The sequence below is a fragment of the Mirounga leonina genome, unplaced genomic scaffold (assembly GCF_011800145.1).
Source record: "Mirounga leonina isolate KUSES-001 unplaced genomic scaffold, KU_Mleo_1.0 Mir_173, whole genome shotgun sequence".
Lineage (NCBI taxonomy): Eukaryota > Metazoa > Chordata > Mammalia > Carnivora > Phocidae > Mirounga > Mirounga leonina.
The window spans coordinates 80630847-80690795 of record NW_023270447.1 but is presented as its reverse complement, the minus strand read 5'-3'; the positions used below and the strand labels follow the sequence as shown (position 1 = coordinate 80690795).

Below are 59949 nucleotides of genomic sequence, written 5' to 3'. Positions count from 1 at the left end.
CCCCATGTGGAAGTAGAGAAAGCATGTCCTGCTAACTTGGACACTCCCTAGCCTTCTGCCACTTGATTGAGAACAGGTTCCATGCCCCTAATCCTTCCAACATTTGGGAGTCCAGGACACAGATACTCACCCAGGAGACAGAGTAGGCTGGCAAATGGATCCCAAGCTTTAGAGCCTGATCAAGTGGAGCCTGGCATATAGTAATTCATATACGGCATCTGATAGAAGGAGTGCCAGAAGTAGCAGCCGTTGTCAATAAGAACCAGGCATCATGCTACGTGCTTGCCATTCACCATCTCGTTTAATGCTCACGATGACCAGGACTATTACCAGCCCCATTTCACAGATGAAGAAACTGAGGCACAGAGAAGTTAAGAAACCCGCCCCTGGTTGCACAGCCAGCAAAGCTGGGATTCAAATCCCACAGTCAGATTTTAAGGCCTGGCTCTTAATCTCCATGATATATTACATCATGAAGTGATTTCCTTTGAGAAAAAAAAAAAAACAGGAAAGTAGCCACAAAGAGAATGGGGGTCAGGGGATGGGGAGGCAGCAGCCATCTGTCAGCCCAACAATCCATCAATCAGCTCTGCTGAGTGAGCCCCCTCAGGGCACCCCCTTTGCACCCAGCACCAAGGGGCAGGGGTCCTGTCAAAAAGGAAAGCTGAAAATTTCCAAAGTCAAAGGCGACTACCCCCAAGGAGTGGGATGGAGAGGGGATGGTTCCCACAAACCAGGCACCCATCTGAATCAGAGACCCAGTCCACGTAATGTCGTGTTGGTCCTTGCCAGCCCTAATGATGCATGCCTAGTGAGAGCCTCGGGGCCCCTGCTGTGGAAAACCCAAAGCAGACAGCTCCTATCAGGGCCCCTGGGGTCCAGGGCTATGGCGAGAGGAGGCTTCAGGGCACAAAAAATTGACCCAAGACCCCACGGTCTCACCCTGTCCCGCTCCAGCCAAGCCCGGCTCCTCCTTCAAGGGCTCGTCGGAGCCTTGCCTCCTCCAGGAGACCGTCCCTGGCCCCTGTGAAGTCATCCCACAGACATTTAGAATGACACAAAAAGCCTCCTGGTGTTGTGGAAACACGCAGGATTTGCTGTGTGATCTTGGGCCTGTCGCTGCCCCTCTCTGTACCGATGTCAACCAGCGCTTGGGAGAGGAGACCCAACCCATAACACAAAAGGAAGAGCTGTGCCTAGCTGTCTGGAGAGATGGGTTCTGGGCTTGGCTCTCAATTCTACGGGCCTCAGTTTCCTCATCTGTACAAGGGGAGGCCCTCTTCGGATTGCCCTTATCCTCCCCCTTCAGCAACGTGAGTTCACCCTCTGCCCCCGGGGTTCTCTCCAGACCCCTCCCCCTCTTGCTACACCCAAGTTCAGACCCTCCTCCTTTCCAGACCTCTCTGTCAGTTCAGAGCACAGCTCTATCCCTCCTTGCTCTGCCACCTCCTAGGACTCCCCATTGCCTGCAGGGTCACGGCTGGGCTCCTGGCCTTGGGGTCTGAGGCCTCCCAGCCTGGCCCCAGCTCATCTGTCCTCCCTGACCCTGCCTTTGCAGCCTGCTGTCTCCGGCATCACGTGCCCCAAACCACAGCCACACTGGCCTCCCTGGAATGGGGTCCCTGGAGGCTGTCCCCAGGATGGCCTGCTGGAGCCTCGGAGACCAGTCACCTGCCATGCCGGACACTTGGGCAGTTGGGAGGGTAACAAAAGAGCACATTTCTAGGGTGGTATAGGCCAGGCATTGTGTCAAGCACTTTGTATGCGTTATATTATTTAATTCTCTCACTCTGCAAAGCAGCCATTTTTACTCCCATTTTAAAAACAAGGAAACTGAGGGGCATCTGGGTGGCTCAGTCGGTTAAGCATCTGCCTTCAGCTCAGGTCATGATCCCAGGGTTCTGGGATCGAGCCCCACATCGGGCTCCCTGCTCAGCAGGGTGTCTGCTTCTCCCTCTGCCCCTCCCCCTGCTCATGCTCTCTTTCTCTCTCAAATAAATAAAGTCTTAAAAAAAAAAAAAAAACAAGGAAACTGAGTCTGAAAGGTTAAGCAACTTGCCAAGAGTCACACAGCTAATAGGATTTAGACCCAGGCTGTCCTAGCTCTTAACCCCCGAGCTGTCTGACGTTGGCATGGTCTTCCCACAGCAGCTGTCACCATGATGCCCACCATGGGGGAGGAGGGTGCACTGCCCTCCCCTCTGCAGGTGCCACCTGGAGGCCAACGTGCTAGAGAAGGACCAATCATTCCAGGGCATGATGACCACACACTGCAGTTCTGAAGAGAGAGAACCAAGATGCCGGTTGCGGAGAGGCTCTGGGACATCCTGGAGATTCCTAGCAAAATCAGCCAAGCCGGGGGGTAAGCAGATGGTAGAGAAAGAAAGCATCGAAATTAACTGGAGCCCCTGGGTGCGGACCCGACCCCAGGGTGCGGGGTGGGGGTGGAAGACAGGGATGGCCGGGAAAGCCATTCACCCAGTGGGCACTGGTGAGCCCCCCATGTGGCAGGGCCAGGTGGGGTCCAAGGGCCACAGCCAGGACACAGGGATATGGCCTCCGTGGAGGAGGTGGGTCTGTGCCACGTGGCCTGGGAGGACGATGGTGGCCATGCACACGGTCACTTCCATTGCTAACGTGTTCTGCGGGCTCACGATATGCCAGGCACAGAGTAGAGTCCTCTCCATCTCCGTCATTCTTCCAATATGCTACTGTTACGTCTCCATTTGGTAGATAAGGAGGATGAGGTTCAGAGAGGGACAGTAACTTATCCAAAGCCACACAGCGAATATGTGGATTAGAGAAATCCGGGACCCTAATAGGGGCTGCAGGGAATGGTGGTGCCTGAGGGGCTCCAATGAGAAAGGAATAAGGGGCCCCCTTGACAGGGATGATCCCTCTGAAGACCAAAATCTCTTGAAGAAGGAGCACTGGACAGAGAGTCAGGGGTCCTGGCTTCCGGGCCCGCTCTGCCCCAACTACCCTTGGGCAAGTCACTGCCATTCTCTGGGCTACAGTCTCCTTACCTGTAAAACCGATTCAGTGCTTCTTAACATTTCAGGGCCGAGGGTCCCTTTGAGAGTCTGACGAAAGCCCCGGACATGGATGCACACAGAGGGGCAAGTGAGTGAGGCTGGGGCGCTGGCCGCGCTGAGGACAGGCACCTGGGAACCCGCGGCGCTGTGACTCTCGTTCAGGGCTGCACGCACAGCACGTGCTCCAAGGTGGCCAGGACCCGGCACAACTGTCACCCTCACGGCCCAGTCCAGGCCCGAGTCCCCATGTTCACACCTGTGTGACCATCGGCGGCCAAGGTGGCAGAGAGCCATGACAGGCTTATGCAAAGTACACGGGGGAGAGGGGACAAGGACACGGGGATCAGGAAAAGCTGCCCATTTGCCTTGCATCTGCTTCCCCCCCTGTGCTCATGGAAAGAAACTGGCCACATTTGCTTTGGGCTGGAGGAGCTGCCCTGAACCTTCCTCCTCCCCCTGCCATGGTGGTTGGAGGGGGGATGGAACCCAGGGGGCGCCCCGAAGAGAGGCCTGACCCAGGGACTGGGGGCTGCGTCAGCTCCTCTCCCCCACCCGACCCTCCAGTCTCTCTACCGACTTGCACATCGTTCCCTTTCCTGCTCTGCACCCCCCAAACCCCCCTCCCACCCACCCCAGCATTTTCCTTCTCTTTCTTCCCTGCCTGTGCCGCCTCCTCCAGAACGAAATTGGGCACCTGGAAACCTAGCTCCAATCTGGTCCCAGGGCGGCGGGGGGGGGGGCAGGGGCAGCAGGACCTCCGCCCCCGGGAAGATCTGACAGACAAACAGCGCCCTGGTTCAGAGACACCCCGGAGGAGAGGGTCCCTGGGGAGGCCTCAGAGCCAGTTCTCAGGGACCCCAGCCTCATCAGTCACTCCTCTGAGAGAAGTTTCAAAGTCAAAAGTGAAGCGGATGGTGTGGGCCCTGGGGGAGGCCACAGGGTGGAGCAAGAAGCAGAAACCGTGTCCTACAGGGAGCAGATGAAGGAATGAGGGACGTTCAGCCCAGGGAGGAAGACTCAGCGAGCTCTTGCCAGGAGCGGAAAGGGCCGAGACAGGGAAGGGGGTGGTCCTGTTCCCTGCGGCTCTAAGGGTCCAGCCCAGCCCGGGGGCCGGGGGCCAGGCAGCAGGCCCTGACTCCTCTCCGCTTCCTCGCCTCTAAAATGGCCACAGGCACCCTTGATGAGGGTGAGTCAATGAGATGAATGCGTCAGGAATCTGCTCGGTGAATGATCGCAAACGTCATACGCCACAGTGTCGAGGGCTTTGTTCCTGGCCTGGCGCTCTCGATTTTAACCCTGATAAAACGCTGGGCTCTAGGACTCTGTACGGCCCTTCTGAGGCTCCGATCTGCCCAGCCTGGTTTCCGATCCTGGCTCTGCCACTTACAGGCTGTGTGAGCTCCCCCAGGCCTGTCCCTCTCTGAGCCCCGCTCTGATCCTGAGGCCTGCTGGATGCACGTCAAGGAGCAGGTGCCCGACGGCACCTCGGCTCCCTCACTCTGCCCCGGCCCCCCGTGCCAAGCGCTCCAGGGGCTGAGGGCGACTGCCGGGCCACAGGGGGCCTGGAGGGAGGATACGGCAGAGCCCTTGGGCAGAATTCCAATGTACGTCGGGCACCTGGGGGTGTATGGCACCCATTCCACCATCCAGGGAGGCTGCCAACAACCTGAGTGAGAGTGAAGACGGGCTGTTTGTGTCTGGAGCCATGGTGACAGCCACGCCTCATGCCGCCCACTCGCTGGGTGGCTCCCACCCAGAAGCTGCTGGGTTCCTGCAAGGGACCAGGGCGAAGGGACCAGGGGCTGCTGGTATGGTCCCCAGGAAAAGTTCTGTCCCTGCCCCTTACTGAGCGGGTCTTCCTTCCCTGGGCCTGTTTCCTCATCTGGGAAATGGGGCAAAAAGAATACCGCCTCCTGTATGGCCCCAGATAACTGGCGGGAGCCACTGGCCCAGTGACAGGTGCTTGGTGACGCCCGGGGCATCCAGGATGAAGGTGTGGGGGAGGGTGGAACATAACAGGTTCTTATTCACCGAGCACCTCGGTCTGCAGGGACCGTGTCATGTGATCCTCAGCTCACCAAGAAATGCCAAGTCTGAGGGTGGGAGTGGGGGCCAAGGCTCAGGGAAGGGGGTGGTGGTTAAGACGGGACTGGAGCCCAGGCCTGCCTGACACCAGGCCTGGCAGGCGGAGATGGGGACCATCGGCTGCTGTACGGGTTACTTCAGCCACCCATGCCTCAGTCTCCCCATCTGTAAGAAGGGAGTAGCAGAGGGGCCTCCAGGGGCTGCGGTGAGGCTCTGAAGACGTGGCACAAGGCCTGGCCCACGGCTGCAGCCACGGAATGTGGCTCCTGACAGACCACACGCAGGAACTGCGCCCACCGTGGTTTCAGGAAAACGAAGTCACAAGCTTGTGAAGAGGGTGGGTCTCCACCCTGCCTCTTCCTTGAGTCCCCCCCAAACCACTCCCCACGGAGGCTCTGGGTCAGCCTGGAGGCCAGGAGCCGGCCCAGGCGGCCCCTCATTTCCCTGGAGCACTCGCCCGACTGGTGGCCTGCGGGACACTGGTGGCAGGGACATCCGGCCCCAGTCAAATGGTTCACGCTCCCAGCCCGACTGGTGGCCGGGCCGCCGACCACTGCAGGGAAACGAGGAGGCTCCTAGGCCCCTGCGGACACGTGCACTGACAGGGGCGGCCATGCAAAGGGGGCGGGCACCGGGCCCTCAGGAGCCACCAGCCGCAAGTCAGGGCGCCAGAGCAGAGGAAGGGAAGGAAGGGCTTGGGGCCGCCTCCCCGCCTCCCCCTCCTCCCCCGGCCTTATAGTTGAAAGGAGGCAAAGGCACCAGGTGGGGGCGGTGCAGTGGAAAAGAAACAGCTAGAAATCATGGACCTGACAGAGCGGCTGGCAAGGAGCACGGGCTGTGGGCACCCAGCCCCGGGTTCAAACCCCGGCCCCCCTACGAACCAGCCGCGTGACGTCTACTAGTCCTTCCACAGAAGGCAGGTAACAGCCAGTAAGGTCAGTGTCGGCTAGATGAGACCAGATAGATAAAGCTAACTCTGCTGTGTCAATGTGCGCCTGAGCAAGCCACTCCATTTGCTCAAAGACACTAACCGGCCCCACGCACCCCCTACAAATGCAGCCACCACCTTTCCCGCCCGGGAGCTCCAGCCGGGGCCCTCTGGGGGCAGCCCTTTGTCCCCGAGTGAAGAAGCCCCCTCTGGCACAAATCCCTGGTAGCCCCTGGGGAAGCCAGTTGGGGGCACTCCAAAGGGCAGAGTCTCCATCCCCTCCCCACAGCTCTGGGATCCTGCCCACCAACAGCCCCGATCAATGAACCCCGGGACAGGGAGGTGTCACGCGGCTAGGATCCCTTTTTACGTCCTTTGGAGGCAGGCCAGGCCAGTTTCCCCTCCACGTTGGCCGGCCCACGTGGACTTCGACCCACAGACTGTGGGCTCAGGCTAACTGGCCGGGGTTGCTCGCCAGCCCCCACCCCCGTCATTTGGCCAGTTGAGGTCTTTCCAAGGCAGGTCAGTGCTGTGTATGGACATCTGGGTGGGAGGACAGCAAATGGGTTTGGGAACCAGAGGCGTGGCTTTATGTCCCAGTGATAGACCATACCCTTGGCAAGCCCCTTCATCCCCTGCACCCGTTTCCTCTTCTGTGAAATGGGAGCACGGCAGCGTGTGACTGTGTGAGAAAACACAGTCCTCCAGAGAAACAGAACCAACAGCATACACAGATTTATTGTAAGGACACTACTTGCACCATCTTCTAGGCTTGGTTAAGTGCAGAATCAGCGGAGTAGGCCAGCGGGCTGTCAAGACCCAGGGAAGAGTCACAGCTGAGTCCAAAGGCTGTCCATCGGCAGAATCCCTTTTTGCTTGAAGGAGGTCAGTCTTTGTTCGATTGAGGCCTTCAACTGATTGGATGAGGCCCACCCACAGTATGGAGGACAGTGGGTTTTACTCGGAGTCCACTGATTTAAATGTCAATCTCATCCAAAAACCACCTTCATAGAAACATCCAGGGGCGCCTGGGTGGCTCAGTTGGTTAAGCGACTGCCTTCGGCTCAGGTCATGATCCTGGAGTCCTGGGATCGAGTCCCGCATCGGGCTCCCTGCTCGGCAGGGAGTCTGCTTCTCCCTCTGACCCTCCTCCCTCTCATGCTCTCTGTCTCTCATTCTCTCTCTCTCAAATAAATAAAATCTTAAAAAAAAAAAAAGAAACATCCAGAATGTTTAACTAAATACCTGGGCACCAGCTAAGTTAGCTTAGCCAAGTTTTCACATCAACTTAACCATCACAACACAGTAACAGTGGCTGTTGCAATGTGTACGTGGTTAACAAGGTTGAATCATTAATTCTGTACCTGGCATTGTTCTGAACAATTGTATGAACTCATTCAGTCATCACAACAATCAGCGTGCCTGTGCATGTGTTTGTGTATTAGTCCCCATCTCACAGATAAAGAGAGAGAAGATCAGGGAGGCTGCACAACTTTCTGAAGGCAGAGAGCCAGGATCTGAACCCATCTGACTCCCGAATTCCCATACCTCCAGCCCATATTCCCCAACATCAGCGTCCACCCTTCCTTCCAACACACCGCGGGCTGTGCACTCTTGACGTGAAGGACATATGAGCAACATATCAGCCTTTGTTTGAAGAAGCTGGCCAGCCCCCACCACCCCCACCAGAAAGACCAGCGATTTGATTAAGTCACAAGTATTTATTAGGACGGCAGCAGAGCGAATCACACCACCACCTCACAGTGTCACACCAGTAGAACAAGGCCCACCTCCAGCGCCTCTCCTCAGCCGACCGCCCTGGCCTCTCCAGGCAGAACTAACGCTCTGCCCCGGCAGCCTTACCCCGGGTCGCGGGCCACAGTGTGCAACCATGGTGCTCGGGGCCAGCCCCACGGGGACCCCTGCTAGTTGTCCTTGACGAAGGGCCAGGACTCTTGGGGCCCCGTAAAAACTGTCCTCCAACGTCACCCCTTATTGATCCTCAGCCCCCTGCAGTCCAATTCGCAGGGGTTCTGAGTGTCCACGAGCTGGCTACGTCGAAGAACAGGCCGCCTAGGGGCAGTCCCCACAGAGCCACCTCTGTGCAAAGGAGGGAAGGTTCTGTGGGCCATCCTCAGCCCAGGCCAGACGGGAACCCAAGGCCAGCTCTCGGGGCTGGGAGAAGGTGGGAGCAGTCTCCCTGGGCCTGTTCTACCACAGCCTGTGAGGGCCGAGCCCCTGCAGGAAAGCCTGGGCCAACACAGGCGGGGAGGTGCGAGCTGATGGCAAGCTGAGATAGATGGCACAAAGGCCCACCCAGGGTTTTCCAAAACCATAGCCCAAATGGGAAGGCCCACCAAATCCTGCACCTCGGCAGGTAGCTTCTGCCGGCCCCCCAAGCCCACCACACGAAGACTGCCAGGAATCACGTGGGCCTCAGGAGAACCCAGGTGCCCTGGGGAAAGGCGCACGAGTGTCTAAGGCATATGGTCAGGCCCAGGTACCTGCTGGCCCAGGTGGGCGTGGGCCAACCGCTGGTGAGGAAGGTGGGCAGCCCAGACCAAAGAAGGCCAGGCCAGCTGGTGCCCCCATGCCCCTCAGCCACCCCAGGTCACACCTCATCCTGGAGCCCTGGAGGAGCCAAGGCCAAGGCCAGGAGACTCTGTGGATGCTCAAGTTCGCCAAGGGGCCCAGAGCTGCTTCCCTGTCCTGTAAGGGATCCTGGGAGGCACTCTATTGCCATTCCCCAGGTCCCTAAGCCACTGGGCCACAGCGCAGAAGAAGACAGGCGGAGAACCTGCCAGATAGAAATCTCTAGAACAGCCACGATAAAGGGGTGGCAGCCCTGTTCCTCCCCAGCATGGTCTCAAATCAGAGCCCGTACCTGCCCCCGAGGGGTGGGACAGGCCAGGATGTAGCCCAGTCAGGGAAAGCGGGCAGTCTCGGCCCTGGAGAGGCGGCCGTCCCACAGGGAGCAGGTCAAAGGGGCTGGAGCGGGACCAGGGCACTGAGGTCAGCCATCCGGACAGACAGCAGAGGCGCCAGCGGGGCTCACTGCATATAGGCATAGCGCCAATCCCCCAGAGGCTCGTGGGTCTCCTTGATGACCTGGGGCGACGTCCACCGCAGGATGTAGTGGGGCCCCCCTGGCTTGTCATTGGTTCCTGTGGAAAAGACAGCTCTGCTTTTCTCTGAAAAGATAGGGCAGTCCAGGCAGAAGGGAAGGGGTGGGAAGAGCTGACAGACTAACCAGGACACCAGCACAGGCAATAAGCAGCTCAACAAAAACCGAGTGTGTCCACGAGGCCAGGGTTTCCTGAGCGCGCTCAGGCGGAGGTCAGGTGAGGCAGGACCCACGCTCCCCGGGTCCATGCGCCCCACCTGCCAAGGGGTGTCTGGGAGCACTGTGGAGAGAGCACTGCACTGGGAGCCAGGAGCCCTGGGTTCTGGCCCTGGCTTTGCACCAAGGCAGCTGGGATCTAGGGTGAGTCACTGCCCCACTCTGAGCCTGTTTCCCCATTTGTAAATAGGAGGAGTTGCACTGAGGTGACCCAGAGCACGGTGGTAAAAGGCATGAGTGCTGGAACCAAAATGCCAGCTCTACTACTTCCTAGCCATGTGCCCTTGAGCAGTCACTCCGGCTCCCTGTGCCTCTGTTTACCCCTCTGTAAAATGGGAAGAAGAACTCTACCTTCCTTAACTCCGGCCCACAGTGTTTGCTATTACTCTTAACACCCTTGACGTGAGGGGTTGAGAGTCTCCTGACAGAACCTGCCTCCCCTCTGGAAAGGAGGACCCACTCACCAGAGGCTCGGGCCCCCCCAAAGGGCTGCTGGCCCACCACGGAGCCAGTGGACTTGTCGTTGACGTAGAAGTTGCCGGCCGTGTTCCTCAGCATCCTTGTGGCCTCCTGGACAACATCCCTACACGGCAGGGCAGCGGTAAGAGGGCAGCCGGCTCACCTGCCCCCAGCCCAGCCCACACCGGCTGCCCGGCTGACGGGGGCCGGGCCACAGGGGCGCTAGACCCCTCGGGCGGGGTCTGAGAGCCTCTGAGCCCCTCCTCCTCTGGGAAGTGGCTAGCATGCCTCCCTCACAGGGCTGCTACAAGAGCGGAACGGGAGGGTGAGGGTCAGGCTGCGTGCACTCAGTGGCCCATCCTGTCCAGTATTCCTGGCCCCCCAGGAGCTGGGGGAACCCCCAGGCCCCCACCCTGCCCCCAGGTTCCAATCTCATCTCCACCCTCTTAGAGGCAGACGGGGCAGCAGCTAGTCCACCGAGGAAGGAAAAGAAAAGGGTTTAGCATCATGGCGTCCTGGCTCAAATGTGGCCTCTGCAAGATGAGCAGTGAGCCCCTGGCCCCTGAGCCCACTTTTTCTGCTCTGCAGCATGAGGCAATGACCTTGCTGAGCGGGGCTCCATCGGACCCAGGGGAGCTGGTCAAAAGCTCGTAGGCTGCGGCCCCGCCCCTAGAGATCTAGTTCCGCTGCCTCTGTGTCCCCGTGCTTGGGATGCCTCCCTGCCAGTCAGGGCTGAAGAGGGGCACGGGCGGCATTAGTACTAGGATCCCCGTCCGGGGGTGGTTGCGGGACAGGGTGGGGCAGGACACCGGGCCAAGAGCGCAAGGGCAGCGGCCGCTCACTTATCCTGGGCGAACACTGCCCCCGTGAGGCCGTAGCTGGTGGTGCTGTCGACCAGCCACAGCGTCTCCTTGTACTTGTCGTCCGGGTAGACATAGACGGTCAGCACGGGCCCGAAGATCTCCTGAGACAGAAGCCCCAGGGTCAGACCCCACCTGGACCGGAGCCCCAAGGCCTCCCAGTCCCCCTGCTCCGGCCTCTGCCTCTCGCTGTCCCCCCGCCTCGGTCCCCAGCTCAGCACCTGCGAGAAGGCCAGGCACCTCCCGCCGGGCTCCCTCAGGAGGGAGCCACACCCGGTTCCTGCCCCGCCGACCCCATCCCAACCTGGCAGAAGATCCCAGGAGGCTTTCTGGCCCTCGGTGCCAGCCAAACCCACACCCGAGAGCAAGACTCCTGGCAGCAACTGGCACAGGAACTGCCCGGCAATATCACGGTCCCCTTGGCCACCCCTGCACCGTCATCCTGGGCAAGAGCTTCGACCCCTCGGAGCCTCAGTTTCTCATCTGTAAGATGGGAATGCTAACACCCTCTCCTCTCAGTCAAGGGCCCAGCTGTTGCCACAGGCCGTGGAAGTGCTAGGACACCGCCAGGCTCAGCAGTGTCAAGGACAAAGCCCTGGATTTGGGGTCAGGAGGCCTGAGTTCAAGGCCTGGCTCTGCTCTCACTGGGAACGAGACGCTCCCTTTCCAGAACCTCACACTCCCATCTGTGAAACGGGGTAGCACCCCAAGAAGGAAGCCACACAAGGGTCCCGTGTGCGCTGTGCTCGGGGGAGAGACTGACGTCTGTGTCCCAGGCTGCCCGCCCCGCTCACCTCCTTCATGATAGGCTCCTGAGGGTCCTTGCTCTCGACGATGCAGGGCTCCACGAAGTAGCCCACAGAGTCGTCACACTTGCCCCCGGCCAGGATGGTGAGGCTGGGTGAGGAGCGGGCGTGCTCCAGCCACTTCTTGATGCGACCGAACGACTGGGATGGGTGGGAAGGAGGGGGTGTCACAGACCGGCTGGGACGCCATTCCCAGCAGCGGCGCCCCCAACACACTTGTCCTTGAAGGACTCAAATTCTGGAACAGGGAGTGGGGAGAGGGCAAAGCCAGGGTCCGGCTAAGCCATGGCAGAAACAAGGGCAGACACGCACACCCATGTGAGAGACAGAGAGAAAGAGAGAGAGAGAGAGAGAGAGAGAGAGTGTGTGTGTGTGTTTGTGGAGAACCACAATTAAACTTACAGGAACAACACACAGGCATGTGCACGGCCACGAGCCTTCGTGCATAACATGTTTATATGCACGTCTGTTGCACATACATGTGTGAATGCAGACGGCCATCTATACACATACGAACATACACATGAACACGTGTGCACGCACGAGGTGTATCTGTTCATGGCGGAGAAGGCACGGAGGCGTGTGTGTGGGTGTGTCTGCTTCCAGGGGTGACCCACACACCTGCCTACACACCCAATCAGTGTGTTCGTGGGCACACGCATGCACACGTGTTTGGGAGCATGCCGCAGCCCTGCAGGCCCGTCTGCGTGCGCGTGTGGACCTACACTTAGTGGGGGCTTGTCCGGCCTGGGTGCGGGATGCGCGGGAAGCAAGTTGTCTGGTTACAGAGGATTCTGCTGGTTTCAAAGCACGGGGTGGGGGCGTCCGTGTGGCCATCGGGCTGCCTTGCCGGAAGCAGTGGGGCCGCGTCGGCCCCAGTCAAGGCCCCCACATCTCCTCCTCCCTCGCCCACCCGGGGCAGGGCCCGGCCCCCCAGGAACGCCTGCTTCTTGCCGTACCTTGGCATCAATCACGGCGGAGAAGAAGGTCCCAAAATCCTCTGCTGGCTGGAGGCGAGGGAGGCACCAGAAGAACTGGAGTCACCGCAGGCCAGAGACAAAGGGAGCCCCCGCCCCGCACAGCTCCCCCCGGCCCCTGCCGCCCCGGCCCGCACACTGCCCAGGAGCCTCCAATCCCATCAGCCACCCGCTGGGCCGCGGCGGGGAGGCCGCGCCACTCACGTCGCCCACTTTGATCCTGCCGTGCTCCTGCAGCAGCCGCCCTTTGATCTGCGGCCACAGCGACCGCGGCACGTACAGGCGGGAGCAGGCTGAGCACTTCTGGCCGCCGTACTCGAAGGCCGAGCGCAGGGTCCCGCTCACCACGCTGTCCACGTCGGCCGAGCGGTGCACGAAGTGGAAGTTCTTCCCCCCACACTCTGCAGGGGAGGGGGGCGTGAGGGGAGCCGGCTTCCCGGCCCGCCCGCCGCCCCACCTGCACCTGTGTGCAGGTGTGCGCAGCCCCATCCCCGGAAGCCAGCGAGCCAGGCCCATCTCCCACCCCACAGCTGGGGAAACTGAGGCTGGGGCAGGGGTGCTCCCATCAAGACAGAAGGACCAGAACCCAAGGCTCCCAGGAGCCAATCCATTCCCAGAAGCAGGCATAGCTTTCTTGGCGCCTTCCTGACCCCCCAACCCGGTGAGAGGAGAGGGAGGGGCTCCACTCCGTGTCGGCTACCAGGGCTGGTCCCTCTTCCTACTCATGGCAGTGAACCACCCCCCTCATTTTCTCAGCCCCTGGGCCCTGGTTTCCTCCCTCCGTGAAACACGAGTGACCAGCAGCTCCCGGTCACAAAGCACTAACCACCTGCCAAGCTCTACTCAAAGCACTTCCTGCTTTGTCTCATGAAAGCCCCAAAGCAACCCTGTTATCATCCACATTTTTAAAGACAAGAAAACAGTGCATGGCTGGCTCAGTCAGAAGAGCGTGCGACTCTTGATCTCTGGATTCTGAGTTCGAGCCCCAGGTGGGCATAGAAATTACTTAAATAAATAAAAACTTAAAAAAAGAAAAGAAAAGAAAACACAGAGAGATTAATTCTGGAGGCTGGGAGGTGGTAGAGAAGTGGTGGTCTCCCTCCCTCAGAGCACAGCAGGAAGGGGGCAGAGAACAGAAACCCAGAGACAGCTCGCTGCTCCCACCTTGTAAAGGGTGGACTGGGGTAGAGATGCCACAGTGGCTGAGGGCGCACCTTCCCTGACCCCAAATCAGAGCGCCCACCAGCTCAGGAGTGGATCCAGTCTCCCCGCGGGCCCCACATCATCCACAGGAGCAAGAACCCTGAGCCACCAGCCCCCGCTCTGCGGTTGCTGTGTGACCCTGGACGGCCCTCTCTCTTATGTGCTCAGCCCTCTCCCAAAAAATCTTGGTCCATGGGGGCCTCCGCAAAAATGGGGTTCTATGAGCCACAGAGTTTGGGAAACACTCATCAGTCCTTGCTCCTGAAGATACCTCATGCCTTTAAAAGCATTAAAGGCTCTGGGAAGTCCTGCAGACACGGAATCTGTTTTGCTTCAACACAGCAAATCTCCTTGACCTTGCAGGTGTTTCTTTGTGGGAAACTTAGTAATATTTCAGTAAGCTCCAGCCTTGCTGAGCTCTCGGGCCCCCGGCCGTCCGGCCCCCGCCCCCTACACCACCTACACTGGCCTCATTCCCACCTCGTGGCCTCCGCACCTGCAGGTCCCTCTGCCTCCATCTCGGTAAATAGCTGCCGCCAGTCACACGTGGCTATTTACATTCACACTGATTTAAACGAAGCAAAACAAGCCATTCACTTCCTCGGTCACACCAGCTGCCTGTCAAGTGCTCAACAGGCACCCGTGGCCACCGACCACCGGCCACCGGCCCGGACAGCAGACACGGAGCATTTCCATCACCACACAAAGCTCTACAGCACAGCACCGGGGCCTGCACGGTTCTGCCTCCCAGGTCTTTGCGAGGCTGACTGGCTTCCACCCTGCATCCAGGTCTCAGCTCAAAGGCTCCTTCCTTGAGGAGAGAGCCACTCGGCCGGCCACCCTAGATCACCCACTGCGCCCGGTCCCGGGGCCTCTGCATGCCTCCTTTCTCTCGTGGATTCTGCACATCATCCGTGTGCCCACTGTCTGCCTCCTTCTACTGAACACAAGTTCCTGAGGGCTGGGTCTGCGTCTCTCGCCATCAAGGCATCCCTGGTGCCCAGAAAGTGCCTACGTAGCTGTTTAATATTTTATTTGCTGAATGAAGAATGAATGAATGAATGAATGAATGAATGAATGAACAACTGCACATTCTAGGGCACAAGCCCCAGGATCTAGCAGAGCTGAGACTCCGCCCCTAAGGCCTCTCACTGCTCAGCTCCTACAGGGCTACCCCCCTCTATGGGGGCATCACCTCTGCCTCTTCCTCTTCCATGACAGTCAGGAAGGGGTCCCCAGGGGCCACAGGGAGGGCGCCGGGAGAGGGACCCTTACCTCCGGCCAGGCGTGGGAAGGTGCGGAACCGGTCCAGGTTCTGGGCCACCTGCTTCCACAGGTGTTTGAAGGTGCTGAAAGCAGAGGACAGGGCAAGGATTAGGAAGTGAGGCTCAGGCCCCTGGGACAGTGAGGGTCCTGGGGGGTGGGGAGGAGGCCCTACTAGAGGAAGGGGCCCCAAAGCCCAGCAGGTGGGGGCAGAGGTCAGAGCGAGGCCTGGAGGGCGGGAATGGAGTAGGTGGGGGCAGCTGGAGACAGGCTACATTCGGGACCCGTGGGGAGGGAGCAAAGGTAGGCTTGGTGGCAAGATGATGCAGACAAGGCCAGGGGTCCCGACTCCGACACTCACGGCCATATGACCTTGCACTCATCACTCAACCTCAAATTGTGCACCTCATCTGGGAACTGCAGAGAACATTCCCACCTGGCAGAGCTGTTCTGTGATCGCTCTAATGGGAGTCAAGTGCTTAGGTCGGTGCCAGACACGCTGCAGGTGCCTGGTAGGGGACAGACGCGGCCACGTCTGAGAGGGGCGCCCCCAGCCCAGCACCCCGGCTCCGGCGGCCAAACCAAGGAAGGTCCTGGGAGAGGGAGTGCAGGCCCCCACCTCCTTCCCAAGCTCCGAGTGTGACCAACCTCAGCACCACAAAACAATAAAAATGCTAATCACCAGGGAGCCTGCGACACAGTAGCTAATACTAATTTATGACTTTCCTACCTTTAAGCCCGCTGCTCATCAGAGCATGGCAAATGGGGGCCAGGCCCGCTCCGCCCGCTAATAGGCAGGGACCCATGGGGCCTGAACTGGCAGAGTGGGCCTTTCTGGAAAATGGTCCTCCTCAGCAATTCTAATGCCTCCATCACACCCGGCAAATCCTGGGAAGGGGGGTAGGAGAGCCTGAGGCCAGGCGAGGGAGACTGGAAGCCACCGCAGGTGTCCCCAGGGACACCAGGAAGGACCCCCCCTAGTGCAGACCCCGACCTTTCCACTCAGATGACCGTGAGGCACCTCACAAAGTGACCAGCAGGTGACTTGTCATGTCCACCCACGCTTTCCAGGTACCCCTCTGCCCAGAGCCTAGACTTTCCCACGGACCCCCACCCCATCCACTGATCCAATCCCATGGACACGTGATCGCGCCTCCCTGCCACCTGCTCACTTGAATCCACTCCCACCGTCGACCCTGGTTCAGGCCTCTGCTGTCCCCTCCTGGACGTGGACAGCCTCCTCACCACTCTCCTGCTTCTGGCCACTGGTGACTTGTCCACAAAGCAGCCAGAGTGGCCATCCGGGACAGAGGCTGAGAATGCAGAGGCCCCCACGGCGCCAGACCAGGAAAGAAGGACCAGGTACGCAGAGGCCCAGCGCCTGTGAGGCTGCCAAGGATCGAAGAGCACTCCATCCCCACCTCTAGCCAGGGGTGCCCCGTGGACACGCAGGCCCAGAGGGGCAGGTTCTCAAAAGCAGCCTGAGATCTCAAAAAGATTTTTGCATGAAACCGTCCCAACTGTACAAGGAGCCAAAGTAGAGCCACTTGCCAGGTTCAACTAGAGAACGACCATCTGCAGCCTCTGTTTGAAATAAAGCTGCTTCATGCACACCCTGGGTATAAAACCTTCTGTGGCTCCCAGTCACCTTCCGGATAAAGTCTAGACACCTCTGTGGGCTCATAGGGTCTTATAGTCACGGGACTAAACTCCCCAAGAACCAGGACTTGTCCACACGTTCACTGGACACATACACCTGCTCATTACTGAATAAACGAGCAGTCACGATCGAACCGTTTCCTGCCCACATGCTTACCTCGGTCCCAGCACCCCACACTCCAGCCCCACGGAACCACCCCCGGCTCCCCGAGCACAGAACTTTAGCCTCGAGGCCCTGCACATGTTGCTCCCTCTCCCACAGCACTCTCCCTACCCCCTCTTTGCTTGGCTATCTCCTCTGCCTAGATACTACCTCTTGCAAGAAGCCTTCCTGACTCTCCTCCAATTCATTCCAGGCTCCCTTGTGCCCTTCCCAGTGACAGAGGTGGCATCAACATTGACATCACCGAATGTCTGTAGGCTGCTTCCAGCCTGTGAAGTTCTTCCTCTTAACCCACTGGAGCCTCACAATTACTCTGCGAGGCAGGGACCATATTCCTGTTGAGCAGGTCAAGAAATGAAGGCTCAGAGAGGTGAAGTGGGCCACCCATGGACACACAGTGAGTCAGTGGGTATGCTCAGTGCCTGACCTCCGGCTCCTACAGAGGTCATGAGGCGGTTGCCTGGGGAATGTCCCCATGCCGCCTGGCCCACCCCACCCCACCCCACCCCACCCCAAGGGCTTACGGCACGCTGCCTGTGAAGTTGATACCGCAGAGGTGTTCCGAGCTGGTGACAGTGTCGCCAAATGTGGGCCCATCGGCTGGCACAAACTGGATGATGTTGGGGGGCAGGCCCGCCTCCCGGAGGATGCGGTAGACGGCATAGCTGGCCAGCATGGCCGTGTCGCTGGGCTTCCACAGGACCACGTTGCCCTGCCCAGGAGGCACGGTGATGACTCACAAGGCCAGGGGTCACCACCCGACTGCCCCCCTCCCTCATCCTGAAGCACAGCCATCCCTCACGTGGAGCCACCAGGCCCCCCAGGAGGCCGGGATGTCCCCACTACTCCAGGTGTCGGGCACTGTGCTCTAAAAACCCTCGCCAGTGGGACCACACCCTGCCCCCACTGCTCCCACACTCTGGCCACGGCCCCCTTCTTCTGGAAGCCTGTACCAACTGGTCCTGCCAGCGCCCCTCGGGCAGGTCTGTTCTGGGTGTTTCCACGTCGCTGCGCACTCACTGAGCATGGCCGGCAAGGGCTCACGGGCCTGTCTCTACACATGTCCTGGCTGAGGACACGTGGGCACCTGGGTATGTGCGTGTCTATCTGTGCACAGATGCATAAGGACAGCCCTGGGCAGGAGCATCCCTGAGATCAGCCAGCCGCCCCGTGTGGGGCCCAGGCCCCCACCACCTGCCAGCCTTCCTCCTGGTGCCCCACGAGCCACCCAGGCCCTCTAAGGGCAGGGCTGCATCACCCCCTTCGGCGGGAGCTCATGAGGATGGCGGCCACCCTCTCCCTGACAAGGGCAGAGGAGCCAGGGACTTGGAAGCTAAGCCCGAACCCTTACTGTGTGGTCGTTTCCTAGACCTGACAGATCTCTGGCAGGGCACACAGTAGGCGCTGGAAAGCGATCTGCCATCACCATCAACATTCCCTGCACACGAAGCCCGCACCAGGCCAGACGTGTCCCATGCACGTGTCCCACACACAGCTTCACTTGCTCCCCACAACCCTGTACCCTGGGCTTTCCTAGATTTCCACTTCAAGGAGGAGGAAGAAACCGCCTCAGAAGTTTGGGGGCTTTCCTGGGGATCCTCCAGCACGGGGCAGAGCTGGGATCCAAACCAGTCTCGGATCCCAAAGCCTTTCTGGCGGGGGGAGCCCACACTGCCTCTGCCTTTCGGGGTGGCTGTCGTCTGCGGAGGCAGGAATGAGAGGCCCCGCCCGCCCCCGCCTGATCTCACCACCAAGGTCATCCTCTTACCATCAAGGTCATCATCTTACCATCAAGGCCGGTGCCCCCGCCAGGTTGCCGCCGATCGCTGTGAAGTTAAAGGGGGAGATGGCCGCCACGAAGCCCTGGGGAAGGGGGAGGGGGAGGTGGTGAGGCCAAGCTCGAGGCTTCCTCCTGCAGGCTCCTGGCCACCCCACCGCCAGTGGGTACCTCCAGTCCCCGGTACACGACGCTGTTGGTGCTCGGCGGCACGCTGAGGGGCTGCTGCCCCTCTAGCTCCACGGCAAACTTGGCATTGAACCGGAAGAAGTCGATGAGCTCAGCCGCCGCGTCGATCTCCGCCTGGATCACCGTCTTACCCTGTGCCGACAGCCAGACGGTCAGCGGCGACAGACGCGCCTCCCGCCGGCACTTTTCCAATACTGACCGTGTGCCCACGGTGACATGGTGCCCACGGTGCTGGTGGCTCCGTCCCCCTGGGTGAGCAGGTGCCCCCACTAGGACATTTGGAGCAAGAAGCAGGAGGCCTGACAACAGCAAACCCGTTCCTCCCGACAGACTTAAGGGTCGGGGAGGGCCTCTGGGCTGCAAGAATGGGGCTTCTCCGGATCAGGGCAGCCCCTCCTTGGCACACAGGGTCACTGGTGGTGGTCACCCTGCTTGGGACCTGGAGCCATAGCAGCTAAGATGCTCTGGCCCTGGCTCTGTGAGGCCACCACGCCTCCTACAAGCTCCTGACTCTTTAGTGCAATAAGGCATCTTAATCTGGCCGTCGAGTGTGTGTGGCTCCCCCAGCACGTGCGGAGCCTACAACCACCCCAAGGGCCGCTGAGAATCGGGAGACCCTTGGCCAGTAAGGAGGTGTCATACCACCTCCATGCAGCAGAGGGGGCCCTCACTACAGGACAGGGAGCTGGCCTGGCCCAGGACGAGGGCCTAAGGCTCCCTCCCCAGGGAGGGCGAAATTAACCCTTTCTCCCTGGGCTCCCTTCCCCACTTGGGGCTGCTGGTGCCACTCCCTGACTCCTCATGCACTCAGTCGAAAAAGCTTCTCTGACTCCAGGGAGATGTACTGCAAGGCCCAGTAAGACGGAGAACAGCTAACTCGATTATTTTCTCCAAAAAGCTTGTAGAGAGGTGACAAACACACAGGAACTCATTATACCCAATACGATCTGAGCTGTAACTGGCAAACGAACAGCATGCTACAGGAGCATAGGGGCGGGACGAATCCTCTTGGACAGAGAAGATTCTGGAAGCCTCACAGAGGAGGTGATATCTGGGCTGGAGCTCGAAGGGAAGAGTTCACAGGACAGAGAAGAGAGAGTGAGCATTCCAGGCAGGGCCACCAGGCAGAAGCCGGGCAGGGAGATGGGATGCCTGCACTGTCCAGGGATCCTGCTAAATCCAGACTGGTGACCTCATGGGCAGAGCAGCCGGCGAGCTGGACACGGGCCGGAAACAGAGGGCCCTGAGTGCTGGGCACAGGACTTGGGACATGACTGTCGGTGAGAGAGAGACCCTGGCGGTTTGTAAGCCTGGAGTGACCTGCTGGAGGTGTCAGAGAGCCCACCCTGAGGGCTGCGGAGGTCTGACTGAGCCTGGAGGACGGCACGGGGCCTAAGTCTCCAGCACACAGAGCACCTCCTGGCACCCAGAAGCAGCCCAGCTGATGGCTGCCATTTTGGATGGAGTGGGACAGCCTCCCTCCCCCAACTCCCACCCCACTGCGCCCACGGGTACCTCACCTGTCCCACCATGGTCTTGGCAAGGACCTCTGCCCTGCGTGGCCCGCTCAGCATGTCTGCTGCCTTCAGGAAGATCTGGGCCCGGTCTGCAACAGGCTTCAGGTCCCACTCTTTCCTGGCGGCCAACGCGGCCTCGATGGCTTTGTTGAGTAGGGCCTAATGAAGAGGAAAAGGTTCAGGGCTGTCTCCCACAGTGGGAAAGGCCCCAAGGGAATGGGCAAGGGAGACTGGAGACCACCCTCCATCCAGGGACCCGGGGCTCCCTTAGCTCCAGTGCTCTCCCCCCACACACAGTGGCAAATACAGTGTCCCATCACCTGCCGGCCCAACCCAGGCCCCGAGCCTGTGTAAGGGACATGCCAGGTAGGTCTGCATGCCAGGGACTTGGCACCAAGTCCCTCAGCTGTTAAACCAGCTCTGCTTTTTCTTTTGGTCTCATCAGAGCCTCACCTTCCTCCTGGGGCCCCCAAACCCACCCGCTAGAGCCGCCAGCCCTCAAGGTCAAGTGCCTGGCCAGAACCACAGCCTGAGTCATTCACCTGCTGCCAGCATGCCCTCGCTGCCCCATGAGCCAGCTCCTAGACCCCCTGCCACAGGGCACCCCAACCCCTCTCGCTGCCCCTCCATGAAGCCGATCCTCTGTTTGCCTTCTTATCCATGGTGTTTCCAATGTCCCTGACTCAGCCTTGCGGAATCTACTCCCCTTGGAAACCTGGCTGCCTCGCGGCCATAGGCATGTCGGGGGATGTCAGCCTTGGCCCACGCAGCTCTCATCTGCCTCAAATGAAGCCCCGGCCGGCCCAGCCTCGTGAAAGACTCCACCCCCCACGGCCAGGGAGGGAAGCAGCGACTGACATCTGCCTCCATGCCAGCAGCCAGTGGGGAACAGAGGGCCAGCGCCCCTACCCGAAGTCGCCAGGGCCTCACCTTGTCTGCATAGCAGAACTTGGCCACTTTGTGTCCATGGTTGAAGGGCTGCAAGATGAGAGAAGAGCGAGGTCACTGCCAGCAGGGAGGTGCCAGGACAGGTGGGGACGTGGCCAGGCTCAGAGCTCGCCTTCCAGACAAGAGTCCTCAGCACACTCGCCCTCTCCCCTCCAATCCCCACATCCATCTGTCTGACCAAGGGTTACGGAGCACCTGCTGTTCGGTGAGTAAGACCACTCCTGCTCTGGAAGGTTCACGGTCCCGGAGAAAAGCATGGATCGCAGTCTTTGAGGGAAAGTGTGGACTTTGTGGTCAGACACGGCTTCACATCCCAGCCCCGCCCCCTACTAGCTGGGGGCCGGAGGGAAGTAAGCTCCCCTTTCCAAGTCCCCCCCTGTGGGAAATGGGGACGCCCTGCCTCACAGCACGCGGACAAGGCCCAAGTGGGCTCACAGGGGAACATGCTGCCAGAGCCCGTGTGGCACGCGGCCATGGCTCAGGCCTGGGCGCTGTCCCCCCACGAGGCCCCCAATGATGCACTGCAGTTGAGACCCGCTCAGGATTTCCGCTGTCCCGAGTGCCTGGGGGACAGACCAACCGCTTCTCCAGCCCCCGGCTCAGGACCCACACAGACTCATGGGAAAGGGAAGACCCTCCACAAACATTTGCAAAAAGAACCCGGCAGCGCCAGATGCCAGCGTGAGCTTTAATAAAGCGGGGAGAAACTTCACGTCTTTCGAGCACACTTGTTGGTACTCTTGCCACCTAGTAGTCTGCCAACGGGCTGTGTGGGGCTTTCCTGTGGAACGTGGCAGCCACTAGCCACACGTGCCCGCTGACATGTCAACCCCGTTCCTCAGCTGCACCGGCACAGTCCATGTGCTGGATGACCGCGCGTGGCCCGTGGCTGCCATAGTGGGACAGCGTGTGGATACTGATCAGCATAACTGCAGAAAGTTCTACTGGGCAGTGCTGGTCTAGGGTTCAGGAGAAAGTGGCCCTCTCCCCCCTCATTTCAACTCCCAGCAGAGTCACCCGTATCCTGTCCACACCTGAGACTGGCCTGTGATGCTCAGGGGCTGAGGCGGCACCCCGGGGCCAGGCCCTTCGACTCAGCCCCCGTGGACCGCAGCTCCCCCATGCCTGCAGCCACGTGCTGGCCACTGCCTCCCACGCCTGGGCTCCCCCAGTTACCACGTGACCAAGTCAGAGAGGCATCGCGGGCCATGAGAACGGGAAGTGCCTGCCCAGAGGGTGACCAGAACCCTAGCTGGCAGCTGGGACAGCGCTGAGGGGCCGAGTGAACTGAGTGATCATAGGCTGTGCTCCCAGGACTGCGGGTGTCAGGCCCTCTGGTCGCTGATCCAGTAGTGGGGGCTCCAGGACACTCCCTGTGGGCAACTCCTTCCCAGGGCATCCTCAGAACCCTCGGAGCTGGGGGTTGAGGGTCCTCACCCTTACCCTGCATGCACCTGCTCAGGGTTCCATCTGGACAGAGCCTGAATGTGCCTCCCCCATCTGCAAAAGGGCCAACCCTTTACTCTCCCCCAAATTACAGATCTAGGAGTTTGCTAGTCCAGCCAAAGTGTAGGTCAGTTCCTGGCTCAATGACCCTGAGCACGTGGCTTCTTAGGCTAATGTCATCACGGGGCTTAGCCCACTGTTAACCCCTAAACCCCCTTCTGGAGAAATCCATCAGGAATCACGGAAGATGCTGTGTGAACTCCTCAGGACCTTCCTTGCCTGTGGGCAGGACTCAGTTATGGGCTGGGCAGTGCGGCCATCTGGCGAGTGAGGGACACCACAGAAAACCCACCCTACACCTGCAGGAGAAAGCCTCCTGCCATCACGGTCAATGGCTTCCAGAGGCTTGAAACACAGATGGGTCTGCCCCTCGTGCTTTTCTGGATGAACCAGCTGCAGGCTCTGAGGGAAACAGGACTGTTTCTGTCACAGCTGACGTCTGCTCAGCGGCGTGCATGCGGGCACCGAGTACTTGGCACGGATCAATCCGTTCACCCCGACAACAACCCTATGCACCACGACTGCTACCCCCATTTTACAAACGAGAAGACTGAGGCACAGGGAGGTCAGCCAGCGGGCAAGAAGGGGAACCTTTTACACACAGGGGCCTCCGTAATGGAGACTCGGGTGGCCTGCAGCTGGGCCTCAGGAAGACTCAAGGAGCCCAGCCTAAAAACTGAGGCTTCTCTCGTCCTCTCTCCTCCTCTGTGAGGCGGCGCCCTGCACCTTTCAAGAGACCCACTGTGGTCGTGTGTCTCAGAGGTGGAAGGTATCCTCCCCGTAGCTTCGAGATGTCTGTTGCCAGTTCTAAGTTCTAGGGCCGTAAATCCAACCAGCCCAGCTGCGGTCAGGTGCCCACTTCGGGGCCAAGGAGTGGAGGCCCACAGTTTCGAAGGCGGCCACCACCCACCACCATGGAGGCAGGTGGGGAGCTCACAGATGTGGGCAGACCCTCCAGAGAGGTGCGCTGCGCTTCCCCACCTGGGGCTGCCATTCCCCGGGCTTTGTTCCGGCTCTTTCACGGCCCCCTGCATCGCGGCTCCTCGCCTGGCTCTCTCCCCACCTTCCCGCCCAACTCCCCAGCCACCCAGGAGTCCCATACCCCCACGGGTCTAAGTCTGGACTCATAGGTGCTGCCAAGCCCTCACCTCTTCACTCTGCTGTCCTGAAATTAGAAAGCATTCTCTTGTAACGAGCAACAGGGCTCTTCTGCAAAGTCTGGCCCTCCTTAACCCCCCCCTCCAGTGACTCCCCAGAACTCATGGAATAGGTTCCCTAAGCACAGGTGGTAAGAACCTCAGGAAGTCACGTCCGCCCACCCCTCTGCCCTGAATCCTCCACCCCACTGGCTTCCTCTCTGCTGTGCAGCTCACTGAGCCTCTTCCCAGCTCGAGACTCAGCCCGAGGACCGAGCAGCCCTCTGCCTGGCAGCGAACCCCCCCCCCACCCTCATCCTCGGGCTTTGACTCAGAGGTCACCCCTCCATGGAGCCCTCCAACCACCCTACCTGATGTGGCCCCTGCGTCCCCCGCACAGTGCCCGTGCCTTCCCCTGTCCCTCACCCGCTGGAACTCCAGTTTCTTTCTTTGTTGACCCAGGACCACCTGCTCTCCAGCAGAGCACCTCCAAGAGGGCAGAGCCCGCCGTCCGCCCTGGGCCTGGGCCCGAGAGGCGTGGCTGGCTGGCCGCGTTTTATTATCCTGACTTACACATGCCCTGCTAGAAAGAAGAGCTGGCGTCTCTTCGAGCTTCAAACAGGTTTCTGGGTGATGCTGCCACAGAGGAAAGCACCTGGCTCACACACCATGGCTTTCATTTTGCAACTGGTTGCTGGATACAAAGCTAGAAGCTGCACGTAAATGCATCTGCACGGGGTCTCAAAACGTGCGTGTGTGCGCGCACACACACGCACACACTTTTCTCTTCCCACAGCTGAGGTGGGTATTTGCTTTAAGCCTTCCTGGGCTACAAGTGTCGTGGCCACGCCGGGGACAAGAAGGGCTGGGGTGAGTCCTCTGCCTGGGGCTCAGGCTCCCTGACGGGCCAGCTGCGAATGTCCACTCAGCCACGAGTCCTGGTCAAGATCCCCAACTCTCACAAAAGCAGGTCCCTCCCACCCTCGAACTGACGGGGGCGGGGGGGCACAGGAGCAGGTGACAACCTCTTAACTGGCACAGACCACCGGCCTCTGGCTCACTGTCCCGGGTCCAGCAAAAGCCCGGCCAAGGGGAAAGCGCGGGCGGGGTGCCCGAGGGACACGCAGGCCGGCCACTGCCCAGCTGGGGCCAGAGAGGCAAGAGCCGTGAGTGCACAGAGCTGGCGTCATGCGCTAGGGGTGGTGGGGACCACTGCCCCCACCCCCGAGCTGCCCACGGACGTGTTCCAGCCACACGGTGCCTTGTGGCCGTGCCAGCCTGGTGCGGCCGCGTCACCCCACCTTCCAGACGAGCCAGACGTTTGAATGTGTAGGGGAAATCTCCCCCTCGTTAGGTTTGGAAACAAAGCTGCCGGTGTCCGTTCGTACCCTGAACTCCAGAGGGAAAAGCTCCCCCAGCAGCAGACACGGACCTGCAGGGTGACCCCCGGCATCCCCAGGCGTTGGGCTTTGCGGATGTCCTTGGCCTGCATGCGGTGACAGTGCACAAAAGGTGCCCTCTGTGCATGAGCCGAGACTCCTGTGTGGACGCTGCTCATCACATCATTGCGTCCTTCTGACACCCTCGGGAGACGTTTCTCTCTGGGGCCGCTATGGGGAAGGGCTGTGCTTCTCCCATCATGCAGCTGGAATTTATTTCCAGAACACTCTGACTAGTGTAAGTAATATGTTCGCTTCCCTGCGGTCACCAGGAGGCATGAAGGCAAGTCTGGGCTGTCTCCAGCACGTAGGGCTCCACGGTTCTCATCCCGGGACCAGGAGGCCACAGCAAGACGATCCTACTGCACTGTATGAGTTAATATGCTGTTTCCAAATCCTTCCTAGAAAATCCACTGAATCAAAATCAATGGGATGTGGTTCTGGAGAACCAGGATTAATCATCCCTAGTCCAGATCTAACTGTGCCATCCTGGGCGGGCCATTTAATATCTCTGAGCCTGTCCCTTGATCTGTAAAATGGGCAGCGAACTCCCCGCTCTTCCTCCCTCAAAGAGGAGTGGCAAGGACCGAAAGAGGAGCCCATGCAGACGGCACAGGGCCTCTCAGATGTATCTGCGGATGGAGCATGGCTCCAGCTGGAGGGCTTCTAGGAGGAGGCCCGGCCACGTCCTAGGTGCTCACCTCAGATGAGCTTATCTTCCACTAGAGCAGCCGTTCCAAAATAGAGGCCAGGGCTTTGGAGACTGTCCTCTCTTTGGAAGGATTATCTTTAATTCTGACATTCTGTCCTTTCTTCCCACCCTCTAGGTGGCCAGTGGGTCCATTTTCTAAAGAAAAGGCAAAGCTGTGGCAGTCCCTGTTTTAATTCCCTCCTGGCAGGCGTGAAGTCGGCATCTTTTATGATGGTACCCCTAAGACTACTTCTGGAAGTTTTATATTGGCGCACAGAATTCAAAAGCAGGGAACAGACTATAAACCCCTTTGGAGGCAGAGACCCGTGTGACAAGCTGATCTGTTGCCTGAGAGATGGACCCCAGGTTCGGGGAGAAACCGAGCCCCGCCGGCCCACTGGACTCACCGACACCTGGTACTGCACGTCTGACGTCCACACCTCTTCGTCCCCCACCACACATGGAACGGCTTCCGTCCGGCCCTTTAGGTCCTTCAAGGCCTACGGAGGGGACAACAGGGTGGATGGGTACTTCCTCCCGCCTCTCTGCTCCCCCTAAAACCCCGGTGCGGGGCCTGCAAACACAGATGCCCAGGCGGGAACAGAAATACGAAGGGGCCGGGCTCTGAGGTCAGAGAGCATCTGCTCTGCCCAGGGGGCAGCAGGACTCAGCCCCTGTCCGCTGTCACTTCCTGTCTTGACAGAAGGGGAGGCCAGGGTTGCCAGGTCCTCCCATCGTAGACAGAAAACTGTATCTGAAATGTATGTGACATCTCACAATTTTTAAAATACTGGCAATTAACAGGACAATGTTTTTAAGCAGAAAACGTCTGTGGGTTTACAACCCCCGACCTGGACGGAGCCCCAGAGTGGCCCGGCTTGCCCCCCTGCTGCCCCCAGCCTCTCCGTCCTCCAGACACACGCCTGTCCCAGACCCGGTTTCCTTCCAAGGCTGGGGGCAGGCGCAACAGGGGGTGATGGCTGTAGGCACGGAGAGGCATCCGGGGGGGTGGAGGGCTGCTGAAGGCTGTCCTCGCTCCGTGCCCTACCCCCACTGGGTGCCCCCACCGGCCCATTACCTTCTGCAGCGCATCTCGCTCGGGGCTGCCCTGCGTGAATGCTAAGACCGGCTCATTGACCACCTTCAGGGAGGCCGTGTGCTTCCACCACAGCCTGGGGTACAAGGGCAGGGAAGAGAGGCAGACAGGTCAGTGGTGGCCGCAACCAGATCCGGCCCCTCTATCTCCACCAGGGTGGGGAGGGGGTGGGGGGGGGTGTTCTGTGTTGGCCCAGAATCCTGAAATCCAGAGCAAGTATAGAACTGGGGGGCAAGAACTGGCCCTGGGGTCCAAAATCCAAGTTCCAGGCCCAGACCTGACACTGTGCATCCTCGGGCATGTGACCTGCCTCCGCTGGGCCAGTCTCTACATCTACTAAGTGAGAACCACCATACAAACCCACAGGGCCATTTTAAGTTTAAATTCAATCAATGCAAAACCACTTCTAAGCGTTTTGTACATGGAGAGGGTGACTCTCCCTTTCCTTCCCCACAATGCAGCCCTTATCCCAAGGGCCCTGAGTTACTGCTTTCTCTGGGCTGAAAGGGCAACCTGTTCCAGAATTCAGTCTCATCAGAATGGGACCCAGCTGGGATTCCCTTGGCACCAAGAGCTGAGCTCCGGGTGGGCAAGAACATCCAGGATATGGGCCAGGACCTTGGAGGAGTGCCCTGAGCTCAGCTCGCAGCCACGGGGAGGGCGGCTTTCAGCGTTCAGGGTCCGATTCCAGGGTCCTGAGTTTCAAGAACTCCTCGTCCCAGAGACCTTGCTCAGTCTTGAACCTATGACCTCACTGACTGGTGACCACTGGTGACCACCGACCCTAACATGTCTGAGGATGGCGAGGTGGGGGGACAGGTGGGTAAGAGCCAAGACTTGAGATCATTCATTCCTGAACTGGGGCCCCAGCTGGGGGGGTCCTCCAGGCCTCAGTGTCACTTGGGCTGTGAGCGTTGGGGGTCCTTTTTATTCTTTGTCCCTGGGCATGGGTCTGGAGGCTCACGGACCAAAGGCCTGGAGGAAGGACATGAAACCAGGGGCCATGAGGACTGGTCCTTCATTCATTCTACAAGGTTCCTGGGCACCCTCTATGCCTGACACTGCTCTAAACACTGGAGACAGCAGTGACCATGGCAGCAAGGCCTCGGATGCATGGGCTGCAGGATTTCCTTCTCCTTCCGGTGCCCGTGGTTCTGGGTCAGGCCACTTGGAAGAATGAAGAGGTAGACCAGCGTGGTAGGCAGCAAAGCAAAGTTAATTGAGTGATAGCAAAGTGATAGTACAAAGCTCCCGAGGAGGGAGGGGACTGAGAGGGTTGCCACCAGTTTCTAAGTCTAGGGGTGTTTATGGGCTTGTGCGTGGGCTGTTTTACTGTGATCAATCCTCCCTGAGCCTATCATCCAATCGGTTTTTGGTCATCTACCTATCACAGTGGGAAAGGATGGAGGACTCCCTCTAGGGTGGTGCAAAATCCTTTTAAGGGTGGGGCGCCTTGTTCCTACCTGCCTTTCTTCCAACTGTACTTCATCACAAGCAGCTCACCTCCAATGGGGACCATGGGCAAGAAACAGGTGAGGACAGAGGGGATGTGAGAACGAGTTAGGGGAAGGGTAGGGCTGCTCAAGCCTAGGTGATCAGGGAGGGCCTCTCAGGGGAGGCGTCCTCTGAACGCCATCTGGGATCTCAGAAGGACTGGAAAGAACATTCCGGGCACAGAGGAGAGCAAGTACAAAGGCCCAGAGCAGGAAGCGTGACAGGAAGCGCTGAAAGGGGCCCGGGCAGTCCAGGAGGGAGGAGGGCAGGGCCTGGTTGCCCAAGATTTTGCCTAACGGCTCTAAGTGAGCTGGGCCTTCTCCCTCCTCCCCCACCCCACCCCCCAGGCAGCACCCACCCCACGCTAGGAGGCAGGTCACATTCCTCAGGCCCCGCCCTTCCCCTAACCAAGGGCAGAAACGTGGGGTGAGGCCAGCCTCCCACCAGCCCTTCCCTTGGGTTACTCTGAAGAGCCTCCCTTGGGTTACTCTCAAGAGCCGAGGAGACAGTCACACAAAGCTACAGGTACATCCCATAAATTCAAGTCTACACTGACCCCCCACACACACCTATAGTGGGGGAGGAACAGAGAGGCTGGAAAACTCCAGCCGCCACAAGCCTCCACACGTCAGGAAAACGGGGGTGGCGTGTGCCCTCAGGGCCCTCTGGAAGGTTCCAGCAGCAGCACCCCACCACCAATCAATCAGCTATAGCCAGGAGGGTGCCGCTGAGGAGGAGTGTGGGCTGGGAGCCTGGAGGTGCGTGCCCCAACCCCAGCCTGGACCCCGGCTCGAAGGGCGTGCAGAAAGCCCAGCTCCAGAAGCAGACATCTGTGGGACCGAAACCCCCACGCTCTCCGAGAGACATCAGCCCATTATTAGAAACTCGGCAGGTCTCAGATTCCCCACCTGAAAAATGGGGGCGGTACTGTGTGCCCTGCAGGGGCACTGTGAGGTTAAAAGTGCTTGCCCTTCCTCACCCCTCCTGCTCTGTACTTCTAAGAAAATTGTCTTCGGGGCGCCTGGGTGGCTCAGTTGGTTAAGCGACTGCCTTCGGCTCAGGTCATGATCCTGGAGTCCCGGGATCGAGTCCCGCATCGGGCTCCCTGCTCGGCAGGGAGTCTGCTTCTCTCTCTGACCCTCCTCCCTCTCATGCTCTCTGTCTCTCATTCTCTCTCTCAAATAAATAAATAAAATCTTAAAAAAAAAAATGATTTAAAAAAAAAGAAAATTGTCTTTGTAGATTGTCTCATATATGTGTATATATATGTACACGTATATATGCAAACACACATGCAGAATGTTACCGCACCAGGCCAGGTGTTCAGCGGCAAAATGGTTCTCAGACACCCCCAAGGTCACAACAATCAGGGGCTAGCCTGGACACTCAACAGATAGTGCTGGAATAAACTTAGCACCACATTCCACCCAGCTTAAAATGCAGTAGCTACCAGCCCTCCTGAACCTGTTCCCTCCCAGGCAGTGTCAGAAGCAGAAATCCTGCAGGCCTCTCTCTACCCTTCCCAGGGCAGAGGCCCACTGTGACCACAGGATCACATTCCCCCCTGGCTTCCCCTCTGCCTGGAAAGTCTCCAAGCCCCGGCCCAGCTGCCCATCAGTCCAAATGTGGGGAACAGAATTCAAAGATCAGCCTCAGTCAAAACTGGAGCCAAAAATAATCCAAGGACACTTGACAAAACCAATCCCCGCCACCCCCCCACCCCCCCCACCCGCCTTTTATTTTGGCTCATGGGCCATTCGGGATTAACATGAGCACTCTTCCCTTGGCTCTGGGGAAGGCAGAGAAGAATCACTCACAGAACCTGGAGCCTCTGTGAGGATCTGCGAGGCCCTTCCAGGCAGGACTGCATTCCTCACTCATCAGCAGCAATCTCAAGGGCACAGAGACAACTCAGATACGGGCAATGAAACCTGCCTACTCAGGGGCTTCTCCTCTCTTCTACAACAAAAAATTGGAATCCTTACTGAGGCCTCCAGGCTCATTTCCCATCATCCCTCCACACTGCCCACTTCGTCTGCCGCCATCCAGCCACCTGGGTCTTTCTGGAGCCCTCTGTGCTGGGGACGCTACCCTCCAGCGCCTGGACGGGCCATATCGGGTCATCTCAGAGCCCACGCTCTGGTCACAGCACCACCAACAGTGCTCTGGCTGTCCGTGGCTCCAGCCAGGCCATCAGCCACCCCCCGTCGCCCCCCATCCCGCCACTCCCCATGGACACCCGCCTGGCGCACGGGATTTTGGAGAAATACCTTTTAAAACAAAGAATATACTGATAAACCTTTTATCAGACTCATCAAGAAAAAAAAAGAGGGGGGGGGGCAGGAGAGAAAAACAATGAACACCCAAAGTGTTGTGGAAACAGCACCAGGCCCCCTAGTGCCTGGGGTCAGGGGTGACCAAGGCCAAGGAGAGGAGGAGAAAGGAAACTACCCTTGCTTCACTGAGCTTCCACACTTTCCCAGCTGTTATTTGGGACCTGATAAGGCCAATCCTCCTTATCCCTGAGATAAGGGGCGGTGAGCGGTGAGCAGAGAGAAAGTGCAGGGGGGGCCAGGGCAGGTCCAGAAGGGTGGGGCATCAGGCCCAGGCTGAGCTGTTTCCACTTTATTGCCCTCGAAACATCAAGGAATATTTATTAAGCACTTACAACATGCCTGGCACTGCGCGAAGTGATTATCTCCCGAATCCAGCTACGAATGCATGAGGAAGGGGCCAGGATTACTACTGTTATGATTATTATTACAGATGAGAAAACTACTTCTGAGACCCGGTGCTCACGCATGGCTCCGGGGCACCACTCCCCACAGGGCAGCACAGAAACCCAGGGCTTCCTCACTCAGGAGCCTCCCACAAGGGCAGAAGCACCTGTCACCTGTCAGAGACCCCTGAGCAACAGGGCTGAGGGGACAGGCTCGTCCTCCTCTCGGCCCAGCTAGGGCCTCCTCCTTCCCAGCATTTCCCAGCTCACGAAAGAGGTGGGCAGCGGCTTGCTGTCCATGGGCACTGACAGCTCGTGCCAGGAAAGGAAAGGTGGGGGCGGGGTAAGAAACTGCAAAGATGGGGCGCCTGGGTGGCTCGGTTGGTTAAGCGGCTGCCTTTGGCTCAGGTCATGATCCTGGAGTCCCGGGATCGAGTCCTGCATTGGGCTCCCTGCTCGGCAGGGAGTCTGTTTCTCCCTCTGACCCTCCCCCCTCTCTCTCATTCTCTCTCTCTCAAATAAATGGATAGAGTCTTAAAAAAAAAAAAAAAAAGAAACTGCCAAGATGGGCGGGTGTCTGCCCCCTCCCCTGGGGTGAGCAGGCTCAACCCCAACACCAAGGGTTTTGCCTCGGCGTCACTAATGAGGATAACGGGAAAGCACCAAGGGCATCCGAGCTCCACACCTGCCTCCATCCTTGAGCTGCTGGGACCCTCTTGTCTGAATATGCCTGATCCAGGGCGATCACTCGGGACAGCCCATGGCTGGGGGAAGGGATCAAAATAATACTTAAAGCAACATCGTCCGGGCGCCTGGGTGGCTCAGTCGGTCAAGCATCTGCCCTTGGCTCGGGTCATGACCTCAGGGTCCTGGGATCGAGCCCTGAGTCGGGCTCTCTGCTCAGCTCTGCTTCTCCCTCTCCCTCTGCCGCTCCCCCTGCTTGTGCTCTCCCTCTCTCTCTCTGTCAAGTAAATGAGTAAAATTAAAAAAAAAAAAAAAAAGCAACACTGTCCAGGTGCAGATACTCTTCAAAGTGGTTTTGTGTATGAACGTATTTCCTCTCCAAGGCGATCCCTATGAGGCGGCTACTACTGTCCCTACCACGTGGGAACACAGGCAGCACAGGGAGGTGGAATAACCTGCCCAGGGCCACAGAGCTGCTAAGAAGTGGAGCCAGAATCCACCCCAGGCTGTCCTCTGGGCCATTCCAACAGCAAGGGTGCGGCCCCTACTATGTGCTGGGCCAGGGGCTGGGTACCAGAAGCAGGCGCTCGGGGTACGCCAGTGACAACTGCAGCCCAAGTGGGGGTTCTAACAACCTCTGAAGCCAGTATTAGGATCACCGTAGATTCTAGTTATTCCGTCACTCAGTTACATAATGGGTACCTGTCACATCGTCTCTAATCGTTCTGCTACGTGGCTGATGGGATTCTCCCCATTATACAGACAGGACACTAAAGGGCCAGAGGAGAGCCACCTTGCCAAGGCCACAAAGGGCTGGGTGAGTGTGGGTTCACCAACGTGGCAGGGGAGACTATTCCAGGAAAGAGGCACTGCATGAGTATGTCCAGGGAGCAATGGGATGTGCCAGCCCCCTGCCCAGCCCATTGCAGGGGCAGGCAGGCTGGGACAAGCATTGGGGAGTTCTGAAATGCTGAAAATTAAGCAGGCAGGTGGGGTGCGAGGAGTCCAAAGTGACCCTGGATTCTTGCAGGGAACAGGACAGTAGCCAATTCCAGCCTGCCCACTCTGTGATGGTGGGGGGAACCCTGGCACCCAGCAGGGTCTGGTACAAAAGCAAGTAATAGAGAAAAATTCACATTCAGTATAAGCCTACTATGTGCCTGGGCTAGTTCTTTTACTTATTAAATTTATATATAAATATAAATATGTATCTTGCCTCTTTCCAACAAGAATTTGCAGAGACGTAACTGAAGACAGCCCTGATAAAGTCAATGAAATAGAGAAAAAAGCTGGAAGTCAGGGCCAAAGGAGACAGGAGGCAGTCAACTGGGGCCTGGTGTTTATTGGCTTAAAGCCTTAGACACATCTTCCTTAATTTCCAAGGGCCTTAGTTGTTTAATTCGTGAAATGGGAATAGTAACGCCTATAAAACTCTCATAGGCTGCTGAGGAGCTCAGTAAAATAATCCACTTAATTAACTGAAGTGAGGACAGTGGTTACCTCTGTGTGGTGAGATTCCAGGCCATTTTTGGATTCTTTTTTGCTTTATCTATACTTTTTTACAATTAAAGAAATTGCATTAAAGAAAATGCACGGGGGTGCCTGGGCCTGCGTGACTCAGTCCCTTAAGCGTCCAACTCTTGATCTCAGCTCAGGTCATGATCTCAGGGTTGTGAGATGAGCCCCGTGTTGGGCATGGAGCCTGCTTGGGATTCTCTCTCTCCCTCTGCCCTTCCCCCTACTCATGCACATGCTTGCTTATGTGTGCTCACACGCGCGCGCTCTCTCTCTCTCTCAAATAAATAAATTAATCTTTAAAAAAAAAGAAAATGCACAATCAAAAGTATTTTTAGGGGCACCTGGGTGGCTCAGGTTTAAGTATCCAACTCTTGATTTCAGCTCAGGTCATGATCTCAGGGTTGTAAGGTGGAGCCTGCTTAAGATTCTCCCTGGGACGCCTGGGTGGCTCAGTCGGTTAAGCCCTTCTCGGCTCAGGTCTTGACCCCAGGGTCCCGGGATCGAGCCCCGCATCAGGCTCCTTGCTCAGCAGGAAGCCTGCTTCTCCCTCTGCCTGCCACTCCCCCTGCTTGTGCATTCACTCTCGCACACATGGACTCTCTATTTCTGGCAAATAAATAAATAAAATCTTAAAAAAAAAAAAAAAAAGATTCTCCCTCTCCCTCTGCACCTCCCCCCACCCCTTTAAATAAATAAATAAATAAATAAATAAATAAATAAAAGTAAATTTGGGGAGAAAAAAAGTTATTTTTAAAAATTGGTTGAGATCCCCGGCACTCCACGCAAAAAGGGAAACACTATGAACATTACCCACACCAGGTCCTCAAAAGAGGTGGTTTTCCTCAGCACTAGTTTTACAAACAGGACACTGAGAGATACTATTAAACATGTTCTAAAACTGTTTCTCCACAAATGGCCCCAGGTGCATCCTAAATATTAGTTGAATAAATTAAAAAGTGGCCAAACATAAGACCTGTTTTTCTAGAGCAGGGGCTATCAGCTAGGAGCAATTCTGGCCCCGGGGACAGTCAGCAGTGCCTGACATTTTTATTTTGTCCCAACTGCGGGGTGCTCACGGGCGTCTCATGGGCAGAAGCCAGGAAAGCTGTGAAACATTCTCCAAGGCACAGGACAGCCCCCACAATGCAGATTACCCAGCTCAAAATGTTCATAGTGCCAAGGTTGAGAAACCCTGTCTAGGGCGCTGGGCCAGCTGCTCCATCGAAAGAGGTAACGTGAGCCTTCAGATCGGGTTGCAAAACGCTTCAGCTCCACTCCGGAGGCTCTGTAATTAAGAGCACGAAGCTGGAGTCTGACTGCTATGTTCACTCTCCATTGGCCTTAACTGGCAGATAAGTTTCCCATCTGTAAAAATGGGAATAATACAGTGCTTATCAGCACAGTGCCAGGTCCGCGGTTCTTGATCGCTTGATGTTATTGCTATCATAAGTTTTTTTTTTTTAAGAATATGGATTGCTTTCTACCAGGTATTAGAGGTTTTTATGGCTAAGGCCTCCCCCCCAACATTAAACTGAAAACTCTCTGGAAGGCCCCATCCACGTGGGAAGTCCCCTGGGTACCCTCTCTTCCAGGGTTTAGCACAACATCGCACACAATAGGCGCTCAGTAAATACATGAATCTATGGGCTTCCTCCCCCTATGGTGGTGGTGGGGGGGGGGGTTGTCCCGAGTGCAGGGAGAAGTTTGCCAAAGAGACTGCGCTGAAGGTGTGGCAAGTGTGGCCCCCAACCTTGGTTTGGGAGAGAAGTCCTTCTCCCCCATGTGTTCTTCCTGTCCTTCCTTGCCTTTACCTATCAAGCCCCCACCCACAAAGGACACCCAGCAGTGTTGAAAGTGACCCATGCCCAGGGCACCCTCCCCCCCCACCCCCACCATCCCTTGGGAAACTGATTAACTTAGAAAAGGCACAGCTCAGCATGGGAGACAGAGCTGGTCACAGTCCTAGTGGTCAGGCAAACAAAACTCAAAACTGGGGGCGGGGGCTGCCCTGCCCTGAAAGGCCCATAGAAACACCCGTCCATCAGACTGAGCCCTCTGGGACAGGATCTGTGTCCCACCTACCCACCCCCCCACCCCACCATCTAGCCCAGAGGAGTTCTATTAACATGTGTCACTGAGTGGGCAAGGGTGAAGGAACCCAACTCCACCACACAGGTGTTTGCAGGGCAGATCCACCCGGAAACTACACCTTGGTTTCTTCACCTGTAATTTGGAAAATCGGCAGAGTTTAAATGAGAGTGATAAACGATGATCTGACTAATAATAACTGGGCACCAAGTGCCAGGCACTGTTCAATGCACTTCGCATGCAGTGTCTCTCCCTTAGCCATCACAGTGAGGCATGCACCAAGTGCCTAGCCCAGCGTCTGGCACATTATAAGCACTCCCTAAGTATTACTCTCCCACCTACCAAAAGGAAGGGTCCCTTTGCTGCCCAGTACTTAATTTGGAAAAGGGAGAAGAGGAAAGAGGAGTCCCGGTAGAAAGGAGACAGGAGACTCAGGGAATCCCAGAGGCGAGTCCTGAACGTGAGACCCAGGGTGGGGAGCTGAGAAGCGCTGTGCGAAAAATCGAGATGCATTCTGTCGGTGGGTTCCCATTAGGAGGAAAACGAGCGCGAAGGAGGTGACTTTCCGAGCGTGGGATCCGGGAGGGGTCCCCCTCGCGGAAGGAAAGAGACGGGGGGGGGGGGTCGCAGCGGGAGGACGGCCTGGGTGAGGGGCAGACGGCTAGAGGAAGGGACCCCCGGCGGGGGGAACCCTCGGGATCGCGGCGGGGATCTGGCAGGGAGAAGCCCCCGGGCACCCCCCTCCCGCCCGCCGCGGGCCCGGGGCGCACTCACCCGGGTTCCCTCCAGGGGCGGGCCAGCAGGGCACCGCGGAGCGCTGGTCGGAGTAGCAGCATCCCCAGCTCGCGGCGGAACTGTTCGCCGACGGTGAGCCCCCGGGGTTGTTCACAGACCTTGAGCCTGGGGCGCGACCAGAAGGCGGAGCCCCGCCCGGAGCGCACCACCTCGGCGGGCGGGGGGAATGGGTCACACGCCGTCCTCCGTGTCGGGCTCACCCGAAATGACCCCGTATTTCCTCCTGTTAATACGATAACTCTGATTTCGAGGGAACTTCAGAGGCAAGTATGCGACACAGGACAAGGCAGCCCCAAAGAGAAGCTTTGACATTTACACGTTTCCCCCTCGCCTGTTATGGTATGCCCAGCCGCCCTCCGGGGGGCGGGGAGAGGGGGCGTGAGCCTCCTCGACCAATCAGAATGACACACCGAAGATTGTGGGCCAATCGGATGGGCGGTCTTGGGGCAGCCTCCTTGGGCCGGCGAGGGGCGGAAAGAGCCAATGAGAGAGCCGGAATGGGACACGTGGGAGGAGCCGCGGGAGGACCGCTGGTCGGAGCGCGGGGCGTCGCGAGGATCCCGGCCTGATCAGTCGGTCTGCCCTTGGCCGGGTGGCCATCCCCGCAGCCAGCCCCGTGCCTCCACCTGGGGGGCTGCAGCCCCTGGGATGAGCCTACCGACCCTGCCTCCAGCCTCCCCCTGGTCGGCACCCAGCCACCCCGCACCTTGGGGCCTGGCGCTTAGATAAATCGGCCGGCTTCCTGGCGGACTAGAATCAGTGAGAGATAAAACCCAGCCGGTCCGGGCGCCTGGGTGGCTCAGTTGGTTAAGCGACTGCCTTCGGCTCAGGTCATGATACTGGAGTCCCAGGATCGAGTCCCGCATCGGGCTCCCTGCTCGGCAGGGGGTCTGCTTCTCCCTCTGACCCTCCCCCCCTCATGCTCTCGCTCTCATTCTCTCTCTCTCTCTCTCTCAGATAAATAAATAAAATCTTAAAAAAAACCCCAGCCGGTCCACGATTAGCTTTCCCTTCAAAGCCCCTGACCTCATGATGAAGGATAGTTGGAAGAAAGGCAGGTAGGGTCAAGGGGCCCCACCCTAAGAGGAAACCACCCTTAAAAGGATTTTATACCACCTTGGAAGGAGCCCTCCATCCCTTCCCATTATGACAAATAGATGACAAAAAACTGATTGGATGACAGGCACATGGAGGGTTGATCAGATTAAAATAGCCCACCAACAAAGTCCATAAAACCCCTAGATCTAAATGCCAGATCGGCAACCCTCTCAGGTCCCCTCCCTCTTTGATAGCTTTGTATTCTATCATTCAATAAACTTTACTGTGGCTCAATAAACCTTGCTTTGCTGCCCACCACTCTGTCTGGTCTACGTCTTCATTCTTCCAAGCAGCCTGACCTAGAACCAGGGGCACCGAAGGAAAAGAAATCCTGTAACACTCAGAATCGGTTGTCTGGCGCTCCATCTCACCCACTCCCCATCCTGTTAAAATTTTGGTTTTCTCTTGGAGAAGTTGTTTGCTTGAACACTTTATTTAAAATTCAGATTCTGGGGCACCTGGGTGGCTCAGTCGTTAAGCGTCTGCCTTCGGCTCAGGTCATGATCCCAGGGTCCTGGGATCGAGCCCCACATCGGGCTCCCTGCTCTGCAGGAAGCCTGCTTCTCCCTCTCCCACTCCCCCTGCTTGTGTTCCCTCTCTCAATGTGTATCTCTCTGTCAAATAAATAAATAAAATCTTTAAAAAATAAAATAAAATAAAATAAAATTCAGATTCTGGGGGTGGCCTGGGTGACTCAGTGGGTTAAGCGACCTACTCGTGATCTCAGCTCAGGTCATGATCTCAGGGTTGTGAAATGGAGCCCCCAGATCAGGCTCCACACTCAGCCGGGAGTCTGCTTGAGACTCTTTCCCTCTGCCCCTCCCCCCCCCACCCCCCCCCAACCCCACCCCACCCGCCTGCTGGTGCTCGCTCTCAGTCTCACAAATAAATAAATCTTTTATTTTTTTTAAAGATTTTATTTATTTAATTGACAGAGAGAGACACAGCAAGAGAGGGAACACAAGCAGGGGGAGTGGGAGAGGGAGAAGCAGGCTTCCTGCGGAGCAGGGAGCCCAATGGGGGGCTCGATCCCAGGACCCCGGGATCATGACCTGAGCCAAAGGCAGACACTTAACGACTGAGCCACCCAGGCGCCCCATAAATAAATCTTTTAAAGTATCGGATTCTGAAGCCTTCCTGATGGCGGGCTCTTCGGGATTCATTCCATTCCTAAACTAGTTGAAGCTTTTAGAACACTCTTCAGATTTACCTGTTAATACTTTCTCCAAGGGCAACGGAGAACCTGTTGAGGAGTAAGAGTGCGGACGCTGATCGTGGTTCCTCCTTAGGACGTTGGCAAAATACCTCGTTTCCCTGGGCCTCAGTTTCCATTTCTATAGAAGGGGGGTATCGCCCGCATTATTTCATGCTACTCCTCTTTCTCCAAGTCACACCCTTTAAGACACTTTGGGGAATTTAAAGAGTGGGGAGAAAAGGAAGTTCCATCAAGTACAGGTCTTAAAGATGGTAAAAAATAGACTGGAATTGGCGGCTCTCTGAATCCTTACAGAAGACCCTAGTGGGGAGCAGGGCTGCTCACAGGAGGCAGTTCTCCCCGAATTTGGCCATTAACGAGAAGAAACTAGAACACTGGACAGTGTCAAATCCAGAGTCCCAGAAGGTGGCCCCTCGAGGGCACCATAAAAGGAGGTTAAACAAATGGGGGCCTTTATGATTAGTAGGACCTCAACTGCAAACCAGGGGATGCCAGTTACTCAGCCTGTGATCTCTCTGGCTCGCTCTTCCCCTTCCATAAAGTGAGTATGATAATAAATTCTGCTCTGTCGCCTTCCAAAGATTTCATCGTCAGGTGCCCATATAACAGGGGATGTGAAATTTCCCTATTTTATCACCAACTGGCTAATGACTTTGTTTTGGGGTTTATGCGGCCCTCAGTCCTCCTGCCCCTCCCCCATCACCACTTTATCCTCAATTAAGAAAAAAAGCAGCACCCTCAATTCTAAGACATTTCACTTTATTTAAAAGAAGCCAATATACAGGATATAAAGGGCATGATATTTACAACAGTACAGTAAACAGGTTGGTTTCCGGTAGGATCAGTAGTCTTTCAGTGAGTATAAACCCCCCTTCCCCCTTGACAATAGACCCAACTGGCAGACAAACAGCAACAGTGGGGTGGGATGGAACTGCAGGATATAAAGTCTCCCTGGATGGGGCTAAAAATCAGGTAGATGCTAAAATGTCCACGAAGGGGTCTTGCCGGGGGTGGGGATGGTGCCTTACCTCGTTTCTTTGAGGGCCCGGCAGTGGGAATGGTGAGGGATTTGCCCAAGACCAACACACAGTCCACCCTGAACCTGGAAATCCTCCAGCCAAGGAAAATTCCCTTTCAGAGAGAATTTGCCTTTACCCATACCCACCCAGCTGCCTCCGGACTCCCCACGTCAGGAGAATGCCCTTCTAGAACAAGAGCTCGGTGTCTCAAGATGGTGAACCCAGGTCTGAGGAAGTCCCAGCACCCCGGTTCCTGCCCCAGGCCCTGGAGGAGCACATCAAGGACTGTAGCCCAGGCCGAGGCCTGGAGTAGGCACAGCTGGGGCTGGGTGACGGGCATCTCCTGGCCCTTCCATTCCTGCTCCAACTGCCTGACCACCTGGGACCCACCAGGGCCCAGGCCCCAAGGAAGCTAAGTGCTCCCTGAACCAACAGTCCCATGGCCACCCACGGTCTGCTGCTTCTCAACTTCTCCCAAACACAGCTGACTTGGAAATGGACCTTGGCAGACCAGAGCGTGAGTCACCGATCAGAGCCCACCCTCAGAAGCCGAGCTTGTCCCCTACCTGGTGCCCCCTTTCCCCTCCTCCCCACCCACCTCAATTCTGAATTCTCCACTGCCCACCCACTTCCACAAGTGCCCCCCGCCAGAGACTTTCAAGGACCAAGGAGCTGGGGGGGTCAAGGAACAGGGAAATGGGGTGAAGTGGGACCTAGGCTCTGCTGAAGCCGCTCACGGGTACAGGTGAGTGGGTGGTGAGACCAGGGAGGTGGAGGGGCACTGATTATATTCAGTCCAGCAGCAACATGCATTTCTTGTTCACAGGACAACGCTGGGCTACCATAACTGCCTACCCTAAATTTAAAAACCCTTTCCTCTCATAAAAATAGATGAGAATCTCTTACTTTATAAATACATTACATTTAACTTAAGTTACACCTTATATTACCCCCTACCCCACACCCTCTCCCCCATTCCAAGCCAAAATGGTTTGCTTCTCTGTAGGTCAGAGCTAAGTCCGCCCTTCAAAGCCCTCAAGATATATTGCTACAAGAAAACAAAGTGTGTTCACTTGCCAATGATGTTTTTCCCCGTTTGGAGTCTCAGAGGAGTGTGTGTGTGTGTATGTGCGTGCGTGCGTGCGCATGTGTCTTCCACAACCAGGGAGCCAAAAGGAAGCTACTCTCCCTGCCCCTCCCCAATCCTCTCTTTTTATAAAACCCCCAAAAATAGGAGAGTGAGAGAGGGCAGCACAGGAGAGCCCATCTGAGAACAACCTTAAAATACCAATGTCAATATGACACTGGGCTTAGAAATAGAAATTTTAGTATTTACAGCTTTACAAAGGACGGACCAGTTCATCCCAACTGGACCCGGTGCTGCCCCAGCAAGCGTTGGGGTCTTTCTTGGCAAGCTGTGGGCTCATGGCGGGGGCACGAGCAAGGGCCCACTGGCAACAAACTCAAAAAAGAACTTGGTGGGGAGAGCGAGAGGCAGCCGGGCTCAGACCCAGGAGACCGGTCTGCCACACCCTTGCCGTCCCCCAGCCCCATCCACCTGCCCCAATCCTTGCTCCCCAGGGGAGAGCAGCTATGGAAAACCAGCAGGAAGGAGCCGCTCGGCCAGCGTCTATCTCGGGCTCCTGCCATTTCCATACTCCCTGGACAAACTTCGAGCACCCCAGTCCCAGAGGCAAACGTCCTATGTACATGAGGGGGAAAGCATACATAATACCATCGAACGCTGACTGCCGAGGCCCCCTTAATCTCAAATACTTACACTGCTGCCTTATGTCTTAACACTAAAGATAGGTCTGCCACCCTCCCCACCACCTTGAGAAACAACCGGGACTGACCTCTGCTCTGCCTCCCAAACCACGCCATTCCCTTACCCCCCTCAGCCCTGGACAGAGGAGGCCGGGGTTGGGAGGCGGGGGGTGTCCTCCCGGAAACGGAAAATCTTTCCAGCAGCTGAGGTCCAAGCCTGACTGGCTCTGACAAACTTTGGTTACAATAAGACTAAAACTAAGACAACAATAACACTAATGACAATAATAATCAGGTATGTTTGAACCCTGTAACCTTTAGAACAAGGGTCAGTGAGGAGGAGGGGAAGGGGCTGACTCTCCTCTGAACCCATGGTCCCTCCGCGTACCTACCCAGGGACTGTTTGGGAATGGAAGCCTCTCGGCCAGACTGCCACGGGGAACCAGCAGGTTCCTGCGACAACCACAACACAAAAAAAAAAAGGGGGGGGGGAGACTCACAATAAAGGCCACCAAGTTCTGATAAATAAAAATTACATACAGTCACTAACATACACTCTCTCTCTCCATATATATATATGTGTGTGTGTGTGTATATATATATATATCCTATGAGTATTATGTACAATGGTTTTAAGACTGCAAAACAGGCGGGGAAACGGAAGACAGAGAAGGCCCTTACAGGTCGCTGGTACCCTGAGGAAGAAAGACAGGGGGCTGCAATCCCATTTAAAGCCAGAGTCCCTCCTCCGCCTCCACAGGAGAGCAGGAGGTGGGAAGTTCTGGGCCCCGGGCACATTTTGCCCCTTGGACCTCCCGGGAGAGCTCCTGGGCCAATAAAAAACCAAAAATCGGCAATCGCACCCACAAGAGTGGGTACGAAAAGACATTCTTTTTAAAAAGCAAAACCTGCTTGGCTGGCTCCAAGCTGCGATCTGGCAGCTGGCCTCAACACAGTGCCTTCCGACACAGGCCCACCCAGGCCTTGGGGAGATACTGGCTCACATTAGCTCCCCACTGGTCGGTCAATCGAGTGAAGTACGGAACAGGCCTGCGTATGTCCATGAGCAGAACAGAGGATGGTTCTCACTCCAGCTCCGCTCCTGCCTCCTCTGATTAGCCAGCAGCCCTCACTACCTCCCTCCCCCTCCCTTTCCAGTGCCTGCCGGTGGCCAAACAGCGGCAACTGGGGCAGTGGAGAACCAACCAAGATGGTTGCAGGCCGTACGAACCCAGCTCCACTGTGGAGGGGGTGGATACCAGGCCTGGCCCCCTTCAGGCTTTCTCACAGAGAAATTACAGATCTGTAGTCCCTTATCATTGGCTGGGAAGGGAGAGAAAAACATCAAGTCATCAGGGCAATAAAAGACCCCTCCCACCCCACAAAGGTCCCAAGAAAGCAAGCAGTCAGGTGGGCCCATGGCCTTGCAGGCCCCCGGCCTCACTACCGACCTTGACAGAACCGCCCCCTCCCAAGTCAGTGCTCACCCTCAGAGGCTGCAAGAGAGATCGCCCTAGCATTGGCCTCCCTCCCAGCTCCAGGGGAAAACGGGGAGTCTGGGCGAGGGCCTACCTTCCACAATGATATAAGGCAAGCTGCTTTTTTTTTTGTTTTCTTTTGTTTTGTTTGCATAGTAGTTTAAACACAGTGAGACTCCACTTTCCCCCACAGTGCCTTGTCCCTCCGCTTCGCCACTCGATTCAGAAAGAAAGTAAAATTTTGTCTTCCCTCCCTCCTTCCATCTTTTCTCTCTTGTCAGTAAGTAAAAACACTTGGGAGGCCCCCACCCAGGCCTGGAAAGGTTGCAAAGGCAAACAGCTCCTTCCTGGCGGGTGGGAAGGTGGACCGCCCCAAGGCCAACTGGCACTGGCCAGGCAGAGGAGGGGAGGGCAGAGCTCATGGCCAATCAGAGGAGCAGGTGGGAGGATAGAAATCCACATTATACCACGCCAGGGGCCCCGCCCTCACCTTAGAGTTTTGTATAAAAACACCTGCTAGGAAGAATTCTTTGGAGCTCAAAGTGGCTCAGCTTAAGGGAAAAGGCACAGTTAACACTGCATCGTCCGGACAGAAGTCTGCATTTGTAATGTGGAGAACAATAGAAATTGACAGCACCATTCCTTGGGTGGGTGGATGGAGAAGGGGCACTGGTTGGTGGTGGGGTGGAAGGAAGGAAGCAGCGGTCCCTCGGGGCCTCCAGAGAAGGGAGGGCAGAGGGAGTCTGTGTGGTGAGGACTGGAGCCCCACTCCGAGGAGCCTTCCTGGACCCACGGGGAGTGGGGGCAGAGGCCCCATCACCAAGACCAGCAGGCACAGGGGGCCTCCGTCATCAGCTGACCATGGGTTCCACATCTGCCTCCCGCTCAAACTCATCCTGGATCTCGTCTGTACTTCCTGAGTCACTGCTGGCCACGGAGCTGGGGGACGGTGAATTCCTGGAAGGCGTGAGAAAACGGGGGTCATGCAGAGGGCAGCCTGGGGACTCCTGAAGGGATGCGAGGGCCGGGAAAGACTGAGCGGCCCCTTGTATAAAATCTACTCATCCATGATCCTGCCCTGAGACCCCGCCCTCGCTCTGCTTTCCTTAGAACCTTCTAAGCTCATGAGTTGAATGTGGCCCTCAAGACCTCTCGGGACCCCCTGCGCCGCCTCTGATTGCTCGGGTGCCGAGAGCTCCCCGGGGGCAGGAGCCGTGGATCAGGCTCCAGTCCTACTCTCCAACCACCTAACGCAGGTCTGCGCACATGGTAGGTGCTCAGTAAACCCCAATTAACTCAGAGCTCAACGAGAGGCCATACAGGAGAGTGGCTAGTAGTGCTGGGTTCGGATTCTGGCCCTCTCCCTGATGAGCTGGGGCGCCGTGGGCAAGCTGTTTAACCTGCTCCTCCATCTGAACGTGGACGTGATGACAATGGGTTCCGGGGCCAACAGTGAGCTAAAGGGACGACATGCTAAGCCCAGGGCCCCCCACGCAGCTTCCCACTGAGCTGCCCCTCCCTCTTTTATAGCCTGAACCACAGTCATAAAAGAGGAACGATTACAATGAACATATTTGTGCTTTATGCCCAGCATTTTTCATGTATCATCTCATTTTATTACTGGCATATCTTTCTCCCTGCAAAAGGCTGCGCGTTCCTAGAAGGCAGGGGCTCTGTCTTTGTTTTGGCGTTCCCCGGCAAATACAAGGGGCCTGAGGCATGTCAGTCTCCTGGGGACAGACCCAGTGGCCCTTGGTCGGAGGATGGGAAAGGAAGGGAAATTGCTTCCCACGGACCCTAGGAGCCCCACCAGCAGCTGCATTCCTCCTCCGCCCGACAACTGGGCAGAAAGTGGGGCACGAGCCCCAACAGGGCAGGGACTTGACTGTTCTGTGCATCACTGTCCCCGCGGCCTGGCACAGAGCAGGCCTTGGACATGACAAGTAGCTGCCAAGAGATCTACGTGAGATCAGACACGTAAGTCATCCAGCACACAGCAGGTGGCTAATACTAGATGTACATGAGGGAGGGGTGGACAGGTGCACAGGTGGGCTGGGCAGATGCAATGGTCCAGGCTGTAAGTTGCAGCCCCACAAATACCCCCCAAGGACGCAATCGCTGAACCCGCAGGGAGGACGGGACTAGGTACCTGTCTGCAGAGCCTTTGATGAGCCGGCGGCAGGTCTCCATCTGCACGTCCAGCCCGCGCTTCATGCTGCACATCTCCATGTACTCATGCAAGTGTCGGTTCATGTCGCTCTTGGCCGTGGCCAGCTCCAGCTGAAAGGCCCCAGGTGGGAGAGAGGTGAGGCCAAGTCACTCTCATTCCAGAACCCTCGGCCACTTCCTCCACACGTCCTCGGTGGTGACTGTGCCAAGCCCCCCCCACCCCGAGGATGCCATGCCCTCCGCTCCCTGCATGCCAGCCCCCAACCCCCAGAACTGCTTCCAGTGAAAGGGGAATGGCTGCTTAGCGACCCTAGGGGCTGCCTTCGCCAGGTCTACCAACTCCACCCCGCTCAGCATCCCGCACTGCTTTCTATGGACTTGCGTAGGAATGTTCTCAGGTCTCCGTTATGTTTCTGACCCTTGTCCTCTACCAATGACACAGCCCCCAGGGAAGGAGCCGGCCTTCTCTTTCTCCAGCAGTCACTCTCCCTGAAACATGGCCACATGTGCAGACAGCAGGCTTGAAGGCTGCTTCCCAGCTGGAGGCCTTGGGGCAGCCACTTGGGTCTCTGTCAATCTCATCTCCTCCTCTGCATAATGGGGTACATGGTACCCACTGCACAGTCTGGAGGCACCTAGCTACCTCTAGGCATGTACAGAGGGCATGTGGGTACCAGGGAGGCTTACTGAGTGCCTAGCGTCACTCGATGTCACTCAAATGTCTTCTCTCATTGTTTGGGATCACTATCTCCATGGAGTAACTTAAAAAACTCTCTGGGACAGACAGGGATCACCACCCCCATGTGATCTATTTTACACCCGAGAAAACCAAGGCCCTAGAGGGGCAGGACCCGCCTGGTGCCAGGCAGGGAACTGCAGGCCTCCAACTCACGACCTTGTGCCCGCTGCACCCCTCCAGCACCCCATCCCCCTTGACTAACAATCGAGACCCCAGAGCCTCACCAGAGGGCTTTAGAGCCCAAGCCCTCACCTCGATCTGGCCAATCGTTTCCTGGTACTCCTTGTCTCTCGTCTTGAAGAAGGATTCTGTCTCGTGGATCAAGTTGCCCAAGTTTTCCTCTTGCTGGGGACACAGAGCACAGGGGACAATGAGCCGGGTGGCGCGGGTTGCCGGAATGAGCGGGGACAGGGGAGGGCAGCCGGGCCAGGGGCTCACCTCGCCCTGCAGGTCGATGGTTGGGTTGCAGTTGGTGAAGTCCTCCCAGAGCAGCAGTGTGTCTTCGTTCTCTTCCCACGTCAGGCTGTCACAGTCATCGTCAAAATCAAAGGTCTCCCGCCTGCGGGATGACAGCGGAGGATAGGGCTGACCCAAAGCCTGGCTCCAGAGGCTGGGCTGGGGGGAGAAAGGGGCACCGCCCCGATGGGTACTCTCCTGCCAGGCAGCTGTCCCACACAGACGGAGTGCCGGCCAAAGGGGACATATGCCTTATCCGGGGAGGGGGCGGTCAGCTCTTTTAAAATGCAGAAAGTGGGGCGCCTGGGTGGCTCAGTCGTTAAGCATCTGCCTTGGGCTCGGGCAATGATCCCAGGGTCCTGGGATCGAGCCCCCCATCGGGCTCCCTGCTCAGCAGGAAGCCTGCTTCTCCCTCTCCCACTCCCCCTGCTTGTGTTCCCTCTCTCGCTGCATCTCTCTCTGTCAAATAAATAAAATCTAAAAAAAAAAAAAAATGCAGAAAGTATTGATATATTACTTATACCGTTTAAAATGTCTCTTTGTAAAGATGCCAGTCTTTAATCAGTGGAGACTAAAGATATTTTCCTCCCAACTCCAATCTGGTGACTGTTTTCATTCACGTAATAGCTCATTTCTGGAGCCCCTACTTTGCAAGAGGCGATTTCTATAGTCTTCTCCACAACTCGGAAAGGTTGCTATCATGCCCATTTTACAGATGAGGTAACTGCAGCTCAGAAAGAATAACCCACTTGTCCAAAGTCACACTGCTAGCCTGTCAAAGAAACTGGGGCAGAAAACCAGATGTCTCCTACGGCATTTTCCTCCCCCAGTAAAATACACCAAGCACCCATTACGTGCTGGGTGCGGGACTGGCCGCTAAGCATACAGATGAGAAAACTGAAGGGCGCAGGGATTAGGTAGACTTCTGAACCAATACATGCTTGAAATCGGGCTTGGATTCAAAGCCTGAGCAAATTCAGGGCTTCCCTATTCATTGGAACTGGAAGTAGGGTAACGGACCATAGGGACTTGCCTGGGACTGAGGGGTTTCTGGAGATGCCTTGGCTCCCCCAGCTGAAGGGGAACTTGATCAGATGGGATGGCTGATATCGACAGGGCTTAAATCAATTGATGGATCAAATGAGCCACAGAGGAGAATGTGGGTCCCAGGGCTCTCTGTCAACACCCCCGATCCTCCAGGGCACTGCTCCCTACCGTCCCATGACGGATCAGGCTGGGGGGCCACCGGGCAGGGCCCAAGAAGAATTTCTGGTTAAAAGCTGCCTAGAGCACCCCCTGGAGCCAGGTCCCCCACCAAAAAGCAGTCTCTGCCAGAGCCTGTAGGTGGCTCCATGAGCCCAAGGACCAGAGTGGGGGGGGGGGCGCGCAGAGCAGCATAGGAAGGCGCTGCTGGCCTGGACTAGCTCCAGATTAGCCCCTGGGGTCCACCGTCACCGCAACACATACTCGACCGCTGACTTCACTTCCTTTCTAGCGTCTGGGATCTGAAGGAAACCCAGCTGAGGAATGGTGAGCCAGAAAGGACAGGAAGATGGGCAAGAGAAAAGGGTCGGGAGATTGGGAGGGCAGGGCTGAGGAGATGGCCATGGTGCAGGGAAAGTAGCAAATTCCTCCCCTTCTCCTTGGTCTGAAGCCTGAGCAACAGATTTTGATCAAAACAAAACAGCCCTGACATGGGGCACATTATTCAAACACTTCAGTGGAACTGGCGGGGGGCAGCCTCTGGCTTGGGTCTCGGCCCAGCCCATAGCCGGTGGAGATATGGGGGGGGGGTGGTCAGGGCCCTGCCCAGGGTGGGGTCAGCATGGCCTTGGCTAGAACTGCAAGGGTGGAGGGGATGATCAAAGAATATATATATATACATATATAGATAGATAGATAGATAGATAGATAGATAGATAGATAGATATAACAACAACAAATACATATATATTGTTTTGTTTTGTTTTGTTTTGTTTTTTTTAACCAGACAACTTTACAACCCAATAAATCTACTTGGATACTGAGCCTAGTTCAGACCTGTCGACCCCAGGCACCCGATTTAGCATCAGACCTCCTTTGTACCATAGTAGTGCTGCCAGGGAGTCCCCAGACCCAGCTCTTGGAACTGTTCCTTTCAGCCCACCCCATCCCCAGGCAGCCTAACTATCCCTTGGGGGCTTTCTGCAAACGGGGACAATTTCTTCAGAGAAGCCCTTTAATTCACCCGAATGAACCCAGCCTGGGTGTGTGGGGTGGACAATCCCACCTCAGGCTCAGGAACGCCCAGCGCCACGTTCAAAAAACCTGGATCCAGTCAAAGGTCCCTTCCACAGCCCCTGTCATCACCAAAAGATGAGAATACGACATTTGGAGGGGATGTCGGAAGACGGAATCAGGAGTCCAGGAGTCTCCTTGTCCCGCTCCAACAGCAAGCCCCCAAAACACAGCACCACCTCAGTTCTGTTCCCAGGGAATGACAAGTACAAGGAAGTGTCACACAAACCCATCCCCGCCTGGGTCTGACTCCTGCCTCCCTAAGAGTCACCTGGCTCAGCGGCAAAGGGACCAGGCCAGAAATGGTGTTGCAGAGAGGGCAGAGGGGGACTCTCTTCTGAGTGCAAAGACAGCTAGCTGGGGACAAAGGACTCAACCGCGTGCCAGGGGCCCAGCTCTGTTCCAACTCCTGGCACACTCCTCTGAACCTCAGTTTCCCCATCTGAATGTGAAAGGGCTGGGCTGAGTGGTCTCTGGATTCTGTAATGCTAAGCCAGACCCAGGGCTCTGCAGGAAGCAGGCTGGGGAGACCTGTGCCCCGGCTTCTGAACCGAGTACGATGTCAGAGGCCACTGCCTAAAAGACACGAGCCCCTGGGGAGGGGTTCTGTGGGGTTTTGTGACGGCTCCTTAGAGCCAAGAGCTCAAACGTTGAAAACCCAGAGTCCTGGGGGAAAGCGGAGTTCTCAGGGCTCGGGCGCCCAACTGCAAGGGGCTCCAGAGACAGAACAGGCAAGAGCCACCAGAGGGCAGGAGGAAATAAATGTGGGCCCCAGAGACCCTGTCGCAGCCCAACCCTCCGACTCCAGGCCCTCAGGCAAGTCACCTAATGCCCGCAGGGGCACCCTCCTCCCCCCTCCCCCACCCCACCGCAGGGCTCTGTGTGGACTAGAGTCAAAGACGGATTCGGATGGAGAATATGGCCCTGGACAGACCAAGGCCACAGTGTCTCCCTGCCCCAGGTGACTCCACCCAATGAGGTTCGAGTAAGCCAGCTTTTGGCAGCAGAGGGGAGGGTAGCCCCGAGGGTAAGTATCTGCCAGTGTCCCACTGGGGCGAATGTTCAGCTACTTCTGTGCCATGGCTGAAGCCGGAGCGGGTGGCCGCGTGCACGATTGGCTTTTGTGAGCCGCTGCAGGCCGGCTCCAGCCCACCACGGACCAGAGCTAGCCCCGGACTCCGCCCCTAGCCCCCAGCATCTCCGGGACAGAACTCAGGCGGCAGACGGGCCTGGCTCTGAACCCCAGCTCCTCCCCACACAAGTGGAGCAGTCGTGGCCAAGGGCCTCCGGTCTGTGCGTCTCCGTGTCCTCGCGTACCAAGGGGTGTGGCAATCCAACCTCCTCGGCTCACTGTCTGGAGTCACCGAAGCCTCATTTGTAAAGCCGCCCGCCCACGGAGGATGCTCAGTGGCTGTCAGGAGCCCGCCCTCGGCCAGCATGGTGGGCCCCAGTGCGGCGAGCGGCCCAGCGATCCCACCCCGGGGGAAAACCGGTGGGAATGTAAGGCTCGAGCCCACAGGACCCACCGCTACCATTTAGCCTCTTCTGAACATGTGGAACTCCCCAAATTATGAATGCTGAGACTAAATCCAAATTCTTTCGGAACCCCATGCCGGCTGGACAAGGCACTGTCAGAGCAGGCCACCGGTTTGCAGCCCTGCCCCCGGCAGCCTGGACAAGTGGAACGGAGCCCCGGGGGCCGGGGCAGCGGAGATACTCACAGCTGGTTGAACATGCGTTTCATCTCGTCTGTGATGTTCATGGAGCCGACCTCGTCGTCCGAGAACCGGTTCACCTCCCCGTCCTGCTCGGAGATGTCGTCATCCGAAGCCACCTTACGCTCTTTCTTTTTGGGGACCACCTGGCCCGGGAGGGAAGAGATGGAGGTTAAGTGGGAGGCTCTGCCAGGAGGGAGGGTGGGCCGGGAAGGGAGTCGGCACCCCATGGGATGGATGGAGCGTGGCTGGGGCGGCCACTGCCGGGAAAGATGTGGAGCTCCTCTGAGAAGCAGGCGGCATTAGCAGGAAGCGTGAGGTGGGACGCATGCAGGAGGGAGGACAGACGGCCCGGACCCTTCCCTCCCGTAGTGGGTGGGCCGGCTCAGCTGGGCCCTTCACCAGAGCAGCACCTGCAGGATCTGGGGAGAGCAGCGGGCCAGACCGGGGTGCAGAGTCCCCTGGGATGTCTCAGAGCCAGCCAGAGAAAGAGAGAACCCCTCACAGAGGCCCAGAGGGCTCCATGCCTCAGAGCCCTCCTGCTCACATGCAAAGGCAATGGGCAGGCAGCCCGAGGGTCACCAAGTTTCCTCCACTCCAAGCAGACAAGACAAGAGCAAACCGAACAAAGCCTGGAATGGTCACCCGTGCTTCCCAGCAGAGGGGCAGCAAAAAGGCACGGAGGCAGACGTGCCCAGATCTCTCCTGCTACACCCAAAGTCACACACTTAAAGCGACAAGACGCTGTATTGCCCTGGGCTCAAGCAAAAGCCAAACCATGACCCAGAATTCAAGAAGCAGCCTTTGGAGAATGACATGTGCCCTCCCCAGAGGACAGCCCACCAGTGCAAACTGCCCCATCGCCTTCTCTTGGGACACACACTTGTTCCTTGAGGGCTGGGGGTGGGCCTTGAGAGACTCTTCAGTGGGAACAAAAAACAGAGGCCACCAGCTCCTCTCGGGAATTCTGAGGCTCATCTACCAGGGCTGAGCCAGTTCACCCGGCGCTCCCACAGCCTGGCCAGGGCTCTCAACCTTGGCGACGGCGCCCAGCAGGCCTGTGGACCAAGCCCCCGAGGGTCAGGAGACCTGAGTGCCAGTCCCAGCTGGGCCTGTCCCTCCCTGAGCCCGTCACGCCCCCCCGCTGGGCGAGTGGCCTCCTCAGCCACAGGATGAAGCATTCAGCCCGAAGAGCCTACGAGTCACCAAGTCCCTGACTCTATGTCGTCCTGGGGAGGCCAGAGTGGGGGCCGAAGCTAGCTCTGGGGGAAGGGGAGTGGGCGGGACTGGAGGGGAAGAGGGCCTGGCCATGCAGGGTAGAGGCCGGGCACTCTGGGACGGGGCAGTGGCGGGGGGGGGAGTGGCGGCTGGTGAGCAGGGTGACCCTATTCACCTGGAAGATCTTGGACACGTCTTCCGAGTTCCGTTGCTGTGCGACATCGCACAGCTTGGCCGTGATATCGATCCGGCGACAGATGTCCATGTCCACCTTCATGGCCTTTTCTTGGATCTTTGTGTCCAGGTCTGTCATGGGCTGCAGGGAGGACAGCAGGGGGGTTACGTGAGCGAGCATGGGGGGGCAGGGCGGGGCCGTCGCTCCCAGGCTCCTGCTGGGCAGAGGGGTGTGCAACCCTGAGTCCGAGTCCAAGGGGGGCGCCTGGAGCTTCTGGGGAGGAGGGTGGGGCCAGCGCTGCTCAGGTTGGGGGAGGGAGTGGAGAGGTCGTGGGAGCTAAAGGCTTTGGCGCCAAGTGGACAATGTGAGGCCATGTTTGCCGGCCTCCCTAAGGGCTGAAAGGCGTCCTCTCAACAGACACAGTGCCAGTGTTTATTTTGTCAGAGCAAAGAAGAAAGACACCTCCCACTCTTGAAAGACTTCCCTTCTCTCCCACCCCTTGTGCCCCACCTGTCCCCCCCGCCCCAACAGAGGGGCCTGCCAAGGTGGCGCGCTCTCCCCAGGCTTCTTCCCATGGCCGCGGGGTCTCACCAAAGATGAGGGGGGTCTCCCAGGACCCCAGTGAGGGGAAGCCACGTGGGCTCCCCCAGCAGCCCCGTGGGCTCCCCCAGCAGCCCCCTCCCCCGGAGGCTTCTGCCAGCCACACCCAGGTCCACAACCCTCAGGACCAGAAGCTACACCAGGCTGAGTCACCTGCCATCGGGCTCCTTCTCCTTTCTGGCGGCCCTCCCTACATGCTGCCCGCTGCCTGAAGGGGGCAGGAAACCTGGGTCCCCAGCAGGAAGGAGGCTTTGGGTGCCAACAGCTCCCGGCACCCACAGTCACTCAGAGAGGTTCCAGTCTTCAAAAGGATGCAGACGCTGGCCTTCCCCCACTTTACAAAGCAACCCTGCTGCAGGCTGCTGGCCTAGGGAGCCTCCTCGGCTGACACAGACAGGACCCAGGGGCCTTCCTGCAACCTGCCACTGGGCCCTCCACTGTGCCCAGACATCGAGGCCCACGGCCGCCACTCACCCTCAATGTGGCGAGCTGGGACGAGTCGGAGCAAACACAAACAGACCGTCAGAGGAGCCCAGGGGAGGGCGGGATGGGTTAAGCAGCAGATTAATGCATCTCTACTCAGACCAAGGGAAGCGGAAGTGGGGTGAGGGGGGCTGGTCTCGATGCATCCGTCATCCTCACGGGGCAAACGCAGCCAGCCAGGACTCTAACTAGAAGCCGAGCTCTGGAGCCTCGGAGTGAATGAAGCATTTTGCATGATGGGTGTTCGGGGGTGGGGGGTGTCATGACGCTTGGGGCGGCAGCCAGTGGTACTTACATCACTCATGAGCCCCTTAAACACCACCAGCTCGGCCTTGAGCCGCTCAATCTTCTCGTTCATCTCCTCCTGGATAGCTTCAGCCTCCTGCGCCGCCTACACAGGACAGAGTTGGGGGCGGGTTTAGGGGACCAGCCACCCAGAGGGGTGCGAGGGGCTGGACACCGGAGTCCACAGCCCTGGACACCTGATGTCCAACCAGGCCAGGCACCTGCATGCCAAGAAAGGGGTGCCGAGCACCTCCCCCCTGCCCGGCTTCCCACCAAGCCCAGTTCACTGCAGGGCACCACTCAGCTTAAAACACCTCTCCAAGGAATATCTATCACGTGGAAAAATCCCCAGCAGACATTAAGAAGAAAAAGAGCCAGGTTAGTGGAACAAGTGATTCCAATAGGTCAAAATGTAAGCTCGGTCCATGTGAAATTGCCAATAGTTGACCATTTCCCACCTCAAAAATGGCAACACCACGTGTGTCCATGTAACCAAACAAACACATGTACACATGTAGAGTACATGTGTGTTTGCACAGAAAAGACAGAAGGTCTCCCGGTAATTTATCAAGTGTGCAGGGAGGAGGGCAGGTAGAACTGGAGGAGAGTTTTATTTTCTTCTTTCTCTGTTTCTGAATTTTCCAAATATTTGACCGTGAACATGTCATGTTTGTAAATAAGACTTCTGTTATAAAACAAAGGGGAGGAACAGGCATTCATCCTTTTCCTTCTACGTATTGACATTACTTTATTCTATCTCTTAGATCAGTGCTTTAAATATCGGAAAGCAATTTCTAAAAATGTTTGAAATAACTTGTCCTTGCCTTCTCATGGGGTCGTTATTCAGAGGCCGAGAAAGTGAAGTTTGCCATCCAGGGTACACGGCAGGTGGGTGAGAAGCAGAGCCCAGACCCAGAGCTACTGAGCCAGAACCGCAACAGAATATTCTCACTGGGAGCCCACCCACTGACATGCCACCCACCCTCTCTAAAGCATTCAGCCCCAAGTCAGTTCCTGCAAGTTGGGGTAGGACAGCTCAAGAGACCATCCAGTCCTGAACTCAGGTGGGGAGCAGAGGGTCGGAAAGAGTCACTGGACCAACATCACCCAGCAAGCTGGGGTCAGCACTGGGACTTGGACCCAGGCTTCCCTACTCCCGTCCCCAAGCTTTTCTGCAACACTGTGCCGGTCCCTTCCTAGGTCCAAAGCAGAGGACAAGGAAGAGGCCTTGTGGCTCCCTCAAGGAGTGACTGAGGCAGCAGGAGTGCCGGGGCTGAGCTGGGAACGGCCTCTGACTTTGTCCCATGGGGACTGCATCCCTAGGCCACACAGCTCCCGCAAGCCTCTCGTGGTCGGGACCTCCGGGGATGCTCACCTCCTGCAGCGTGTCCACCATGGTCTGCAGATTCATGCGCTTGGCCAGTTCCTCCTCCCACCTGCAAGAGCCAAGAAGGACAGGTGGTCAGACGGTGGCCTCCCCGTGCCAGTCCAGCCCTCAGACACCAAGCCAGCACCCACCCTGGGCCTGTCCCCAGGCTGGGCAAGCAAGGTGCAGCCATGAATCCCTCCCTGCCTGCCCTCCAGGAGCTCTCGCTGTAGGGAAGGGGGACAGCCAGGTCGACACATACCCATAACATCAGGCGGGGGTGACAAGTGCCAGGTTCCCAGCATGAGCACTGCACCCCGGGGAGACAAAGGCAGGAGGGACCACCATGTCCCCTTCACGCAAACTGTAAAGTGCCGGGCAAATACCACTGCTCCTGCCATTGGTGTATCACACCGTATGGAGGCTGGCACTCAGGAGCCTGGCTGAAGCCAGCACCACAAGAAAGAAACTTTTATTGTGCTGATCATCATGCTCCGCGGGAGTCTTTCTGTCCAGGGGCAACCCTCATCAGTAAAAAAATCTCCTACACAGCTGTTATCCCTGTCTCATGGACAAGGAAACTGAGGCTCAGAGAGGTTACGTGTCTTCCCCAAAGACACTCAGCTAGCTAGTGGATGGGGCTGGAATCCAAACTCAGGCCTGTTTTATTACATTAAAACAAAAACAGTAAATACAGCTCTCACTTAGTCAGCGCTTAAGATGTGCCAGGCCCCGTTCCAGGGCTTTCTCTGTATTGTCTCATTCGAGTACATGTTGGTTAAAGCCCCACAGGAAAGAATAAAGGGCAGGAGGCACACAGGGGCTCACGGTGTAACCCCAACATTAATTGGAGATGGAATGGGATGTTAATAATCATAATCACTGGGGGCGGCTGGGTGGCTCAGTCAGTTAAGTGTCCGAGTGTTGATTTTGGCTCAGGTCATGCTCTCAGGGTCATGAGATCAAGCCCCACATAGGGCTCTGTGCACAGCAGGGAGTCTGCTTGAGATTCTCTCTCCCTCTGCCCCTTCCCCCTCCCCCATGGCCTTGCTGTCTCTCTCAAATAAATAAGTCTTAAAAAAATAATAATCCTAATCACCATTCCAATACCAGCTCACCTTAACTGAGTGCTTACTTTACACCAGGCACCGTTCCACGTGACATAATTCAATCCTCCTAACAACCCCCCAGCACAGCTGTACTGTTAGCCCGTGTTACAGTGAAGAAAGGAAAGCCAGGCAGACAGTCAGGGGCCCAAGGTCAGGGTGAGGACGGGTGGAGGCAGGACTCAAAACCCAGCTTGAGGCTCCAACTGAGCACTGGTAACCAGGATCCATCAGAGCCCTCACCGGGCTCCCCCCCCAGCTCCCTTCCTTCCCCAGACGAAGCCTGGGGCAGGTTCTTTCCCTCCCTGCATCCTGGGACAGACAGATGAGCTCCTCTCTCTCCTCACCCTAGGGCCGTCTCCCTGCATGGCCTCAGAGCAGGCAAGTCTGGAAGCCTTTTAGGATGCTTGTCGGGGCCAGCTAAAAATAGGCCAGAAGGGAGGAATGGATGAAGGGTGCGTTACGTCACTGGCTTTTGGAAACAAGAGAAGACGGACACTGCTTGCACACACAGAGGAAAATTCCTCCTCTCCCCCGCACGCTCCCCTTCTCCCTCATTCCCTCTGGTCTTTACCAGCCCCCTGGCGTTGCAGCCAGGCCTAGATCTGCCACAGGCTCCAGGGTCCAGCACCTGGGGGGCAGGGGGGCTGGGGCTCCTACCAGGGATGAAGGACACAGAGGAAGCTGAGGAGGGGCAGTGAGAGAACCTAAGGGTCAAACCCAGGTGAGACCATCTCACGGAGTACCCCCACTGTACAAATAAGGAAGCTGAGATCCAGAGTGTACAGGCAATTTGCCCGAGGTCACCCGGTACGTCAGGGGCAAGGCCAGGAGTCCAGTGGGAGACAGGGATCCCTGAGGTGTGGGGGGAGACACCGCACCTTGGGAGACAGGGATCCCAGGTGGGGAGAAGTTCACAGTCCGCCCTCCACCTGCCCGGCAGCACGGGGCTTCTGGGGCCTCTGTTGAGGGAGGCCAAGGCCCAGAACACGGGTCCGAGTTGAATCATCTCTCCTGGCCCTGCTGCTCGGGGGGGGGGGCAGGGGACTCAGCTCCAAGCCGCTGAGCTGAGCAGGTGCAGGGAAGGGTTGTGGCCTGCCTTCAGCAACAGCAGGAGCCGCAGAGAAGGGGGCAGCGAGGGGCGGAGGTGTGGGCACCCAGGGGGCCTCTCACGCCCACATACCCGCTTCCCAGACATGAGACCCGGCCCCTCTCACTTTTCCTTCGAGCAACCTTTTGATGAGGTGCCGCAGGGCTCCACAGACCCATGGTACAGACAGGGAAAAGGAGGCCCAGAGAAGGAAAGCGACTTGCCCCGAGTCCAGGCCGGAGCGAAAACACGAGCCAGGCCTTTGGATCTCCAGACAGTAGCAAGAGCAAGAACCCCTGACGGGCCAGCTCAGTCTGCATCCCATGCTCCGAGCTCAGGGCCTCACACGCATCTCGCTGGCTTTCATGTGAAGTATTATTAACCTGCTCGGGTGGAGAATTCTTCCCCAAATCCATCCTGCGGGTGCAAGAGCTGAAGTTCAGAGAGGTGAGGTAACTTGTCTAAGGTCGCACAGCTAGTAAGCCGGGACGGGACTCAAGCGCTGCCCGCGCCCTAACGCAGCAGCAAGGCCCAAGCTGTGATGGGCACAGCAATCCCCTGGGGATCTTGTCCGGGTTGGGGAGGTCTGGGGTGAGGCGGACACACTGCATTCCTAATGAGCACCCCCCGCCCACCCGCCACCACACACCGCACTTGGAGAGGCCCCACATCTCACTGGTGTTTCTAAGCCGCATCCCGACAGATGAGCTTCGCACCAATGACTGCACGGGCCTTTGTGACTTCCAAAGCCGGGATGGGTAGGCAGCCAGCAGGCCTGCTCCTGGACGACCTAGGACAGAGCCCCGCGTGCCCGCGGCAGCCGGCCTGACAGACCCAATCCGCGGCCCACACCGCGGTGAGAAGGGCTGGCTCTGCTCGCGCCAGCGTTGACGGTGCAGAAAAGCTGTGCCCTTCAGCTGCTCTGGCTGACTGGGGTGGAAGGACAGCAGCGATGGGCTTCTTAAGGGGCCACAGACGTCCCCGCATTCGCTGCAGCCCAGCCCCGGAGGGAGCAGGCAGCTTAACCGCAAACTGGTCAACCAAGTTGCAGCCGCTTCAGTTGCAACACCTGTGTCCCAGGGACAGTCCCCTCCCCTGCCCTGGATCTGCCCGCAGGAATAAGGTTTCAGTAAGGATGGGTGTTTCGGGCAGAGGCACCCACAGAAGCAAAGATGGGCAGCAGGGAGGCCAGGGAGGAGCCATTCAGAAGGAGACACACCTGCTAGGGGCCAGGGCTTGGTCGACAGCGTGTCCCATAAGCCGGCTCTCCCACCTGGCCCCCGCTGAGCAAAGGCACGCACACTGTAGGCTGTGACGCTACAGAGAACCCCACCCCCCCCGCCCCATTTTACAGGTGGGGAGATGAAGGCCCAGAGCACAGAGGTAACTCCAGCCAGGGCTGAGGCGGCCTGAATCCCTTGGGAGCCACCCCTGCCCGCCCTGACCCACTGGCTCATGAAACTTCCAACTTTTCTTCCTTAAAGTGCTGGATACGAGAACGGAGAAGAGGCACACTGCTTGGTCACCTTCTGGGTGGCGTTCACCATGTCGGGCGTTCATATACACGTAAAATAGAAAGCACCACTTAATCTTCCCCCAAGGATTGTCCCCATCGTGCAGATGAGGACGCAGAGGCTCGGACCGAAGCCAGTCGCCCTCCCCCGCTCCTCCTCAGCCTCCTGAATCCTATTCATTCCCTCGCTGTCTCCAATGCCATCTCTTCCCCAGACGTCACTTGCGTTCCCTCCTTGAGCTCTGGTTCCAGGCAGCCGGGCCTCGGGATCCCCGCCTCCTGGGCCGCTTGGCCATGGGACCTCATCCCGCAAGGCTCTCACCCAAAGAGCCAGCTGCGATGTGGGGGACAGGGATGGACTGCCCTCCATCTTTCATTTTCTCCACCTCCAGAAAGTGCTCAGGGCCCCGCCCCAGCACCAGCTGTGCCCCCACCACACCACGAGGACCTGCTCTCGCCCCCCGCAGCCTCTCCCTCCCCACCCTGCAGACGCCCTCGGATGGCAGTGTCCGAGGGCTCTCTGTCCACGGCCACGCAGCAGCAGGGCAGACAATGATGGAGGAGGAGGAGGGTAAGAACACTAAGAGAGCAGTTAATATGGACCGAGCGTGCACCATGTGCCAGGCACCCTTCCTAGGAGCATCACGTGCACAACCTCACTTAAACAAGCCTCACGGTCACCTCCGGGTACAATTATTATCTCCATGTTACTGATGAAGAAGCTGAAGGCCAAGACCATTACCCAAGATCACACAGCTAGGAAGGTGGGGTCATGTCTATGTCACACCTTTACTTAGAGACTCTATCTCCAAAACTGAAGGCTGGAAGGGGCCAGAGTTCACCCAGTCCACACCTCTGAGGGTACAGATAGGGAAACTGAGGCCCGGGGTCCCACAGGGAGTGGATGGCAGAGTGCCCTCCACTCCCTTAGCCCAGGCCACAGCTCACGAGGAGGGAGGCGGAGGAATGTGAGTCTGAACCCAGGCTCGGCCTCCCTGAGCACCTGCCTCCATCTTTCAGAGCCTGGGTCTCTCCACCTACCCAGCCCCAGCACACACCAGGGACACTTAAGAAGAACCCATCCTGTTCCCACACTCTCTGAAGGTCATGCGACCAGCCCTCAGCTCTGGCTGGACTGGACCTCAGGGCGCATCTCCTGGCCCCAGCCCAGCCTCCTGCCCTCTGCGACTCATCGCCCCAATCCCTCCAGTGGCCTGTGCTCAAACCTTCCCACTGCCTGGAGCCTTAAACTGAACAGGAAATCAAGATCCCAGTGAGGAAGGGGCTGACGCATGGCACCCCCAGAGCTCCCGGAGTGCAGCCCAGCATGACCCACAGCTCGGCGGCCAGATGGAGTAGCGGGCAAGGGCAAGGGCCATCCTGGAGAGCCTCTGCACCAGTTTAGAGGGTGAGCAGGGGCTCAGACTTGGAGTCCACAAATCGGGAACTTGGGACTTGTGTGCGGGCAGCACGGAGAAGCCCTCCAACACCCATCTCATAAGTCTTAGGCCCCCTGTGACCTGGCCTGACGGGGCATGAAGGAAACATGAGAGAGAGGCCTGTTCTAGTGGGAGAAGAGGCACAGAGGAGGGCTTCTCATACAACTCCTCAGAGGAGTCGGGTCTAAGGCCAGGGGTCCGGCCCTTCCAGCAGGGCTGAGAAGTGGTTATAATTACCATTCCTGCACTCACTGCCGTACTCCTGCACCTAAAACCCACCTGCACTTGGTGAGGAGCCTAACAGTTGTATGGATTTGTTGAATGAATGAATGAATGAATGAATGAATGAATGAATGAATGAATGA

General features: G+C 57.5%; 2 protein-coding genes across 2 annotated transcripts in view; both read right to left on the bottom strand.

Moving 5' to 3' along the window:
* Window positions 1–7754: 7754 nt before the first annotated feature.
* On the bottom strand, window positions 7755–36489 carry ALDH4A1 (aldehyde dehydrogenase 4 family member A1). The gene is made up of 15 exons (XM_035019651.1): window positions 36355–36489; window positions 27060–27153; window positions 26389–26481; window positions 21192–21239; window positions 20265–20420; window positions 18727–18876; window positions 18567–18641; window positions 17303–17490; window positions 14969–15042; window positions 12695–12891; window positions 12473–12520; window positions 11502–11654; window positions 10690–10811; window positions 9853–9971; window positions 7755–9212 (listed from the first exon to the last, which is right to left on the bottom strand). Exons 1-15 carry the CDS (start codon window positions 36414–36416, stop codon window positions 9100–9102), a joined length of 1692 nt encoding a protein of 563 aa, XP_034875542.1. The 5' UTR covers window positions 36417–36489; the 3' UTR covers window positions 7755–9099.
* A 2942-nt stretch (window positions 36490–39431) lies between these two features.
* The window catches only part of IFFO2 (intermediate filament family orphan 2), a 47816-nt gene continuing 27298 nt past the window's right edge, over window positions 39432–59949 (bottom strand). Inside the window, exons 2-9 of the mRNA XM_035019650.1 lie at window positions 54446–54506; window positions 53081–53176; window positions 51703–51843; window positions 50316–50455; window positions 46300–46420; window positions 46114–46206; window positions 45103–45233; window positions 39432–43910 (exon numbers count right to left, since the gene is read on the bottom strand). Coding sequence (XP_034875541.1) covers window positions 43805–43910; window positions 45103–45233; window positions 46114–46206; window positions 46300–46420; window positions 50316–50455; window positions 51703–51843; window positions 53081–53176; window positions 54446–54506 — 889 coding nt within the window. The 3' untranslated portion in view covers window positions 39432–43804. The remainder of the gene's footprint in view (window positions 43911–45102; window positions 45234–46113; window positions 46207–46299; window positions 46421–50315; window positions 50456–51702; window positions 51844–53080; window positions 53177–54445; window positions 54507–59949) is intronic.

What these genes read in the sequence shown, in the direction of transcription:
- ALDH4A1 (XM_035019651.1), bottom strand. Translation starts at nt 36,416, where the DNA reads ATGCTGCTACTCCGACCAGCGCTCCGCGGTGCCCTGCTGGCCCGCCCC. An exon ending in AGTTCTGCTATGCAGACAAG is followed by an intron (nt 20,421 to 21,191) that starts GTGAGGCCCTGG and finishes CCTCTTCATTAG; the next exon opens with GCCCTACTCAACAAAGCCAT. An exon ending in GCAGGATCAAAGTGGGCGAC is followed by an intron (nt 12,521 to 12,694) that starts GTGAGTGGCGCG and finishes CCTCGCCTCCAG; the next exon opens with CCAGCAGAGGATTTTGGGAC.